The sequence below is a fragment of the Ascaphus truei genome, chromosome 4 (assembly GCF_040206685.1).
Source record: "Ascaphus truei isolate aAscTru1 chromosome 4, aAscTru1.hap1, whole genome shotgun sequence".
In the NCBI taxonomy this organism is placed as follows: Eukaryota; Metazoa; Chordata; class Amphibia; order Anura; family Ascaphidae; genus Ascaphus; species Ascaphus truei.
Genome location: NC_134486.1, coordinates 423,818,351 through 423,890,439, shown reverse-complemented (window position 1 = coordinate 423,890,439; position 72,089 = coordinate 423,818,351). Strand labels below are relative to the sequence as shown.

Genomic DNA, 72,089 nt, shown 5'->3' with positions numbered 1-72,089 from the left:
AGACAGAGAGACACACAGCAGGGAGACAGTGAGAGACACACAGCAGGGAGACAGAGACACACACAGCAGGGAGACAGAGAGACACAGCAGGGAGATAGAAAGACTCGCAGTAAGGTGACAGAGAGAGAGCTCATGTTGTTCTTCAGAGGATGTCTCGTCTGTCTCAGCTACTGGCCGTGATGCTGACATTATCACACTGGGGTGAGTACAGGAGACACTACACAGCCGTCTCTCACACAGGAGTACAGTACTCAGCAATATCGTCATCATTTAATCATACATATTGAATCCATGTAGTACAGAGGTAAAGAAATACCCAACACAGCAGGGAGACAGAGAGACACGCAGCAGGGAGACAGAGAGACACACAGCAGGGAGACAGTGAGACACACAGCAGGGAGACAGAGAGACACGCAGCAGGGAGACAGAGAGACACGCAGCAGGGAGACAGAGAGACACGCAGCAGGGAGACAGAGAGACACGCAGCAGGGAGACAGAGAGACACGCAGCAGGGAGACAGAGAGACACGCAGCAGGGAGACAGAGAGACACACAGCAGGGAGACAGAGAGACACAGCAGGGAGACAGAGAGACACACAGCAGGGAGACAGTGAGAGACACGCAGCAGGGAGACAGAGAGACACGCAGCAGGGAGACAGAGAGACACAGCAGGGAGACAGAGAGACACACAGCAGGGAGACAGTGAGAGACACGCAGCAGGGAGACAGTGAGAGACACACAGCAGGGAGACAGTGAGACACACAGCAGGGAGACAGTGAGAGACACGCAGCAGGGAGACAGAGAGAGACACGCAGCAGGGAGACAGAGAGACACACAGCAGGGAGACAGTGAGAGACACACAGCAGGGAGACAGTGAGAGACACACAGCAGGGAGACAGAGAGACACACAGCAGGGAGACAGTGAGAGACACACAGCAGGGAGACAGTGAGAGACACACAGCAGGGAGACAGAGACACACACAGCAGGGAGACAGAGAGACACACAGCAGGGAGATAGAAAGACTCGCAGTAAGGTGACAGAGAGAGAGCTCATGTTGTTCTTCAGAGGATGTCTCGTCTGTCTCAGCTACTGGCCGTGATGCTGACATTATCACACTGGGGTGAGTACAGGAGACACTACACAGCCGTCTCTTACACAGGAGTACAGTACTCAGCAATATCGTCATCATTTAATCATACATATTGAATCCATGTAGTACAGAGGTAAAGAAATACCCAATACAGTATGTCTTTCCAGTCTTTACAGACCTGCCACCTCCTCTGAGAACCAGATTGTGTTTATTTTCCTTGTACTTTAACTAACTTACCTGTTACTTTTAGTTTTGCATCTTCTACTTCTAAACAGAATCCTCCTCACACATCCTCTTTCTATCCATGCTTCTCCTCCTTGCTTCTGGGGATATCTCTCCCAATCCTGGTCCCCCTCCATGCTCTCGTCCTCGCCTCCACATGCAACTTCTACTCCTTCTGGTGTCAACCCCTCCAACCTCATACCCATCCCCTGCCACCCTCCCTCCTCTCTCCCTTTCTCCTATGCCCTTTGGAATGCTCGCTCCCTCTCTAACAAGTTCCTCTCTGTGCATGACTTCTTTCTCTCTCACTCCCTGCTTCTCTTTGCTATAACTGAGACCTGGCTCACTCAGTCTGACTCTGCTCTGGAAGCTGCCCTCTCTTACTTTCTGGGCAAGCTACCGATCTATCTGAACAAGCTCCTCACCTCTACCCCATGCAGCACTTATCATCTGAGATCTGACTCTAAAAGACTGTTCATGGTCCCAATATTCAACAAAGTATCCGGCCGCTCCTCCTTCTCTTACCGTGCACCCCAAAACTGGAACAGTCGACCAGAGACTTTCACTTCCGCCACCAGTCTAAGGGGGCTATGCACTAAGCTCAATGGCTTTGCGTTCTGATTTGGCCAAAAAACAGGTTCGTTAAAAAGTGAAGCCGGGGACGCGATGCACTAAGGCCTTGAGGCCATTTTTTAACGTACCTGCTCAAAATAGCTCAAAACAGCCACAGCGTACGTGTTGCTTTTCCCCCCCTGGTAGCGTTCTTAACCTTTACGTTCGCTAGCTGATAGGAAAAAAAGCCGCATGTAACATTTGCATGGAGATTTGCCATCTCCATGCAAGACTGTTACAGGCGATCGTACACTAAATAAATACATTTTAATAATAGAGTACATGAGCAGGGGGTCTCCCGAGCTGAACCGCATTGGTTTCAGCCTCGGGGACCCCCTACTTTAGGAGTACAGGCCCCGTTATGCGGTACCGATATCCCCTGCAGTTTAAAGCTCCCGCGTCACGTGACCGGGACATTTAAATTCTGCAGGGGATACCGGCACCGCATAAAGGGGCCTATATCTCCTGAAGTAGGGGGTCCCCGAGGCTGAAACCAATGCGGTTCAGCTCAGGAGACCCCCTGCACATCTACACTAGTATTAAAACACACATAACAATAAACAATAATTCATTACCTTAGCGGCTATCCGCTATGGTAACGAAGCAGCATTAATGTATTTTTAATAATAGTGTGCGGGAGCAGGGGGTCCCCTGAGCTGAACCGCATTGATTTCTGCCTCAGAGACCCCCTGCTTCCTGAGTTACAGGCCCTGGTATGGGGCATCGGGTGCCAGTGTTGCCGCCATCTTTATAGCGTCCAAGACGCGACGTGGGCTCTATAAAGATGGCATCCGCACTGGCACCGATGCCCCAAACCGGGGCCTGTAACTCGGGAAGCAGGGGGTCTCTGAGGCAGAAATCAATGCGGTTCAGCTCAGGGGACCCCCTGCTCCCGCACACTATTATTAAAATTTACATTAATGCTGCTTCGTTACCATAGCGGATAGCCGCTAAGGCAATGAAGGGGTTAAGGCACATTAGCATGTTTATTGGGAACAATTGCCCCCAATAAACAACACACATCCCCCCCGCCCCCTAACACATACAGTACTGTAATGGGCAAAAATACTATTATCCACATATGGATAATAATGCATTTGCCCAGTTTAAATACATATCAATTACAATACATACAGTCAATATATATGACACTTACGTTTTACAGGCACCCACGATGAAGGCCGTCTTCATCCTCATCTTCATTCTGCCCATGCCCCTCCGGTGCAGCAAAACATGCACAACAATCACAATAGCCAATGTAATGTCCCCTAACCCCTTAATCACCATAGCGGTTATTAACCGCTACAGCCATTAAGGGGTTAACCCACACTCACCCACCACTCGGGAGGCCTACATACCCTCCCCCACTAACCCCCCCCCCGTGAGGCCTAACCACCCTCACCCACTACCCACAAGGGAGGCCTACCCACGTACCCTTGGGGCCAATACCCCCTTCCCCCATCCCCAGTACCCACAATAAAAACAACACACAGCCCAACAATAAACAGCATTCTATTTATTAAATACATTACCCAACCCCTGTGACCCCCATAAATACATGATTTGTCCTTTTACATACAGGGTTCATACCCCAGCCCCACGCGAGTCCCCGGTGGGCCTGACGGGTTACTTAACAGACCTACAGGGTACCAGCAACTTGTTTCATACAGGTTCTGGAGGCCTGTTGGTGGGTCCCGCCAGGCGCCATGGCCCCCAGGTGGTCTCCTCAGGTCACCGTGTGCCACATTTGGGTCCCCACGGTAGGCCCGCGGATGTCTGGGAGCCCCGGGTCAGACCCACAGGTGTCTGAGGGGCCTCAGGTGGTTCCCACGGGGGTCTGGCGACCCACGGGTGGGCACTACGGGTTTGCGGTGCCCCCACAGATGTGGGGCCACCGGTTCTTCCCCGCACACTACGGGTCCGCGGTGCCCCCACAGATGTGGGGCCACCGGTTCTTCCCCGCAGGTGTCCCCCATGGCCCACGCAGCCTGGTACCCGCGAGATACCCGAGGATACCTCAGGTGATCTCCAGAGGTCTCACGCAGAACCAAGAAACAAACCCTGCATGTAAAAAAAATAAACCAGGCCTATACATTAAATACCTCCATGCACCCCCCCCCCCAACACATACAGTACAATAATGTGCAAAATAACTATTATCCATATTATCCAGATATGGATAATATATTATTTGGCCATTATGAAACACATAAAACATGCATAAATCAAAACATGAATTTTTAATCTTAAAATCACCACATTGCATGTTAAAATAAATTCAGCATCGATTGTAAATATAAGCCAAGAAATCAGCAGCTCCACAAAAGTATATGAAATGTCACACAATTGCATTGAGTGTGTACATGATGCAATTAATCTGTGCATCATGTAACACTATGCAAAATATATGTAACAATAAAATACACTATGAACAATGTCCCCTAACCACCAATGCCATCATGAAAATCAAATAGAAACTAAGCAACATCAATACAATTAGCATCAATCAATTAATCAATTTCCTAAACAATTACAATACAAATCAATTATACAATTCAATATTCAATTCCTAAAGCCAAACCATTGCCAAAACAATTCTAATTTAAAGTAACCACCATCATTCTAATCTAACTACCAGAAAGAAGCCATTACCTAAATACAAATTACATTATTCTCAACAATGACAAAATAAAGCTGATAAATACATTAGCCATACATGAAAAGAACATAAACATTAGCAAAACAATCAATTATTATCCCTGTATGTCTATCCATACAGATAGATAAACATAACATACAGGGGCAATAATAGAGCATAAAATACAATGCATTTACATACAAAAATCACATAGAATACACCCATTCAGTGTCCGTGAATGTATTATATGCATAGGTACATAGCTACATAAACGGGCATTAAATGGGACTGAAAAAATAAAAGACATGAATCAAAAATCATAAAAACCTGTAAAAGTTAAAATAATACACCTTTCTTTTGTTTACTCACCATTAGATGTCCACTCAGCGAAATCCAGGCGACCCGGAAGCACAGGAACCAATCCACAGGTAAACCATAAAATAAAAAACCATAACAAATCCACGTCTGTGTCTTTTTCTTCTATTTGTAATCCTTCCGTCTGTGTTGGTATCTTCTTTTCTTCTTTGGGGTCTTCTCCGTCTTCTTCCATCTTCTTCCGCCACGCCCTTCTTCTCTTCTTAGGAGGGGAGATGTTACCTCCTCGGCGACTAGCTTCAAAATGAGGCGACATAGGCTTTTATAGGCCTATGACGTCACATTTTGGTCAAATGTTTCCCACAGTCCTGATTGGGCCGTGAAAAACATGTGATTTGGCCAAAAAAAAAAAAATGATGACGTCATTTAAAGGCAATGAAAGCACAGCCAATCAGAATGGCTGTGCTTCAATTGCCTTGAAGATGACGTCATGAAAAGAAACATGGCTGGCCTCACATGGTATGGTAGTCAATGAGAGCGTGGGAACTCCATCCCAACTCTGATTGGCTCTAGTACCATGTGACATGCTTTCAATGACGTCACATCCGTTCTTCCCCAAGCCTCTGTCACATGGTCTACTAGAGCGAATCAGAGTTGGGATGGAGTTACCACGCTCTGATTGGCTACCGTACCATGTGAGGCCAGCCATGTTTCTTTTCATGACGTCATCTTAAAGGCAATTGAAGCAAAGCCATTCTGATTGGCTGTGCTTTCATTGCCTTTAAATGACGTCATCATTTTTTTTTTGTTCGGCCAAATCACATGTTTTTCATGGCCCAATCAGGACTGTGGGAAACATTTGACCAAAATGTGACGTCATAGGCCTATAAAAGCCTATGTCGCCTCATTTTGAAGCTAGTCGCCGAGGAGGGAACATCTCCCCTCCTAAGAAGAGAAGAAGGGCGTGGCGGAAGAAGATGGAAGAAGACGGAGAAGACCCCAAAGAAGAAAAGAAGATACCAACACAGACAGGAAGGATTACAAATAGAAGAAAAAGACACAGACGTGGATTTGTTATGGTTTTTTATTTTATGGTTTACCTGTTGATTGGTTCCTGTGCTTCTGGGTCGCCTGGATTTCGCTGAGTGGACATCTAATGGTGAGTAAACAAAAGAAAGGTGTATTATTTTAACTTTTACAGGTTTTTATGATTTTTGATTCATGTCTTTTATTTTTTCAGTCCCATTTAATGCCCGTTTATGTAGCTATGTACCTATGCATATAATACATTCACGGACACTGAATGGGTGTATTCTATGTGATTTTTGTATATAAATGCATTGTATTTTATGCTCTATTATTGCCCCTGTATGTTATGTTTATCTATCTGTATGGATAGACATACAGCAGCGGCAGCTCTTATTCGAGCAAAAGCCGCTGGCTGTATGTGGCTGGGAAGCGGGTAGCCGCGGTGCGTGGCGGCGCACTGTGACGTCACAGTCACAAGCGCGCCCGGCTTCCCCGTCTTCCCTGGCTTCCCCAGGCTTCCCCGACACCCCTGGAGATCAAATCAAGGTAAGCGGGGGTGCGGGGAAGCAGAGGGGCAGAGCAGAAGCCGGGCTCGGGGTCCGGAAGCATAGTAAATTGCGCGCGAGTTGGAGGGGGGGTGCGTGGGGGAAACGCGGCGGCGCGCGGTTATTACTGGCGGCAGCTGGGGTAGATCCCGGCATGCCGCCGGCATTTAGTGCGATAAAGTATGTCGCTACTGTACAGGGATAATAATTGATTGTTTTGCTAATGTTTATGTTCTTTTCATGTATAGCTAATGTATTTATCAGCTTTATTTTGTCATTGTTGAGAATAATGTAATTTGTATTTAGGTAATGGCTTCTTTCTGGTAGTTAGATTAGAATGATGGTGGTTACTTTAAATTAGAATTGTTTTGGCAATGGTTTGGCTTTAGGAATTGAATATTGAATTGTATAATTGATTTGTATTGTAATTGTTTGAGGAAATGGATTAATTGATTGATGCTAATTGTATTGATGTTGCTTAGTTTCTATTTGATTTTCATGATGGCATTGGTGGTTAGGGGACATTGTTCATAATGTATTTTATTGTTACATATATTTTGCATAGTGTTACATGATGCACAGATTAATTGCATCATGTACACACTCAATGCAATTGTGTGACATTTCATATACATTTGTGGAGCTGCTGATTTCTTGGCTTATATTTACAATCGATGCTGGATTTATTTTAACATGCAATGTGGTGATTTTAAAATTAAAAATTCATGTTTTGATTTATGCATGTTTTATGTGTTTCATAATGGGCAAATAATATATTATCCATATCTGGATAATAGTTATTTTGCACATTATTGTACTGTATGTGTTGGGGGGGGGGGGTGGTGCATGGATGTATTTAATGTATAGGCCCGGTTTATTTTTTTTACATGCAGGGTTTGTTTCTTGGTTCTGCGTGAGACCTCTGGAGACAACCTGAGGTATCCTCGGGTATCTCACGGGTACCAGGCTGCGTGGGCCATGGGGGACACCTGCGGGGAAGAACCGGTGGCCCCACATCTGTGGGGGCACCGCGGACCCGTAGTGTGCGGGGAAGAACCGGTGGCCCCACATCTGTGGGGGTACCACGGACCTGTAGTGCCCACCCGTGGGTCGCCAGACCCCCGTGGGAACCACCCGAGGCCCCTCAGACACCTGTGGGTCTGACCCGGGGATCCCAGACATCCGCGGGCCTACCGTGGGGACCCAATTGTGGCCCACTGTGACCCGAGGAGATCACCTGGGGGCCATGGCACCTGGCGGGACCCACCAACAGGCCTCCAGAACCTGTATGAAACAAGTTGCTGGTACCCTGTAGGTCTGTCAAGTGACCCGTCAGGCCCACCGGGGACTCGCGTGGGGCTGGGGTATGAACCCTGTATGTAAAAGGATAAATCATGTATTTATGGGGGGGCACAGGGGGTGGGTAATGTATTTAATAAATAGAATGCTGTTTATTGTGGGGCAGTGTATTGTTTTTATTGTGGGTACTGGGGATGGGGGAAGGGGGTATTGGCCCCAAGGGTATGTGGGTAGGCCTCCCTTGTGGGTAGTGGGTGAGAGTGGTTAGGCTTCACGGGGTGGGGGATTAGTGGGGGAGGGTATGTAGGCCTCCCGAGTGGTGGGTGAGGGTGGGTTAACCCTTTAATGACTGTAGCGGTTAATAACCGATATGGTGATTAAGGGTTTAGGGGACATTACATTGGCTATTGTGATTGTTGTGCATGTTTTGCAGCACCGGAGGGGCATGGGCAGAATGAAGATGAGGATGAAGACGGCCTTCATCGTGGGTGCCTGTAAAATGTAAGTGTCACATATATTGACTGTATATATTGTAATTGATATGTATTTAAACTGGGCAAATGCATTATTATCCATATGTGGATAATAGTAATTTTGCCCATTACTGTATAGTATGTGTTAGGAGGGGGGGTATTTAGTTATATTTATTGTTTATTATTTTTGGAGGTGCAACATTGGTACCGGAGGCCCGCGGGGACCCCGGGACGGCCGAGGGGGCCCCCGTACTCCCGCGTGGACCCCCGTTTGGTGAGCCGGTGACCCCCGGACCCCCGCGGGGTCAGCCGGGGACACCCGCCGGCCTGCTGTATGGGTTTTGCGCAGGCAAAAATGAAAAGCAATAATTTTTTCTAAGTCCAGATTTCTTTGCGTCTACTCTGAGCTGACGTGTTCTGATCAACGCAACTTTCGTGTTTGCTAAGGTTGCGTTGCTTAGTGCATCCCGCTTAAGGGCAGAATTTAACGCAAACGGTTGCGAACGAGCAAAGTTGGACTTAGAAAAGATTCCTGAAAAAAGTCATTTTTAGAGCGCAAAGTGCCTGTTTGCGTTGCTTAGTGCATCGGGTTGAGCAGAAAATCACGTTTTAAGAGCACTTTGCGCTCTAAAAGTGACTTATCGGAGCTTAGTGCATAGCCCCCTAAGTTCTTTCAAAACTAAGGCTGTCTCACACTTTAATCTGGTCTGTAACTGTTACATACGCCCATAATATATATTTTCTTTAACTGTGCATGCAATGTCTTGTATATAATGTATACCCTGTTCATTTATGTAACTGTATTTGTAACCATGTATTATTTGTCATCTTAACTCTGTGCCCAGGACATGCATGAAAACGAGAGGTAACTCTCACTGTATTACTTCCTGGTAACAGATTTTTATAAATAAATAAAAATAAATGGTGGCCTTTCCTTCTCCCACACTCCGCGCCCTGATGGCAGGGGTGGAGGCGTGGGGCTCCTGCTCTCCTCTCTCTGCCATTACTGAATCCTTCCTTTTCCTCCCTCTCTTGCTTTTCCCTCCTTTGAGATAGGGATAGAGTTGCTCCGCGCTAACGTGGGTTCTGTGAAGACTCCCTCTTGCAGCCTTCAGTTTTGGGGGGGGGGGGGGATTCCACACGTCCCCTACAAAAGTGAGCTCCCACAAGGGGGGCTCACAAACAGAAGAAAACAAAAGGCAGACAGGCGCTCTGAGGGGTGTAAACAATTTATTAATCTAAGACAGTGGGTAACCACCCACTGATACAGGGTTAAAAAGACAATGGGGCAAAACAATTAAACTAAAAACGGGACTGGTGATACACCAATATAGTAGATGTGGGGTTGGGGGTAACCAAAGTGATCTAGCTAAGCGCTACAGAAAGGGTCCGGACCAATCTGAGAACTTACCCTGCTAGAGACAAGGGAACCCGCTTCCACCAGCTGCAAATACTCCACAGGAACTGCCACCACGTGACCTCTACGCGTTTCGCACGTAGTGCTTCGTCAGGAGGTCACGTGATAGCGCTGTCCCTGGAGTATAAGTGCAGAGCTGCAGCCAATGGGTTAGGTGCAATTAGAATGAATGAAAACACATGTAATCCCAAACGAGTACAGGTGGGGTTCTCTGCAGCTTGTATGTAGGTTTAACTGGTTTAACTTTCCATTTTGGAGCAATATTAAACAAGTCCCAATAGTAACTTAAAATAAGTCCAAAGTCATGCCAACATATTAGATAAAAACATGTATACAATAATACTTAAATCAAAGATGTGAACAATTACAAAGTGGACATGTATTAAAAACATAATAAAAACGCATGTAGTTAAAACTTTATATCTAAAAGTAAGAAAAACCACATATAAAACCCACGTAATCACCAAATAATTCATTCTTTTAGGAAGGGAACCAATTCTATATAATCATTTAGACCATGTGGGAACCTCGTTTGCATGGTATAGATCCAGAATTGCTCCCTTCTACTGAGGTGTAGATCTCTATTGCCTAAGCGCTGATTAGCGGTGATTACTTCAATACCCATAAAGGAAATGCCACTTGGGTCACACTGATGACAATCATGAAAGTGTTTTAAAAGGTGGGTTAGAGGCATGTGTTTGTCAATTAATTTTTGCACCTTTTTTATGTTCCTCATATGTTCCATTACCCTCACCTTCATACATCGTTTTGTTTTACCGATGTACTGTAACCCACATTGGCACTGTAAGATGTATATCACATACGTTGTAGAACAATTAATAAAGTGGTTAATTTTAAAACTTTGCTTTGTGGTAAAAGAGACTGCCTCTTTCCTGTTCATTATGTTAGTACATATTTTGCATTTACCACATTTATAGTTGCCCTTCAAATCCAGATAGGATCTTAGTGTGCCCATAGAGCAAGGAGCAGACTTTAACTGTCTAGGGGCTATTAATCTTTTTAAATTTGGAGCTTTTTTGTACACAATCTTTGGGTTCGATGACATACCGACACTCAACACAGGATCTAGAGTTAAGATCTTCCAGTGCTTCGCAATGGCAGATTGTATAGCCTTGTGTTTGTCATTAAATTGTGTAATGAAAACCGGAAATGTATTGCTATGTGTTGGGTCATTGTGACTAGCTCCCTCTGTTATTGTTGCAAGGTCAGTCCTGCTCACAGAATTTTGATTAACGGTCCCCTTTCTAAAGTCAAATCTTTTATCCCTCTTTTTCTTATTTTTTAATAAGTTTGTTCTTTTAATAAGATTGACTTTCTCAATAGCACTGTCAAGCAGGTGTCTATCATAACCTTTCTGAATAAATCTATCCTTCAGAAAGAGTACCTGTTCTTGAAATTGCTCATCATTAGTGCAATTTCTCTTAAGACGTGCAAATTGATTGAAAGGGATATTTACAATCCAGGGTTTGAAATGGCAACTGGATGGATGAATGTAGGAATTCACATTGGTATCCTTGAAATAGGTTTTGGTACAAATTCGCTCTGAATCAATAGTAATTTCAAGATCCAGATAGTGTACTAATGTTTCACTATTTTCTCCACCGACGGAGAGATTACACGTATTTATATTTAACTGTGCAATAAACTGTAGGAGAGAGGCTTCTGTACCGTCCCAAATAATGAGGATATCATCTATATATCTCCTCCACAGTATTAACTGTGGAGGAGATATCTCAGTTAAAGTAAGTTTCTCCCACCACCCCATATATAAGTTCGCAAACGATGGAGCGAACTTGGTACCCATTGCGGTACCAAGTATCTGTAAATAAAATTCTGATTCAAACAAAAAATAGTTATGAGTTAGTATGAACTCTATGGAGCATAGCAAAAATCAATTTGTGTCTGTGTTATTAAATTGCATGCCTCCAGAAAGTGCCTGGCCGCCTTGCACCCCGCCTGATGCGGTATGCATGTGTACAGTGATTGTACATCCAGCGTGGCCAGTCTATACCCAGTTTTCCACTTGGTTTGTTGTAAAAGTTTAAAAAATGTCCTCCTTTGCAGCGCAGTTCAACTCCAGAATCCAGGTCCCGTCGGGGTGCAACTGTCCCCTCCCTGTTCCACTGCCTGTTAAACTCTACTTACAAATGGTCCGCTTGAAAGATGGGACACTGCTCTCCTGCTGCAGATCCCTCGGCCGCCCCCTCCCCAGCACAATGCCTATTTCAGAGTATGGAAGAGAGTAACGTCAAGAGCAAGATGCAGCGTTATCACGTTATTTGTGCATATTATCACTTTAGTAATTAACGCTCTGATTCAGGCAAAATAACGTCCTTTCCTGTTTTAGGTAACGTCATATTATTTGCTCTGAGCTTAGTGAATCTAGCTCTTATATACAGAGGGAGCAGCCCCAATACACTAATGGAAGATACATCTCAGACACAAAGTATGACGCCTGACGCCGTTGGTTCCAATCACAGATTTATCCAGACAGGAGAAAACTCTCTATTGATCTGTGTGTCTCTTTCCCTGCAGGGTGTCGGGGGTCTCTTCTGCCCTCTCTGGTGCCCCCTGTCTGGAGGGTGCAAGATGACGGGCAGCACCAAGCACTGCTTCTCTGTCTAGTCGATGGTCTGTCTGACATGGGCGTCACCATCTGGTTCTCAAATGGAAACGGGAGCAACATGGGCACAATTACCTACCGTACACCCAACCTGAACTTCTCCACCCAATCCATAGAGGGACACAGAACCCACCTCCTGTCCCCCCCATCCAGCGAGGAACTCAGTACGTTTGCCCTTCTTTCCCTGCCTAGTAAGGAGTTCAGCTCCTGGACCTCAGTGGGCTGTTTTGTAGCTGAGGCTGGAAGTGAAGGGGTGCGGACCAGCTTCAGCCTGAGCATCCCAGGTAATCGAATCCCGAGAGATGATTGATAGAGAGAGAGAGGTGATAGAGAGAGAGAAAGAGATGATAGAGAGAGAAAGAGATGATAGAGAGAGAGAGAGGTGAGAGAGAGAGGTGAGAGAGAGAGAGAGAGAGAGAGAGAGAGAGAGAGAGAGAGAGAGAGAGAGTTAAATGACAAATAATACATGTTACAAGTACAGTTACATAAATGAACAGGGTATACATTATATACAAGACATTGCATGCATAGTTAAAGATAATATATATTATGGTCGTATGTAACAGTTACAGACCAGATTAAAATGTGAGACAGCTTTGGTTATGAAAGAACTTAGACTGGTGGTGGATGTGAGAGTCTCCGGTAGGTTGTAGATATAGATATATACACACACTACAGGTAATACTGCCCAGTGATATCAATAGTATGTGTAATAACCCGACAGGTGATAATACTGCTCAGTGATATTTAATTGTACATGTATGATAGAAGATAAAGGGTCAGTCAGTCTTAGGACAAAAGTAAATAAATGACAGTGACATATTTAACAATTTAAATTCGGCTGATTGAGACCTTAAAAAAAAAAAATGATATACACACACACACAATGGAAATATTACTGTATGCTTATTTGCATGTCTTAGGCCCGGGCCATAGATGTTTGGGGAGAGCGGAGGCGCGCTAACGCTGAGGCTCGCCTGCATCAATTAGCGCGTTTGCACGGACTGGCAGGTGAGCCAGCGTGCGCGAAGGGAGCCGGGGGGAGGTGGTTGGAGGCGGGGTCAGTGCGTCGCTGGGCCAATCGCCCGCGCCGCACTGACGTCAATGTCACGGCGCCGACGTCACGGCGCCGTGACGTTGACGCTGGTGTGCTGCGATTGGAGGGTTTCAGCCGACAGCGCGCTGAAAAACAGCTTGGCGCTCGTCTGAAACCTCCAACTCCTGAGCACGCCTGCGGACGCTCGCGTGAGCCCCCTCTCAAGGCATCCTCATTGAGGATGCAGGGGCTCAGCGCGGAGCGTCCGCACGCCTCAGCACGGCCTGTCCATCTATGGACACGGCCTTAGACTACAACCCCGCCTTTCACTATTATCACCCAGCACACAGCACTTCCACTGCAGCAAGGGATTCTGGGAAATGACATGCAAATGAGCACACAGTGCCACCTTTTGCTTCAAAACCATTTAACATGGTTCCCTATAAGCTTAAGCTTGCTGCATTTCACAGCTTTGAGCACAGCCTGGGTTAAGATGCATAGCCAGTAAACCCACCGACCTTAATGGGTCTCCTCAGTGTGGGGTTGGTTATACTGGCTTTGCAAAATGAAGCAGGGATAGGTTTCACCACACTTAGTAAAGTTATGGTGGGTAAAAAAAAGTGACAAAAACCCAACACAGTAAAGCATATAGCATTGTGTGCGTGTGTGTGTATATATATATACATACACACTTAGTTAAGTTATGGTGAGTACATGCTAATGAGCATACAGTTATAGTTCCATCCACTAATATATATATATATACACACACACATATACACACATATATAGTCAAATAGAACAGTTGGCACTCCTTAGGTGCTGATAGGCTGTAGGTGCTTGCCCCATATGGATAATATAGACATACGTTACCGTTCCAAGGTCTGGTAAAGCAACAGACAGCACTCAATTGTAGAAAACTTCACAAAGTTTATTGGTGAAAATAGTGGTACATCAAGAAACCCAACGTTTCGGTCCTCCAAAATGGGACCTTCCCCCTGAGGATACTTTGTGAAGTTTTCTACAATTGAGTGCTGTCTGTTGCTTTACCAGACCTTGGAACGGTAACGTATGTCCACACACACACTCATATATATATATTTATATATTATATATACAGATTTAATTTGCACATTTTAACACTACCATTCACTCACTAGCGCTTGTTTCTGTGTGTACTGCTGCGGCCGAGTTTATTCGAGCATTTGCCCGTTCTCGGCCGCAGCAGTAACCTGGCGCGCGCCGGAGAGTGCCGGGCGCACGCCGAAGCAGCGGAGGAGCGCCCTCCGATCGGGGCTTTCTCACTCCCGCTGCCGGGTCCGCCGGGTCCCCCGGAACCCCCTGCCGCCGTCCCCCACATCGCGGGACACCAGTGCTCCCTCGGGGAGCCCTGGACGCGCGTGCAGGGGGCGCAGGCTCCCGATGACGCGTGACCGCGCGTCGGTGATGCGCGGCACGCCGAGGGAGTGGGGCTAGCACGCCGGGGCATCCCCCGGCTTGCGGTACTAGCCCTACTCTAATAAAACGTGTCGCCAGTGTATGTGTGTATGTGTATATATATATATATATATATATACAGTGTTCGACAAACCTATACATTTGCTCGCCCCGGGCGAGTGGATTTAACCCCCGGGCGAGTAAATATTGGCCCAAGCAGCACACGTTTGGTACTAGGTGGCGAGTAGATTTTTTTGTGTGGCGAGTAGATTTTTTGGTGATTTGTCAACCACTGTATATATATATATATACACATACACACATACATACATACATACATACATACATACATACATACATATATATATATATATATATATATATATATATATACACATACACACATACACACAGAAACAAGCGCTAGTGAGTGAATGGTAGTGTTAAAATGTGCAAATTAAATCTGTATATGTGTAGTGTGAAAAAAGGATTAAATAAGTGTAGCAAGTGAATAATGTGAGCATCAATAGATTATAGCATAGGGTCAGTCTGTACGGAATAGGCGAAGCTTCTGTGTGGTCAAGCCTGACCAAATGTAAACAGAAAACAGGAGAAAAAGAAGCGCCAGTTCCGTATGGTTGAAAATAAATGTGTAAATTTTAATAAATGACCAGAGTAGTCAAAAGGACTAGTAGTAAACTGGTGTGATTAAAAAGCAATAATATGTCTAGTACGAGCAGATAGCAGCAATTAGCAAGTGACATATGGAAGGGGATGTGGAGCAAGCAAGCAAGATATCATGGGGAAAAAAGGCCAACAGTGGTGAATGTCAATGACAGTCCATATGGCTGATGCTATATATATATATATATATCATTTTTTATTTTTTGTGATTTGTTTTTAATCATATTTACCTAATGTCTTTGGGGTTACTGATAAGACTGCTTGTCAGTTCTCAAAGCCCCAGGTACATTTTTCTTTTTATTTTATCCACTGTTTGTACAGTAATTATGAAGCTGTCGTCATTAGTCAGAAAAGTAAACAAGAGAATCGAATTTTCTGGATTTCTGTGTTCCCAGAGAAAAGCAGCATATTTATTTTTTACAACATAGAAATAATAAACAGTTACTTTAAGGAGCATTACATTTAAGGAAGCTGATTACACAGAAAAATTGTTTAAAAATTAAATTATGTTGCACTGCCCCTTTAACATATCACAAACATACATGATCCATGTAATAAACCTCTTATAGCACCATGCTCTCTGTCATACACTGACATTATAATCACCGCATGCACTGTGTGTTAGCCACGAGCTGTATTATACACTGACATTATAATCACCGCATGCACTGTGTGTTAGCCACGAGCTGTACCATACACTGACATTATAATCACCGCATGCACTGCGTGTTAGCCACGAGCTGTACCATACACTAACATTATAATCACCGCATGCACTGTGTGTTAGCCACGAGCTGTACCATACACTAACATTATAATCACCGCATGCACTGTGTGTTAGCCACGAGCTGTATCATACACTGACCCGGTATCACCCCATGCACTGTGTGTTAGCCACGAGCTGTATCATACACTGACATTATAATCACCGCATGCACTGTGTGTTAGCCACGAGCTGTATCATACACTGACATTATAATCACCGCATGCACTGTGTGTTAGCCACGAGCTGTACCATACACTGACATTATAATCACCGCATGCACTGTGTGTTAGCCACGAGCTGTATCATACACTGACATTATACTGCACCGACACACTTTATTCGAGCAAATACCCAGTATGTACCTGGCAGATACCTGGAATGCGCCGCTCCTCACCTCTGACAAGCCCCGTTGCGTTTGCCTTCCCAGCCTGGGTTCATGCCTGGCTGACGGGCGGCTGATCTGTTAAATGATAATGATTAGGATTTAATAGGCTGCAATGCTTCGCGTGTCTACCAGATGGCATAAATTCATGAATTGTAATGCATTATATATATATATATATACTGTGCAGTTTTGCAGCCAGCGGGAATAAAATGCTTCAATCCCTGCTTGGAAAATACCTCAATGCACTCGGGCAGAAAACAGTCACAAACCTCAATACACCCGGGTATACCCGAATTCGTGGGACTAGCCGAGCTCGAATAAAGTGTGTCGCCAGTGTAATCACCGCATGCACTGTGTGTTAGCCACGAGCTGTACCATACACTGACATTATAATCACCGCATGCACTGCGTGTTAGCCACGAGCTGTATCATACACTGACATTATAATCACCGCATGCACTGTGTGTTAGCCACGAGCTGTACCATACACTGACCCGGTATCACCCCATGCACTGTGTGTTAGCCACGAGCTGTATCATACACTGACATTATAATCACCGCATGCACTGCGTGTTAGCCACGAGCTGTACCATACACTGACCCGGTATCACCCCATGTAATAAACCTCTTATAGCACCATGCTCTCTGTCATACACTGACATTATAATCACCGCATGCACTGTGTGTTAGCCACGAGCTGTACCATACACTGACATTATAATCACCGCATGCACTGTGTGTTAGCCACGAGCTGTATCATACACTGACATTATACTGCACCGACACACTTTATTCGAGCAAATACCCAGTATGTACCTGGCAGATACCTGGAATGCGCCGCTCCTCACCTCTGACAAGCCCCGTTGCGTTTGCCTTCCCAGCCTGGGTTCATGCCTGGCTGACGGGCGGCTGATCTGTTAAATGATAATGATTAGGATTTAATAGGCTGCAATGCTTCGCGTGTCTACCAGATGGCATAAATTCATGAATTGTAATGCATTATATATATATATATACTGTGCAGTTTTGCAGCCAGCGGGAATAAAATGCTTCAATCCCTGCTTGGAAAATACCTCAATGCACTCGGGCAGAAAACAGTCACAAACCTCAATACACCCGGGTATACCCGAATTCGTGGGACTAGCCGAGCTCGAATAAAGTGTGTCGCCAGTGTAATCACCGCATGCACTGTGTGTTAGCCACGAGCTGTACCATACACTGACATTATAATCACCGCATGCACTGCGTGTTAGCCACGAGCTGTATCATACACTGACATTATAATCACCGCATGCATTGCGTGTTAGCCACGAGCTGTACCATACACTGACCCGGTATCACCCCATGTAATAAACCTCTTATAGCACCATGCTCTCTGTCATACGCTGACATTATAATCACCGCATGCACTGTGTGTTAGCCACGAGCTGTACCATACACTGACATTATAATCACCGCATGCACTGTGTGTTAGCCACGAGCTGTATCATACACTGACATTATAATCACCGCATGCACTGTGTGTTAGCCAGAGCTGTACCATACACTGACATTATAATCACCGCATGCACTGTGTGTTAGCCACGAGCTGTATCATACACTGACATTATAATCACCCCATACACTGTGTGTTAGCCACGAGCTGTATCATACACTGACATTATAATCACCGCATGCACTGTGTGTTAGCCACGGGCTGTATCATACACTGACATTATAATCACTGCATGCACTGTGTGTTAGCCACGAGCTGTATCATACACTGACATTATAATCACCCCATGCACTGCATGTTAGCCACGAGCTGTACCATACACTAACATTATAATCACCGCATGCACTGTGTGTTAGCCACGAGCTGTATCATACACTGACCCGGTATCACCCCATGCACTGTGTGTTAGCCACGAGCTGTATCATACACTGACATTATAATCACCGCATGCACTGTGTGTTAGCCACGAGCTGTACCATACACTGACATTATAATCACCGCATGCACTGTGTGTTAGCTACGAGCTGTATCATACACTGACATTATAATCACCCCATGCACTACGTGTTAGCCACGAGCTGTACCATACACTGACACGGTATCACCCCATGCACTGTGTGTTAGCTACGAGCTGTACCATACACTGACACGGTATCACCCCATGCACTGTGTGTTAGCCACGAGCTGTACCATACACTGACATTATAATCACCGCATGCACTGCGTGTTAGCCACGAGCTGTATCATACACTGACATTATAATCACCGCATGCAATGTGTGTTAGCCACGAGCTGTATCATACACTGACATTATAATCACAGCATGCACTGTGTGTTAGCTACGAGCTGTATCATACACGGACCCGGTATCACCCCATGTAATAAACCTCTTATAGCACCATGCTCTCTGTCATACACTGACATTATAATCACCGCATGCACTGTGTGTTAGCCACGAGCTGTATCATACACTGACACGGTATCACCCCATGCACTGTGTGTTAGCTACGAGCTGTATCATACACTGACATTATAATCACTGCATGCACTGTGTGTTAGCTACGAGCTGTATCATGCACTGACGTTATAATCACCGCATGCACTGTGTGTTAGCCACGAGCTGTATCATACACTGACATTATAATCACCGCATGCACTGCGTGTTAGCCACGAGCTGTATCATACACTGACATTATAATCACCGCATGCACTGTGTGTTAGCCACGAGCTGTATCATACACTGACATTATAATCACCGCATGCACTGTGTGTTAGCCACGAGCTGTATCATACACTGACATTATAATCACCGCATGCACTGCGTGTTAGCCACGAGCTGTACCATACACTGACATTATAATCACCGCATGCACGGTGTGTTAGCCACGAGCTGTACCATACACTGACATTATAATCACCGCATGCACTGTGTGTTAGCTACGAGCTGTATCATACACTGACATTATAATCACCCCATACACCGTGTGTTAGCCACGAGCTGTATCATACACTGACATTATAATCACCGCATGCACTGTGTGTTAGCCACGAGCTGTATCATACACTGACATTATAATCACCGCATGCACTGCGTGTTAGCCACGAGCTGTATCATACACTGACATTATAATCACCGCATGCACTGTGTGTTAGCCACGAGCTGTACCATACACTGACATTATAATCACCGCATGCACTGTGTGTTATCCACGAGCTGTACCATACACTAACATTATAATCACCGCATGCACTGTGTGTTAGCCACGAGCTGTACCATACACTGACATTATAATCACCGCATGCACTGTGTGTTAGCTACGAGCTGTATCATACACTGACATTATAATCACCCCATGCACTGCGTGTTAGCCACGAGCTGTACCATACACTAACATTATAATCACCGCATGCACTGTGTGTTAGCCACGAGCTGTACTATACACTGACATTATAATCACTGCATGCACTGTGTGTTAGCTACGAGCTGTATCATACACTGACATTATAATCACCCCATGCACTGTGTGTTAGCCACGAGCTGTACCATACACTGACACGGTATCACCCCATGCACTGTGTGTTAGCCACGAGCTGTATCATACACTGACACGGTATCACCCCATGCACTGTGTGTTAGCTACGAGCTGTATCATACACTGACATTATAATCACCGCATGCACTGCGTGTTAGCCACGAGCTGTATCATACACTGACATTATAATCACTGCATGCACTGTGTGTTAGCCACGAGCTGTACCATACACTGACATTATAATCACCGCATGCACTGTGTGTTAGCCACGAGCTGTACCATACACTGACATTATAATCACCGCATGCACTGTGTGTTAGCCACGAGCTGTACCATACACTGACATTATAATCACCGCATGCACTGTGTGTTAGCCACGAGCTGTATCATACACTGACATTATAATCACCGCATGCACTGCGTGTTAGCCACGAGCTGTATCATACACTGACATTATAATCACCGCATGCACTGTGTGTTAGCCACGAGCTGTATCATACACTGACATTATAATCACCGCATGCACTGTGTGTTAGCCACGAGCTGTATCATACACTGACACGGTATCACCCCATGTAATAAACCTCTTATAGCACCATGCTCTCTGTCATACACTGACATTATAATCACCGCATGCACTGTGTGGTAGCCACGAGCTGTATCATACACTGACATTATAATCACCGCATGCACTGTGTGTTAGCCACGAGCTGTACCATACACTGACATTATAATCACCGCATGCACTGTGTGTTAGCCACGGGCTGTATCATACACTGACATTATAATCACCGCATGCAATGCGTGTTAGCCACGAGCTGTATCATACACTGACATTATAATCACCGCATGCACTGTGTGTTAGCTACGAGCTGTATCATACACTGACATTATAATCACCCCATGCACTGCGTGTTAGCCACGAGCTGTACCATACACTGACACGGTATCACCCCATGTACTGTGTGTTAGCTACGAGCTGTACCATACACTGACACGGTGTCACCCCATGCACTGTGTGTTAGCCACGAGCTGTATCATACACTGACATTATAATCACCTCATGCACTGTGTGTTAGCCACGAGCTGTATCATACACTGACATTATAATCACCGCATGCACTGTGTGTTAGCCACGAGCTGTATCATACACTGACATTATAATCACCGCATGCACTGTGTGTTAGCCACGAGCTGTATCATACACTGACATTATAATCACCGCATGCACTGTGTGTTAGCTACGAGCTGTACCATACACTGACATTATAATCACCGCATGCACTTTGTGTTAGCTACGAGCTGTATCATACACTGACCCAGTATCACCGCATGCACTGTGTGTTAGCCACGAGCTGTACCATACACTGACATTCTAATCACCGCATGCACTGCGTGTTAGCCACGAGCTGTATCATACACTGACATTATAATCACCGCATGCACTGTGTGTTAGCCACGAGCTGTACCATACACTGACATTATAATCACCGCATGCACTGTGTGTTAGCCACGAGCTGTACCATACACTGACATTATAATCACCGCATGCACTGTGTGTTAGCCACGAGCTGTATCATACACTGACATTATAATCACCGCATGCACTGTGTGTTAGCCACAAGCTGTATCATACACTGACATTTTAATCACCGCATGCACTGTGTGTTAGCCACGAGCTGTATCATACACTGACATTATAATCACCGCATGCACTGTGTGTTAGCCACAAGCTGTATCATACACTGACATTATAATCACTGCATGCACTGTGTGTTAGCCACGAGCTGTATCATACACTGACATTATAATCACCGCATGCACTAAGTGTTAGCCACGAGCTGTATCATACACTGACATTATAATCACCGCATGCACTGTGTGTTAGCCACAAGCTGTATCATACACTGACATTATAATCACCGCATGCACTGCGTGTTAGCCACGAGCTGTACCATACACTGACATTATAATCACCGCATGCACTGTGTGTTAGCCACGAGCTGTACCATACACTGACATTATAATCACCGCATGCACTGTGTGTTAGCCACGAGCTGTACCATACACTGACATTATAATCACCGCATGCACTGCGTGTTAGCCACGAGCTGTATCATACACTGACATTATAATCACCGCATGCACTGTGTGTTAGCCACGAGCTGTATCATACACTGACATTATAATCACCGCATGCACTGCGTGTTAGCCACGAGCTGTATCATACACTGACATTATAATCACCGCATGCACTGTGTTAGCCACGAGCTGTATCATACACTGACATTATAATCACCGCATGCACTGCGTGTTAGCCACGAGCTGTATCATACACTGACATTATAATCACCGCATGCACTGCGTGTTAGCCACGAGCTGTATCATACACTGACATTATAATCACCGCATGCACTGTGTGTTAGCTACGAGCTGTATCATACACTGACACGGTATCACCCCATGCACTGTGTGTTAGCCACGAGCTGTATCATACACTGACATTATAATCACCGCATGCACTGCGTGTTAGCCACGAGCTGTATCATACACTGACATTATAATCACCGCATGCACTGTGTTAGCCACGAGCTGTATCATACACTGACATTATAATCACCGCATGCACTGTGTTAGCCACGAGCTGTATCATACACTGACATTATAATCACCGCATGCACTGTGTGTTAGCCACGAGCTGTATCATACACTGACATTATAATCACTGCATGCACTGTGTGTTAGCCACGAGCTGTATCATACACTGACATTATAATCACCGCATGCACTGTGTGTTAGCCACGAGCTGTATCATACACTGACACGGTATCACCCCATGTAATAAAACTAATAGAGCACAGAGCTGTGTCATACACTGACATTATAATCACTCCATGCACTAAGGCTGCGCTTATAGTACCGAAGCGATGTCGCGGCAAAACAAATGTATTGCCGCCATCACATGTGCTTATAGTAGAAGCGACGCGACGTCGCGAGGGCAGAAATCAAGTCAATTTGATTTTTCCAGCAACCGCAGAGTGACGTCGCCGTCGTGTTGCTGTCGCCGGAGACGGCACTATAAGCGCAGCCTAAGTGTTATAGCCACGAGCTGTATCATACTGTAGGAGATGTGTGCAGAGGTACGCAATAGAGACCATTTAAAGTGAAACTAAAATTTGGCTTTATTGCACCTGTTCCTTTAACACAGCCAAAACATTCAAAATAAGCAAAAGAAAACCTACTCCATTTTGGAGAATATCAACACATGTAGTTCAGCCCTCTCTAACTGGGTAGTTAGCTAAGCTAATTACCAGCCCCAAATATATATACATAGTTTTATATATATATATATATATATATATATATATATATATATATATATATATATCTAACACAAACAAATAGTAGCGCTAGTTTGTGAATGATATATAGTGAAATGTGCAAAACAAAGTGATATAAAAAAAATTAATAATGTATGATATATATTTTAAACTCGTGTGTAGTGTAAAAAAGTGAAAGGTATCAAACCAATATAAAGATGGAGGAAGATGAAAAGAAGTCCAGCATCAGGAACAGTCCATACGGAGGAGGCAAAGGCTTCTGCAATGGTCAAGCCTGACCACAAAAATTACAAAAAACAAAAAGAAAGAAGCGCCAGCTCCGTGTCATAATACTGAAAAATATATAGGATTTATGAAGAGATAGAGTGGTCAATAGGACCTATGTTCTCACGGAGAGATTAAAAAATAAAAAATAGAGGCGCATGCGCGACAACGGACTGCATGGACGTGTGAGCCGTTAGCTCCGTTCTCAACCGACAAATATATAAATAAATAAAGTACTAAAACCCAACTGATCACCCCCAAACACATATCCCCAACAAACTGAAACCCTCCACGGTTTTAACTGACTATTTCGCAAAGGGAGACTCGGCGCGCGCCAAAAGACACGAGGGGCCTACACAGAGTGGCACTGACTCGGACGAGGAGGAAGACAATGACAGAGGCAACCAAGTCATGCGGCGAAGAGATATGGAAGAGTTTTGCCTCGATATTAAAAAATGCCTCCAAACAGAATTAGCTACCCTAAGGGCTGATATTGGCAGCATTGGCGTACGCACAGACTCCCTGGAGAAAAAATTGGATTCCACTATTAAAGCCCTCCACAAAACGGACAAACAAATGGCCCAAATAAAGGAAACCGTGAGAGATCTCACAGATAAACAAGAGGACTCCGAAAATCGTGAGCGCCGGAACAATGTGAGGGTTAGGGGGGTACCGGAGGAGGAGATGGACCCGGAGGATTTCCTAGGAAGATGGCTGACGCAATTAATGCCCGACAAAGCTGAGCACGAGACCCATCTAGATCGGTGCCACAGAGCCCTGCGGTCGCGACCGCAGCAAGGAGACCCCCCTCGCGACATAATTGCGCGCTTTCATTATTTTAAAATAAAGGAATCCTTCTGCCAAATGACCCGTAATGATCCCACATTCGAGGGCCATAAAATACAGGTCTTCCAGGACATTTCCCCCACTACACTACTCAAAAGAAGGCAGCTTACTCCCATCACAAAGATACTCCGTGATGAAGGAGTCAGGTATAGGTGGATATACCCATTCGGCCTCCTGGTCACCAGGAACGGGGCATCACACACACTAAGGCGCCTGGAGGAAGGGGGAAGCTTCCTCACAAAACTGGGCCTACAAGATAAATTACCAGAGGAGGTAACCGGAGGAAGAACAGCCCCAGATCCATCTTGGAGAGAAGCGGGTAAAGCGGACACAAACAGGCAACCCCGCAGCCCCAGATGAGGAGAGACCGAGGGGACTCCATTAAAAGTTTAAAGTTCCTCTTACCTTCTTTTGTTTGATCCACCTGTTGTGGCTACGGATGCTGAAACCCCACAGTTCGAGGCCCAGGAAGGGACCCGTTGCGCCCTGCTAGAAAAATTTTCGGCCCCATACAACCTTGGAAGCCCAGCGGCGCATCCTGGAGACTGGCGGCCATCTTGGATCAGCTCCGGCGATAAACTGAAATCGAGGCGGAGCCGGATGACGTAGGAGGGGCGGAGCCAACACTTCCAGCGAGATGTCCCGACGGATGGGACCTGGACCCCTTCAAGATGGCGGCGAGCAGACCCGGAAGGGGCGGAGACAGCCAAATCATTGCGGAAGCACCGCAGGACAGCTAAGGCACCGGCAAAGCTAGCCACCGCCGGGGGCAGGGGGGGAGGATAAGGGAAAGCGAAATGGAAGGGAGGGGGAAAGCGAAATGGAAGGGAGGGGGGGAGCGTATGGAGGAATGGTTGGAGTGGGGGATATAACGGCTAGCAGAGGAGTGACACCTGATAGAAAGAACGCAGGCAGACACAGGGGGGAAGTAGTATGGAGGGGTGAAGGTAAAGCAGGTTCAGAGGGAAAGAGATCCAAGGAAGCGCGATGGAAATATAAGGATGGTGATAGTATAGGGGGGCAGGAAGACTTCTAGCCAGAGAGGCTCCCGGTAGGGGAAAGGAAGGGAAAGCAACATGATACACTATGGCCCGAAATGGGAAACTGCCCCAGCAAGAAGACACAGGAAGTAGGACGCACAGAAAGGGGCCATAAGGAGCGGCGAAGGGTTACTAGGGGTAAACAAGGAGGGGAGAATCTCAGCACATTACAGTTGTTTAGGGGCTAAAGAACTACCCAGAGTTATTGTTAGTGAAAGTTATTAGTTAGCAAGTTGATTTAGTGCTTTAATAGTTTAAAAGTATGATTAGTACATCGAACACTTTTAACAAAGATAATGGGTTGTCGGCTGGGACTGAGGTCTCGTCGTCGTCGTGTGCCTGCGCGCTCGGACTAGGGCGGCCGCCCTAGACCCCGAGAAAGTCCTTGGGAAAGGGTGGAACGGAGCAGCCCTGACGAAAGGGGAGGGAACGGAGGGAGCTCTATGGATTTCCACCAACCCAAAGGCAAGGGGGAGGAAGTGGTCCCAGACCACAAAGGCCTCTCCCATCCTGTTTTTTGTGTCTTTTTCCCCTTATGTGTCCCATGTTCCCTATGTCTCCTCCACACCCCACACCGTCTCCTACATAGGTGGTACCTCGCTGAAGTTGAGCAAAAAGCTGTGCACTGCAGAGGACCAGAGGCTCCCCAAAACAGGTCTGACTCCCCAATTAGAAATACTACAGACGAGAGGTAAGATCACACAAACATCATGCCTCTGACCTTTATTTCACACAATGCCAAAGGGCTGAACTGTCCCCGCAAACGAAAGATAGCACTCACTGACTACAAGAGAAAGAGGACGGATTTCGTGTTAATCTAGGAAACGCATTTTAGCACCACCAGCTTCCCCAAATATTTTGATAAACAGTTTAAACAGGTATATTTATCTTCTGCAAAAGAAAAGAAACGTCGCGTGGCAATATTGATCCACAATAGGGTGGGGCTGGTGGTGGATAAGGTGAAAACAGACAAGGAGGGTAGATTCCTCCTGATTACGGGATCCATTAACCAACAGCCTATAACGGTTGCCACAGTATATGCCCCAAATGGACACAACCCTGATTTCTTTAAAACAACGTTTGATACCTTACGGAAAGTCAGTAAAGGCGTTCTGATCGTAGGCGGCGATTTCAACACCGTGCTAACCGCATCACTAGACAGATCAGGCCCCCCCAGACATAGAACAACGCCACGGCCTTTGGCCCTGGAACAAGGACTAAGGGATTTACAATTAGTCGATGTCTGGAGAGAGATGCACCCACTAGACAGAAACTACACTTTCTACTCCCACCCCCATGACTCATTCAGCAGAGTCGATTACTTCTTTGTCTCTAGTAGACTGGTCCCTGTGATCACCCATACCGGGATCCATGATATTTCATGGTCAGATCACGCACCCATAGAGCTACTGTGCACACGGATAGGGCTGGACAGACCGGGGGCAAATTGGAAACTAAACGAATCCCTCTTAAAGATCCCCGAATTGGAAGGGAAGATCGGAGAGGCGATCAAATATTTCTTTAAAGAAAATGAAGGTAGCGTTCGCTCTCACATAACCCTCTGGGAGGCACATAAAGCAACACTGAGGGGGGTTTCGATTAGTTTAGCGGCCAAAAAAAAAAGGGAAAGCAACGCAAAAATTATAAAAGAACAAACAGAACTAAAGCATTTATGGGAACAACACAAGAGCTCCCCGAATGTGGCCACCGTCCAACGAGTTAAGGACACCCAGATTAAACTAAATCTACTCCTCACCTCCCAAGCCGAGAAATCGTTAAGCTGGTCAAAGAGAAGATTTTTCGAGAAAGCAAACAAACCAGATACCTTGCTGGCTAACATGATTAACTCTAAAACAAATAACTATAACATACAAAACCTGCGCCGGGAATTGGGAGGGGTTACGGCCAATCCCAAAAATATAGTTGGGGAATTCTAATCCTTCTATGAAATACTATACGATGGCGAAAAAGTATCCCGTTCTACCGGAACGACCAGGGCCCTACAGGATTTCCTGAGGGGCTCGAATCTGCCGGGCCTAAGCGAGTCGGATAGAGAGGTAATAGGTAGTGATTTCACAAGTGAGGAACTATCAGAGGTTATTAAAAACCTCAAACCCTCTAAAGCCCCGGGTCCCGACGGATATTCAAATCTTTATTATAAGAAATTTAGGAAACAATTGACCCCATACCTTCTCCGTATGTTTAACCAAGTGCTCGGAGGCACCCCCTTCCCCCAACATATGCTCCAAGCGTCCATCTCGGTAATACACAAAAAAGGGAAAGACCACCAGGACTGTAAGAGTTACAGACCAATATCCCTGATTAATTCGGACATAAAAATATATGCTAAACTATTGGCCAACAGATTAAGTCTCATCCTACCCAGACTGGTGCACCCAGATCAAGTCTGGTTTATTCAGGGTCGACAAGCATCGGATAACACCCGACGAATTATTGATCTGATAGAAATCGCTAATTCTAAATCAATACCAATTATGGCGCTCAGTCTGCATCCAGAAAAAGCGTTTGATAGGATAGACTGGCCTTACCTGGAGGCCACACTTGGAGCATTTGGCATGGGAGATAAATTGATAAAAGCTATATTTGCTCTTTACTCTGCCCCGTCGGCTAGGGTTACCCACCTTCCAAATCAAGAGCGGAACGAGACAAGGATGCCCGCTCTCCCCCCTCCTCTTTGCACTGTGTATGGAGCCATTGGCGGCCCAGATACGAGATAGCAAAGACATCACGGGTATTGACATCGGAAACCAGACGCATAAAGTGGCACTGTATGCGGATGATGTTTTCCTGACAATATCCAGACCCCTTACCTCTCTACCAAACTTGTTCGATTTCCTGGAACGATTCAACCGGGTCTCCGGGTTCAAAATCAATCAGGCTAAATCGGAGGCCCTAAACATAAATCTCCCCAAACATTTGGAGAAACTGATTGCCATAAATTTTAACTTTAAATGGCAATAGCACTAAATTAAATATTTAGGCATCAACGTCACCAAGACATATAACACACTGTACCAAGCAAACTATCCCAGCCTGTTGAGAACCCTGAGAGGGGACATTAAGAGATGGGCCACCCATAAAATTTCGTGGATTGGTAAAATCCACTGTGTTAAAATGAATTTGCTACCGCGCCTTCTATATCTCTACCAAACCCTTCCGGTGCCATTAGGATTGAAGGATACCCTCTCGCTCCAATCCGAGAGAGATAAGTTTATCTGGGGAGGGAAGAAGGCGAGGGTTGGCAAACAAATTATGCGCAAACAAACCGGGGCAGGATGGCTCGCGGTACCTTGTTTGTTGTCTTATTATAAAGCGGCACAATTATGTCAAATTGTGCAATGGCACTCTAATATAGATTCCAAAAGATGGGTCGCTCTAGAAAAAGAGCTTTGCTCCCCTGTAGAGCTGGAACACTTGATTTGGCTTCCCAAAAAGGTGCGATTAGGCGCCAAACTGCCGCTATCCTCAATGACCAACTCGCTTTCTGTTTGGGAGGCCACCAGACTCAAATATACACTGTCCCACAAGTCATCGGGCATGACCCCACTGTGGGACAACCCACTTTTTGCCCCGGGCCAGTCCAGTGCAGAATTCACTATCTGGAAACAAAAAAATATAAATAGATTGGTAGACCTGGAAGGTAGACTGGCTGAACAAGATTACAGGCAAACACGTACCAATGGAGCCATGGCAGTTCCTTTTGAACAGGCCAGCTGAAGGGTGAGAATAAATTAATAGCTCACTTTGCTACGGCAGTTCGAGGGGAGATCGCAGCACGCTGGAAACAAAACGAAATCCCATCAATTACTAAGATTCGGAATCGGATTTAGTCAGTTTGCCAGATGGAGAAGTTGACAAGTTTGGTCAACAACACTGGTACAAATGTTCTAAAAGTCTGGCTCCCATGGTTAGCCCAGACAGACATACCGGGGTAGAAAGGGCCACAATCTGGCACTAATAGAGGCAAGTGCGTTCTCCCTTGAAAGACAGCCGGAGAGACCATACCGGCCCAAACACTCCCTCCGGGAACACCTAGATAGCGGCAGACAGGGAAGGGTATGTAGATCAGGGCCGAAGTGAGGGGAGCAATCTGCCTCCTTAGATGCAGAGAGCCAGCTGGAACATAACAGAGGCGGATCCACAGTAGGAGAAACCCACTCACCCCCACCCCCCACATCCCCCCCCCCTCCTACCCTAGGAGCTGTATGTATGTCTGTCTGTCTTACCGGTCTGTCTGTCAATGTAGGTCCTTGCACACGACTGAGTTACACATTTTACCTGATGATACTGTATTACAAAAGTATACTCTGTATGTAAACGATATACGTGCCTACACACACACACACACACACACACACACACACACACACACACATATATAGTGTGACAAAAGTACCCTTTTGCTATGTACCTTTCGTCCAGGGATCACCACTTTCAAACAGCCTTCCAGGTAGGGGAGACAGTCCTCAGACACAAAGGTGAAAAATAAAGCTTTAGCCTGTTTATTTTGCCATTAAGATGTTACAGCAAACAATATAAATAAATCAAAACAAACAAAAATCCTTGCTCCACTGAGCATTAACTATCCATTTGGTAAGTCCTATCTACCAGGTGGACGGCTTACCCGTTTACCAACATAATACAGGCTTTATTTCCCAAGCACAAAAACACAGCTCCCTTAGCACAAGCTTCTTTGAAATAGATTGCTCCGTATTGCTCTGCACACAGGCAGGTTTTAACAGCTGCCCCTCTTCATTAGCAGTTGCAGCTGTGTGAGACCAGGGAGAGCTAAAAGTCCCGGTCTGGATTGTACCTGGCAAACCTCCAAAACGTGGAGTGGAGCACTGGCCCACCCTACTCTCCAAGTGCTCCGCCCCAGGGACCCAAAACACACCCAATAGGAAGTGCAACCATCCAAAATTATACACTGCATCTCCCTGGGGCTTAATTATAGCAGAAACTCTGCAATAATTGAGGGGCAACATATACACCCTCCATTACCATCCCCTTATACCTGTCACACATCCTCCCCCCCCAACTCAGTGGGGTGAGCGACCGTGCACACCAGTGAATGCATTCTTTACAAGCCATCTGCATTTCTTTGTTTACTGCCTGCCCTGTGTTCCACTGAGAACTTATAGGGTTGCAGAATAAGAAACCAGCGTGTCACCCGGCTATTTTTCTCCCTATTCTGACTCATCCAGGTTAGTGGTACGTGGTCTGTCACCAGCCTGAATTTTCTGCCTAACAGGTAGTACTTACGGGTGTCTACTGCCCACTTTTTTAGCAAGACACTCTTTTTCAACTAGGGAATAGTTTCTTTCCTGTGGGCTAAGTTTTCTGCTTAGGCACAAGATAGGGTGTTCTTCATTCTGGTTCTCTCGTGAGAGGACCGCACCAAGCCCTACGTCAGACGCATCGGTTTGCAAAATAAATTCCCTAGCAAAATCGGGGGTTACTAACACTGGTTGGGCACATATGGCTTCTTTCAACGACCTGAATGCTTGTTCTACTTCTGGGGACCATTTTACCATTACTGGAGCTCTTGCCTTTGTCAGATCAGTTAAAGGACATGCAAGGGTAGCAAAGTTATAGATAAACCTCCGGTAATATCCAACTAGGCCAAGGAAAGTACTCACTTGTTTCTTGGTGACTGGCCGGGGCCAATTCCTTATGGCTTCCACTTTAGTCATTTGAGGTTTCACTAACCCTCTACCAATAGAATATCCTAAATATTTGGCTTCCTTTAGGCCAATCGTACACTTACTTGGGTTAGCCGTTAACCCAGCAGAGTGAATTGAATTTAGCACTGCTTGTACTTTTGGAAGGTGGGATTCACAATCTTCCGTATGTATTACCACATCATCTAGATATGCAGCTGCATATACAGTAGCGACATACTTTATTGAAGTAAATGCCGGCGGCATGCCGGGATCTACCCCAGCTGCCGCCAGTCACAAACGCGCGCCGCCGCGTTTCCCCCACGCACCCCCCCTCCACATCGCGCGCAATTACCCCCCCAAAGACACCCCGAACCTGGCTTCTACTCTGCCCCTCTGCTTCCCCGCACCCCCGCTTACCTAGATTTGAACTGCAGGGGTGTCGGGGAAGCCTGGGGAAGACGGGGAAGCCGGGCGCGCATGTGACTGTGACGTCACAGTGCGCCGCCACGCGCCGCGGCTACCCGCTTCCCAGCCTCATTCAGCCAGCGGCATTTGCTCGAATAAGAGCTGCCGCTGCTGTAGTGTATGTGGCCTTAATATTCTGTCCATCATTCTTTGAAAGGTGGCAGGAGCCCCATGTAAACCAAACGACAACACATTGGATTGGAAAAGACGATCAGGAGTAGGAAAGGCAGTCTTTTCCTTTGCTTGCTCTATGAGTGGAACCTGCCAATAACCCGTTGTTAGATCTAGTGTGGTGAGGTAACGGGCTTTCCCAAGCCTCTCCACTAGCTCATCAGCCCTTGGCATGGGGTAGGAATCAAATTTTGAGATGACATTCAGCTTGTGATAATCGTTACAAGACCTTATAGTACCATCAGGCTTTGGCACAATCACTATAGGGCTGCTCCAGTCACTGTTTGACTCCTCAATCACCCCAAGGTCTAGCTGTAAGGAATCGGGGAACACGCCCCCTGCGGCGTGCTCCCTCCTTACCTGCCGCATCTCAGCTCCCGCTCTCCTTATAGAGCATGCACGCACCCGTGGTTCTCTACTCATACCACGGAGCCCGGCCATCCCCGGTTCATCACGCATTCTCTCACGCGTGGCGCGTACACGTGACGGAGTGCGCCGCCCTCCAGCTGCGAGTCAACTTCACGCCCCCTTGTGGCATATTCTCTACCCATGCCTAGTTTCCCTGATGTCTCCCTGTATGGCATGCGCTGTCCTCTAGCTGCGAGTAAATATTCCCTGTTGATTCTCTGTGTGGCGGGCGCTGCCTCTAGCTGCGAGTCTTCCTTCCTATGCGTCGCTGCCCCTAAGTCTCTTGGATCGCTCGGAGTTCGATCCTTAAGAGGGGGGTACTGTAACGATGCGCGGAACACGCCCCCTGCTGAGTGTCCCTTCCTTACCTGTTTACTTCTGATCGCCGCCCTCTAGCTGCGAGTCAAGATCCTGTGTCTTTAAGGATTCTGAAGCAAGCAATGCCATCTTGCTTTCTGGCAAACCCTGCCCTCTTCCTCCTGACAGGAAGTAAGCCTCTCTTTGACTTTCTCTTTGCATTTAGTCTTTTGCTATCAGCCCTGGTGCCTGCTAGTACTATCGTCGCATGCTGTTCCTGCCTGGACCTCCTTGGGACCTTTACTTATCTCCTGTGGATTCCGGAAGACTGGGAAAGTCACTCATATACTACTGAGGTTAGTTTACCGTCGGGTAGTGTAGGTACCTGCTTAGTAGGGTTCACCTTGATGTGGTAGCAGGCTTATAATTCCTTGGCCAATGGATTAGACTAAGAACCTTTATGTTATGTTTAGTTTCGCTGCACCTTGCTGTTTCTGTCACTATGCCTTTAAGAAGTCTGGACGTTCTCCAAGAAGCAATCCTTCTCTGGATGTTACCTTGTGCTCTGGACTCCATGCCCATGTTCCATGTTTCCTGAGACTGGCTGCTAGCGTCACGCAGTGGTCTGTTCCTGTCTCCTGTGCTGAAGCGGAGTACTCTCCTTGTTGACTTCAGCTCCCTGTTTCCTGAGGCCGGTTGCTAGTGTCACGCAGCGGTCTGTTCCTGTTTCCTGTGCTGAAGCGGAGTACTCTCCTTGTTGACTTCAGCTCCCTGTTTCCTGGTTTCCGTTTCCAGACTCCTGTGCTGAAGCATTGGCTTCCCAGCAACCCCCGCGTTGGTGCCTGAGAGTGCGCGCACTCCCGCTCTGCTGTCAGAGCATGCGCGCACATGCAGCTGGATCAGTCGTGTCTGTGAGTAGGCACCGCACCTCCGGACGCGTCGCGCATTCTCATGCGCGCGGCAGGGTCACGTGACTATGTGCGCCGATCCCAAGCTGCGCGGCAACTTACTCCCTTCGTATCCCCTTCGGCCTCCCCACCTCACTAGTGGGTCCTTCCCTTTCTCCCTGCGCTTGTGAGGAGAGCACAAGCGTGACACTAGCATTTTCTTAACCTCTGCTCTAATTGCCTCTCTACGAGCTGCAGGTATTATATAAGGCTTAAGACTGACCCTTTTTCCTGGCTCGGTTATAATGCCATGTTTAATAACCCTAGTCCTTCCTGGAACTGCGGAGAACACCCTTTTGTTTAATTTGACAAATTATTTTACCTCCCCTGCCTGGTGTAAAGACAGGGCCTTTGATATGTTCACTTCTGGATCTGGGTTTTCCTTAACAGGGAAGGCAGCTGTTTCCACAGTAACTAGAACCTCCCTTTCTTTCCAGGGCTTAAGTTCACGTGGTATATTTGTTCAGGCTTTCGTCTACCTGGCTGTCTCGCTTTACAATTTACCGCTCCCATTTTTTTCAATAACCTCATACGGCCCATGCCATTTTGCCAGAAATGTATTCTCTACCGTGGGAATTAAAAACTAGTACTCTGTCTCCAGGTTGAAGGACACGGATCCTAGCATTCTTATTATAGCTATTTCTCTGATCATGTTGGGTCTTCTCCATATGTTCCCGCACTATGGGCAAAATGGCTGCCATGCGTTCCTGCATCTGGGTTATGTGCTCAATTACACTGCGATGGGGTGTAGTCTCCTGTTCCCATGTTTCCTTGGCTATGTCAAGTAACCCCCTAGGGTGCCTGCCATATAGCAATTCAAATGGTGAGAACCCAGTAGATGCTTGGGGCACTTCTCTAATAGCAAACATTAAATAAGGTAACAGAAAGTCCCAGTTCTTTCCATCCTTATCAATCACTTTCCGCAGCATTGCCTTTAGGGTTTTAATGAACCGCTCCACCAAACCATCAGTTTATGGGTGATACACAGAGGCTTTTAGCTGTTTTATGTGGAGAAGTTTGCTTAACTCCTTGGTTACCCGAGACATGAATGGAGCACCCTGATCTGATAGGATCCCCGTGGGAATCCCCACCCGACTACACATCATCATTAACTCTTTAGCAATAGATTTTGCTGAGGTCGTGCGTAGAGGGATTGCCTCAGGATATCGGGTCGCATAGTCTAATATCACCAGTATGTACTGATGCCCCCTGGCTGACTTCACTAAAGGGCCAACAAAATCCATAGCAATGCGTTCAAATGGGACTCCAATTATTGGTAGGGGTACCAACGGATTACGGTATGCTGGCAAAGGGGTAGTGAGCTGACATTCGGGACACGATGAACAATAATCTATTATTGCTGCCATCACCCCTGGGCAATAAAATCTCCTGAGAATACGCTCTTTCGTCTTCTCAACCCCTAGGTGGCCACCTAGAGCATGGCTATGTGCGAGGCTTAGCACAGTGCGCTGATACGCTTTTGGCACTCACCACTGTTTTATTATAACAGACTTCTTTTCCTCAAGGTGATACAATAGATCGTTATCCACCTCAAAGTAAGGATAAGACAAGGGCCTGTCTGGATTAGTAGGGGTTCCATTCCATACCAAAATAGTATTTCGGGCTACTGACCAAATGGGATCAGACCACTGGGCACTCTTGAAGTTACCTGGGCTGAGCTCAAAATCATTAAGGTCAATGTCTGGTTCCGGACTATTAGATGGTCCGGCATCATTTTGTTCTGGGTTGTCGCCCACTAGTGTTTTCATAGGGCATGACTGTTTATCTCCAGACCCATTTGTGCTATCTAGTTCGCCTCCCAAAATATCAGCAAATGGGAAACCATCATTACATGCATCTGATGAACGAGTGGCACGTTTTTCAGGAGCTTGCCATAAATTTAAAAAAATGGGGAAAATCTCTGCCAATAATCTTGTCATGGGCTAATTTTGGTACCAGACCAACGTTACAATTTATAGAGCCACACTGTGTCTCAACCTGTATTTCAGCAGTGGGATAGTTATGTGCATCCGCATGTACACAGGAAATATCAATCTACATGAATATCACTTACCAAATCATGGTCTATGAGGGTAACCATACTCCCTGAATCTAGTAATGCCTGAACCCTTTTTCCCTTCTACATGCATGGAACACCAAGGGTGACTATTCAAACAGCCATTTTTGTTTGCAGAACACACAGACTGAGCATACAGTGCGTAATCATCCCCATTATTATTACCCACATTCCATTCCATTGGTTCAACCATTTTGGGACAGTCCTTTGCCATATGTCCAAACTCTCAACATTTAAAACATTTCAAAGCATAGTCCCTTGTAGGCTCTTCCCGCTTAACAAAGTTCTTTTCTCTTGTGGTTATGTCCCTGGGGTTATAAAACCCAACCTGCTCATCAAAAGTCCCCATTTTCCCTGGAACAGTCTTACCAGTTTTACTGGGGCTCTGGATCTTCTGGTTCTGAGGCTGCCCCTGGATAGGGGGTTGATGCCATTCTCTTGCTGCAATGTACCGTTCTACCAATGTGACTAGCTGGTCAGCTGTTTGAGGATCACTCTGACTGACCCAGCGACGAAGGACAACAGGTAAGCCTCTCAGAAATCGGTCCATCACTAGTTGCTCCACAATGTGGCTGGATGTGTTGCTTTCTGGTTGTAACCACTATCTGTCAAGATGTATTAAGTCAAACATCTCTGATCTTGTGGCTTTATCCAGGTTGTAGGTCCAGGAGGGAAACCTCTGGGCACGGACAGCCATGGTCAACCCTAAGCGTGCCAGGATCTCCTTTTTCAGCTTGCTGTAATCACTCGCTTGAGCCAGTTTCAGATCATAGTATGCTTTCTGGGCCTCCCCACTCAGAAACAGTGCTAGCAGACTTGCCCACTCAGCCACAGGCCATCTTTCTCTTTCAGCCGTCCTCTCAAACACCATCAGGTAGGCCTCTACATCATCTGCAGCCGCCATCTTTTGCAGGCAGTTACTCACTCTAACCACCTAAGGATATGCTTCTGCGGCATCCCCGGTAAGCCTCTCAGATAGGACCTGGATCTCCTGATGTATGGCATGGGCGGCATTTTGCTGCTCCTCTCTGAATAATCGATGAGCTTCAGCCTGGGCAAATGCAGCTTGCTTAATCAAAACATCTGTTTTCCTTTTGGGCCAGCACCAGTTGCTGCAATGCTTTCCTGCTGTGTGGCATTAGCCTCGGCAGCCCTTCTGTTAGTTTCTTGCTGTACAGATGTGGATTGGATCAGGGCTTTGATAATTTCATCCATTCTCCAGCAGTCTCTCCTTTTTTTGCACCTTAGGCCTGGGACATACAGTAGTACAGCAGGCCGTGCTGAGTCGCGCTGAGCCGCGCTGAGCCGTGCTGAGCCGCGCTGAGCCATGCTGAGCCGTGCTGAGCCGCTGAGCCGCGCTGAGCCGCGCTGAGCAGATGCACTTACCCCCTGCATCTGTCATCAGCGCGGCTTTAGCAGCCGCTTCCGCATGCGTGCGGAGGCTCAGGTATTTTGAGGAAACAGGCATGTTTGAATTTAAGCGTTGAGGGGAGTGGAGGAGCGGTCACGTGACCAAAAACAGCCAATGGGAGCGAGGGACTAGCCCTGCCTCCCAGTACGCCTCCGCTCCGCCTCCACCCACCCACAAAGCGCGCTCACTTCCTCGCCTGCCAGGATGCAAAAAAGCTCCTGCTTGAGCAGGCGATGCAGAGCAGGAGCGCGGATCAGCGCGGCCCGAGGCCTTATAGGTTTGTCAGTGTGATGCCCGCATTAAACTCCACCATATGTGACAAAAGTACCCTTTTGCTATGTACCTTTCGTCCAGGGATCACCACTTTCACACAGCCTTCCAGGTAGGGGAGACAGTCCTCAGACACAAAGGTGAAAAATAAAGCTTTAGCCTGTTTATTTTGCCATTAAGATGTTACAGCAAACAATATAAATAAATCAAAACAAACAAAAATCCTTGCTCCACTGAGCATTAACTATCCATTTGGTAAGTCCTATCTATCAGGTGGACGGCTTACCCGTTTCCCAACATAATACAGGCTTTATTTCCCAAGCACAAAAACACAGCTCCCTTAGCACAAGCTTCTTTGAAATAGATTGCTCCGTATTGCTCTGCACACAGGCAGGTTTTAACAGCTGCCCCTCTTCATTAGCAGTTGCAGCTGTGTGAGACCAGGGAGAGCTAAAAGTCCCGGTCTGGATTGTACCTGGCAAACCTCCAAAACGTGGAGTGGAGCGCTGGCCCACCCTACTCTCCAAGTGCTCCGCCCCAGGGACCCAAAACACACCCAATATTTATTTATAACATGTGTTACCAGGAAGTAATACACAGAGAGTTAACTCTCGTTTTCAGGCATGTCCTGGGCACAGAGTTATGATGACAAATAATACATGGTTACAAATACAGTTACATAAGTGAACAGAGTTATACATTATATACAAGACATTGCGTGCACAGTAATAGGAAGTGCAACAATCCAAAATTATACACTGCATCTCCCTGGGGCTTAATTATAGCAGAAACCCTGCAATAATTGAGGGGCAACATACTGTATCCCCTTATATCTATCACAACACATACACACATACACACATACACACATACACACAACAGTCCCATAAGAAAGTCTTATCTGTTTCTTGTAGCTGTAGGGAAACGCCTCTTTGCTCTCCTGGGTCCACACCCTTGTGTGCTATGGCTATGTCAGGATTCAGGTTTAGATATCCTCTTGTCCCCTTTGTCTTGCTGTCAGCTTGCCGTCCTTCTGCAGCTCAAGACATATGATGTTCCCCAGGTCAGCCCAGTTGTGTACTAGGGAACTCTGGCCTGTCCTTCCTGGGTCAGCCCCAATTGTGAGCTCAGGAGTCCTCTTCCTGTTTCTGGGAACAGGCTTTTTCTATAGTTCTAATCAGCCAGGTGGCGTCTGGCTGATTGCTGGTGTGCAATTAACCAGCACACTGCTCGATTAGAGGCACGTTTCTTTAACAGTGATAAGTCCCCGTTACACATACACTGACACGATATCACCCCATGTAATTAAACTATTATAGCACAGAGCTCTATCATAGACTGCCATTATATTACCCCATGTAATAAGTATGTTCTGTATGTATATCTTTATTTATATAGTGCCATCCATGTATATAGCGCTTCACAGCAGTAATACACATGATATAACACATAATGGGAACAAGTGATTTAAGACATAAAAGGAACACTAGGAAAATGAGTCCCTGCCAAGAAGAGCTTACAATCTAAGTGATAAGTCGGGAGAACTTACAGAGACAGGAGGGTGTTCTGGTAAGTGCGAATGCAAGGGGCCAAGGTCAGTGCATGAGATGTGTACTCAGCCAGCGGAGCTACTCATATGCTTCGTTACAGAGGTGTGATTTAAGAAAGCTGTCGAGAGGGTGCCAGTCGGAAATTGAAGGGAAGGACATTCCAGAGGTGCGGAGCAGTCAGAGAGAAAGGTTTAAGGCAGGAGAGGGCTTTAGATACAAAAGGGATAGACAGAAGACATCCTTGAGCAGAACGCAAGAGTCGGGCAGGTGTATAGCAACAAATTAGGTCTGTGATATAAAGAGAGCAGTCTTAAAAGAGAGGAGGAGAATTTTGTAAGTAATACAGGATTAAATAGGAAGAGGGATTTCAGCAGGAGAGCTGCCGAGACAGATTTAGGAGAGAAAAGTGATTCTAGCAGCAGCATTTAGGATAGATTGTAGGGTAAACAGGTGAGAAGCAGGAAGGCCGGATAGTGCAGCCAACAGTAATGTAGAAGGGGGTGGTTGGGCCAGGTTTGGGAGGAAGTACTGTAGAGGAACTCCGTCTTTGACATGTTACGTTTAAGTTGGCAGAGGGCCAACCAGGATGATATAACAGAGACATTCAGAGACGTCTGTACAGCAGATGTAAGATAAGAAGTTGAGAAGTAGTGTCATCAACATAGAGGTGATATCTGAAACCTAGCAATGTGATAAGGTCACTGAGAATGTGTGTAATAAGAGAAGAGGTCCCAGGACAGGGCCATGGGGTAACCCCACTGACAGAGGGGGAGGAAGTGCTAGAAAACGAGATACTGAAAGTTATAGCACAGAGCTGTATTATACACTGACACTATATCATCCCATGTAACATGTATGTTAAAGCACAGAGCTGTATTATACACTGACACTATATCATCCCATGTAACATGTATGTTATAGCACAGAGCGTAATTATACACTGACACTATATCATCCCATGTAACATGTATGTTATAGCACAGAGCGTAATTATACACTGTCATTATAGCATCCCATGTAACATGTATGTTATAGCACAGAGCTGTATTATACACTGACACTATATCATCCCATGTAACATGCCTGTTATAGCACAGAGCTGTATTATACACTGTCATTATATCATCCCATGTAACATGTATGTTATAGCTCAGAGCGTAATTATACACCACCACTATATCATCCCATGTAAAATGCATGTTAAAGCACAGAGCTGTGCCATACACTGTCATTATATCATCCCATGTAACATGCCTGTTATAGGAGAGCTGTATTATACACTGTCATATCATCCCATGTAACATGTCTGTTATAGCACAGAGCGTAATTATACACAGACATTATATCATCCCATGTAACATGTCTGTTATAGCACAGAGCTGTATTATACACTGTCATTATATCATCCCATGTAACATGCCTGTTATAGCTCAGAGCTGTATTATACACTGTCATTATAGCATCCCATGTAACATGTCTGTTATAGCACAGAGCTGTAGTATACACTGACACTATATCATCCCATGTAACATGCCTGTTATAGCACAGAGCTGTATTATATACTGACATTATATCATCCCATGTAACATGCCTGTTATAGCACAGAGCTGTATTATACACTGACATTATATCATCCCATGTAACATGCCTGTTATAGCACAGAGCTGTGTCATACACTGTCATTATATCATCCCATGGAACATGTCTGTTATAGCACAGAGCTGTATTATACACTGACATTATAGCATCCCATGTAACATGTATGTTATAGCTCAGAGCGTAATTATACACTGTCATTATATCATCCCATGTAACATGCCTGTTATAGCACAGAGCGCAATTATACACTGTCATTATATCATCCCATGTAACATGTATGTTATAGCATAGGGCTGTATTAAACTCTGTCATTATAGCATCCCATGTAACATGTATGTTATAGCACAGAGCTGTATTATACACTGACACTATATCATCCCATGTAAAATGTATGTTATAGCACAGAGCGTAATTATACACCGACATTATATCATCGCATGTAACATGTATGTTATAGCACAGATCTGTGTCATACACTGTCATATCATCCCATGTAACATGTATGTTATAGCACAGAGCTGTGTCATACACTGTCATTATATCATCCCATGTAACATGTCTGTTATAGCAAAGCTGTGCCATACACTGTCATATCATCCCATGTAACATGTCTATTATAGCACAGAGCTGTGTCATACACTGTCATTATATCATCCCATGTAACATGCCTGTTATAGCACAGAGCTGTATTATACACTGTCATTATATCATCCCATGTAACATGCCTGTTATAGCACAGAGCTGTGTCATACACTGTCATTATATCATCCCATGTAACATGCCTGTTATAGCACAGAGCTGTATTATACACCGACATTATATCATCCCATGTAACATGCCTGTTATGGCACAGACCTGTATTATACACTGTCATTATATCATCCCATGTAACATGCCTCTTATAGCACAGAGCTGTATTATACACCGACATTATATCATCCCATGTAACATGCCTGTTATAGCAGGGCTGTATTATACACTGTCATATCATCCCATGTAACATGCCTGTTATAGCACAGAGCTGTGTTATACACTGTCATTATAGCATCCCATGTAACATGCCTGTTATAGCACAGAGCTGTATTATACACTGTCATTATATCATCCCATGTAACATGCCTGTTATAGCACAGAGCTGTATTATACACTGACATTATATCATCCCATGTAACATGCCTGTTATAGCACAGAGCTGTGTTATACACTGTCATTATATCATCCCATGTAACATGTCTGTTATAGCACAGAGCTGTATTATACACTGTCATAATATCATCCCATGTAACATGCCTGTTATAGCAGGGCTGTATTATACACTGTCATATCATCCCATGTAACATGTCTGTTATAGCACAGAGCTGTATTATACACTGTCATTATATCATCCTATGTAACATGCCTGTTATAGCACAGAGCTGTATTATACACTGACATTATATCATCCCATGTAACATGTCTGTTATAGCACAGAGCTGTGTCATACATTGACATTATATCATCCCATGGAACATGTCTGTTATAGCACAGAACTGTATTATACACTGACATTATATCATCCCATGTAACATGTCTGTTATAGCACAGAGCTGTATTATACACTGACATTATATCATCCCATGTAACATGCCTGTTATAGCACAGAGCTGTGCCATACACTGACATTAAATCATCCCATGTAACATGTCTGATATAGCACAGAGCCGTGCCATACACTGACATTATATCATCCCATGTAACATGTCTGTTATAGCACAGAGCTGTATTATACACTGACATTATATCATCCCATGTAACATGCCTGTTATAGCACAGAGCTGTGTTATACACTGTCATATCATCCCATGTAACATGTATGTTATAGCACAGAGCTGTGTCATACACTGTCATATCATCCCATGTAACATGTCTGTTATAGCACAGAGCTGTGTCATACACTGTCATTATATCATCTCATGTAACATGCCTGTTATAGCACAGAGCTGTGTCATACACTGTCATTATATCATCCTATGTAACATGCCTGTTATAGCACAGAGCTGTATTATACACTGTCATTATATCATCCTATGTAACATGCCTGTTATAGCACAGACCTGTATTATACACTGTCATTATATCATCCCATGTAACATGCCTGTTATAGCACAGAGCTGTATTATACACCGACATTATATCATCCCATGTAACATGCCTGTTATAGCACAGAGCTGTATTATACACTGTCATTATATCATCCCATGTAACATGCCTGTTATAGCACAGAGCTGTGTTATACACTGACATTATATCATCCCATGTAACATGTATGTTATAGCACAGAGCTGTATTATACACTGTCATATCATCCCATGTAACATGCCTGTTATAGCACAGAGCTGTATTATACACTGTCATTATATCATCCCATGTAACATGCCTGTTATAGCACAGAGCTGTATTATACACTGACATTATATCATCCCATGTAACATGCCTGTTATAGCACAGAGCTGTGTCATACACTGTCATTATATCATCCCATGGAACATGTCTGTTATAGCACAGAGCTGTATTATACACTGTCATTATAGCATCCCATGTAACATGCCTGTTATAGCACAGACCTGTATTATACACTGTCATTATAGCATCCCATGTAACATGCCTGTTATAGCACAGAGCTGTATTATACACTGTCATTATATCATCCCATGTAACATGCCTGTTATAGCACAGAGCTGTATTATACACTGTCATTATATCATCCCATGTAACATGCCTGTTATAGCACAGAGCTGTATTATACACTGTCATTATATCATCCTATGTAACATGCCTGTTATAGCACAGAGCTGTATTATACACTGACATTATATCATCCCATGTAACATGTCTGTTATAGCACAGAGCTGTGTCATACACTGTCATTATATCATCCCATGGAACATGTCTGTTATAGCACAGAGCTGTATTATACACTGTCATTATATCATCCCATGTAACATGTATGTTATAGCACAGAGCTGTATTATACACTGTCATATCATCCCATGTAACATGCCTGTTATAGCACAGAGCTGTATTATACACTGTCATTATATCATCCCATGGAACATGTCTGTTATAGCACAGAGCTGTATTATACACTGACATTATATCATCCCATGTAACATGCCTGTTATAGCACAGAGCTGTGTCATACACTGTCATTATATCATCCCATGGAACATGTCTGTTATAGCACAGAGCTGTATTATACACTGTCATTATATCATCCCATGTAACATGCCTGTTATAGCACAGAGCTGTATTATACACTGTCATTATATCATCCCATGTAACATGCCTGTTATAGCACAGAGCTGTGTTATACACTGTCATTATATCATCCCATGTAACATGCCTGTTATAGCACAGAGCTGTATTATACACTGACATTATATCATCCCATGTAACATGCCTGTTATAGCACAGAGCTGTGTTATACACTGTCATTATATCATCCCATGTAACATGTATGTTATAGCACAGAGCTGTATTATACACTGACATTATATCATCCCATGTAACATGTCTGTTATAGCACAGAGCTGTATTATACACTGTCATAATATCATCCCATGTAACATGCCTGTTATAGCAGGGCTGTATTATACACTGTCATATCATCCCATGTAACATGTCTGTTATAGCACAGAGCTGTATTATACACTGTGATTATATCATCCCATGGAAAATGTCTGTTATAGCACAGAGCTGTATTATACACTGACATTATATCATCCCATGTAACATGCCTGTTATAGCACAGAGCTGTGTTTTACACTGTCATTATAGCATCCCATGTAACATGCCTGTTATAGCACAGAGCTGTATTATACACTGTCATTATATCATCCCATGTAACATGCCTGTTATAGCACAGACCTGTATTATACACTGACATTATATCATCCCATGTAACATGCCTGTTATAGCACAGAGCTGTATTATACACTGACATTATATCATCCCATGTAACATGTCTGTTATAGCACAGAGCTGTGTCATACACTGTCATTATATCATCCCATGTAACATGCCTGTTATAGCACAGACCTGTATTATACACTGTCATATTATCCCATGTAACATGTATGTTATAGCACAGAGCTGTATTATACACTGACATTATATCATCCCATGTAACATGCCTGTTATAGCACAGAGCTGTATTATACACTGTCATTATATCATCCCATGTAACATGCCTGTTATAGCACAGAGCTGTATTATACACTGTCATTATATCATCCCATGTAACATGCCTGTTATAGCACAGAGCTGTGCCATACACTGATATTATATCACCCCATGTAACATGCCTGTTATAGCACAGAGCTGTGTTATACACTGACATTATATCATCTCATGTAACATGCCTGTTATAGCACAGAGCTGTATTATACACTGACACTATATCATCCCATGTAACATGCCTGTTATAGCACAGAGCTGTATTATACACCAACATTATATCATCCCATGTAACATGCCTGTTATAGCACAGAGCTGTATTATACACTGACATTATATCATCCCATGCAACATGCCTGTTATAGCACAGAGCTGTGTTATACACTGATATTATATCATCCCATGTAACATGTCTGTTATAGCACAGAGCTGTGTCATACACTGTCATTATATCATCCCATGTAACATGCCTGTTATAGCACAGAGCTATATTATACACTGTCATTATATCATCCCATGTAACATGCCTGTTATAGCACAGAGCTGTATTATACACTGTCATTATATCATCCCATGTAACATGCCTGTTATAGCACAGAGCTGTATTATACACTGACATTATATCATCCCATGTAACATGCCTGTTATAGCACACAGCTGTATTATACACTGTCATTATATCATCCCATGTAACATGCCTGTTATAGCACAGAGCTGTATTATACATTGACACTATATCATCCCATGTAACATGTCTGTTATAGCAGAGCTGTATTATACACTGTCATTATATCATCCAATGTAACATGCCTGTTATAGCACAGAGCTGTATTATACACTGTCATTATATCATCCCATGTAACATGTCTGTTATAGCACAGAGCTGTATTATACACTGTCATTATATCATCCCATGTAACATGCCTGTTATAGCACAGAGCTGTATTATACACTGACACTATATCATCCCATGTAACATGCCTGTTATAGCACAGAGCGTAATTATACACTGTCATTATATCATCCCATGTAACATGCCTGTTATAGCACAGACCTGTATTATACACTGTCATTATAGCATCCCATGTAACATGCCTGTTATAGCACAGACCTGTATTATACACTGTCATTATAGCATCCCATGTAACATGCCTGTTATAGCACAGAGCTGTATTATACACTGACATTATATCATCCCATGTAACATGCCTGTTATAGCACAGACCTGTATTATACACTGTCATTATAGCATCCCATGTAACATGCCTGTTATAGCACAGAGCTGTATTATACGCTGACACTATATCATCCCATGTAACATGCCTGTTATAGCACAGAGCTGTATTATACACTGACATTATATCATCCCATGTAACATGTCTGTTATAGCACAGAGCTGTGTCATACACTGTCATTATATCATCCCATGTAACATGCCTGTTATAGCACAGACCTGTATTATACACTGACATTATATCATCCCATGTAACATGTCTGTTATAGCACAGAGCTGTATTATACACTGTCATATCATCCCATGTAACATGCCTGTTATAGCACAGACCTGTATTATACACTGTCATATCATCCCATATAACATGCCTGTTATAGCACAGAGCTGTATTATATGCTGTCATTATATCATCCCATGTAACATGCCTGTTAAAGCACAGAGCTGTATTATACACTGCCATTATATCATCCCATGTAACATGCCTGTTATAGCACAGAGCTGTATTATACACTGTCATATCATCCCATGTAACATGCCTGTTATAGCACAGAGCTGTGCCATACACTGTCATTATATCATCCCATGGAACATGCCTGTTATAGCACAGAGCTGTATTATACACTGACATTATATCATCCCATGTAACATGTCTGTTATAGCACAGAGCTGTGTCATACACTGTCATATCATCCCATGTAACATGCCTGTTATAGCACAGAGCTGTGTCATACACTGACATTATATCATCCCATGTAACATGCCTGTAATAGCAGGGCTGTATTATACACTGTCATATCATCCCATGTAACATGCCTGTTATAGCACAGAGCTGTGTCATACACTGACATTATATCATCCCATGTAACATGTCTGTAATAGCACAGAGCTGTATTATACACTGACATTATATCCCTCTGTGCTTTTCTTGGCTTTCATGAATGATCAGATTAACTCTTTTTTCTCCTGTATGATGTGCAGGGGAGGCTCTGAAAGCTGTTTGTTATGAAGACGAGATGCCTCTGGAGCCAGGTATTCCATTGAACCTAATTTTATCCCCTCACCGCACACAGGGGCGACAATGTGCCATCCCACTGTGGGTGCTCAAATACCACCATCTAGAGGGAGTCCCACATGCCATGTCAGAGGCCCCTAAACACAGCTAAAACTTCAGGTTAGAGGTCACTATACACAGCTATATCCCCGGTCAGACGTCACTATACACAGCTATATCCTCAGGTCAGAGGTCACTATGCAGAGGTAGATCCCTAAGTCAGAGTTCACTAAAAGAGTAGTATATCCAAGGCCACTACAATATAAAATGGTCACTCTATACCTGGAAGATGAGGTGACTGCTGGGTCATATGGTAGATATCACATAGAGGATCTGTCTGTTCTAGAGGTTCTTCTGCGTTCTCTGCCCTCAGCTCTTCGTATGAGACGGGATTCCCTGCTACTTCAGACCTTCAGGTTGATGATATTGAAGCTTGTAACATTTGATCTTCTGGTGACCTGCCTTGCCCTTTTGGAAACATGGAGCAATGTGACCGACGAGCAGATGGAGGCAAAACCCAGGAGACGCGTTCGCCCCCAAACATTGGGGACCTCAGACCACAAAGAGCAGCAGCTCATCATACTGACAGAGAAGGGGTTAATCCTTACTTTATAGGTCACTGGCAGGAAATTAGTTAAACTGTAAGATTTTTTTTTACATGTAGTCTCCTGTACAGTATATTTATCTCTGTTTTAATAAAATCAGACACAAACTCGCCAGACTCTTACTGATAACAAGGACAAATGTGACCCAGACACAGACTCCTAATAACATGGGGGAATGTGACCCAGAGACAGACTCCTAATAACATTGGGGAATGTGACCCAGAGACAGACTCCTAATAACATGGGGGAATGTGACCCAGAGACAGACTCCTAATAACATGGGGGAATGTGACCCAGAGACAGACTCCTAATAACATGGGGGAATGAGACCCAGAGACAGACTCCTAATAACATGGGGGAATGTGACCCAGAGACAGACACCTAATAACATGGGGGAATGTGACCCAGAGACAGACACCTAATAACATGGGGGAATGTGATCCAGAGACAGACACCTAATAACATGGGGGAATGAGACCCAGAGACAGACTCCTAATAACATGGGGGAATGTGACCCAGACACAGACACCTAATAACATGGGGGAATGTGACCCAGACACAGACTCCTAATAACATGGGGGAATGTGACCCAGACACAGACACCTAATAACATGGGGGAATGTGACCCAGAGACAGACCCCTAATAACATGGGGGAATGTGACCCAGAGACAGACACCTAATAACATGGGGGAATGTGACCCAGACACAGACTCCTAATAACATGGGGGAATGTGACCCAGAGACAGACTCCTAATAACATGGGGGAATGTGACCCAGAGACAGACTCCTAATAACATGGGGGAATGTGACCCAGAGACAGACTCCTAATAACATGGGGGAATGTGACCCAGAGACAGACTCCTAATAACATGGGGGAATGAGACCCAGAGACAGACTCCTAATAACATGGGGGAATGTGACCCAGAGACAGACACCTAATAACATGGGGGAATGTGACCCAGAGACAGACACCTAATAACATGGGGGAATGTGATCCAGAGACAGACACCTAATAACATGGGGGAATGTGACCCAGACACAGACTCCTAATAACATGGGGGAATGTGACCCAGACACAGACACCTAATAACATGGGGGAATGTGATCCAGAGACAGACACCTAATAACATGGGGGAATGTGACCCAGACACAGACACCTAATAACATGGGGGGAATGAGACCCAGAGACAGACTCCTAATAACATGGGGGAATGTGACCCAGACACAGACACCTAATAACATGGGGGAATGTGACCCAGACACAGACTCCTAATAACATGGGGGAATGTGACCCAGACACAGACACCTAATAACATGGGGGAATGTGACCCAGAGACAGACCCCTAATAACATGGGGGAATGTGACCCAGACACAGACCCCTAATAACATGGGGGAATGTGTCCCAGAGACAGACCCCTAATAACATGGGGGAATGTGACCCAGAGACAGACCCCTAATAACATGGGGGAATGTGACCCAGAGACAGACACATAATAACATGGCGAATGTGACCCAGAGACAGACACCTAATAACATGGGGGAATGTGACACAGAGACAGACTCCTAATAACATGGGGGAATGAGACCCAGACACAGACTCCTAATAACATGGGGGAATGTGACCCAGACTCCTAATAACATGGGGGAATGTGACCCAGACACAGACTCCTAATAACATGGGGGAATGTGACCCAGACACAGACTCCTAATAACATGGGGGAATGTGACCCAGAGACAGACTCCTAATAACATGGGGGAATGTGACCCAGACACAGACACCTAATAACATGGGGGAATGTGACCCAGAGACAGACTCCTAATAACATGGGGGAATGTGACCCAGAGACAGACACCTAATAACATGGGGGAATGTGACCCAGACACAGACTCCTAATAACATGGGGGAATGTGACCCAGACACAGATCCCTAATAACATGGGGGAATGTGACCCAGAGACAGACCCCTAATAACATGGGGGAATGTGACCCAGACACAGACACCTACAGTAATAACATGGGGGAATGTGACCCAGACACAGACACCTAATAACATGGGGGAATGTGACCCAGACACAGACCCCTAATAACATGGGGGAATGTGACACAGAGACAGACACCTAATAACATGGGGGAATGTGACCCAGACACAGACACCTAATAACATGGGGGAATGTGACCCAGATACAGACACCTAATAACATGGGGGAATGTGACCCAGAGACAGACACCTAATAACATGGGGGAATGTGACACAGATACAGACTCCTAATAACATGGGGGAATGTGACCCAGATACAGACACCTAATAACATGGGGGAATGTGACCCAGAGACAGACTCCTAATAACATGGGGGAATGTGACCCAGAGACAGACTCCTAATAACATGGGGGAATGTGAACCAGAGACAGACTCCTAATAACATGGGGGAATGTGACCCAGAGACAGACTCCTAATAACATGGGGGTATGTGACCCAGAGACAGACACCTAATAACATGGGGGAATGTGACCCAGACACAGACTCCTAATAACATGGGGAATGTGATCCAGAGACAGACAACTAATAACATGGGGGAATGTGACCCAGACACAGACTCCTAATAACATGGGGAAATGTGACCCAGACACAGACACCAAATAACATGGGGGAATGTGACCCAGAGACACAGACTCCTAATAACATGGGGGAATGTGACCCAGACACAGACACCTAATAACATGGGGGTATGTGACCCAGAAACAGACTCCTAATAACATGGGGGAATGTGACCCAGAGACAGACACCTAATAACATGGGGGAATGTGACCCAGAGACAGACTCCTAATAACATGGGGGAATGTGACCCAGAGACAGACACCTAATAACATGGGGGAATGTGACCCAGAGACAGACACCTAATAACATGGGGGAATGTGACCCAGAGACAGACTCCTAATAACATGGGGGAATGTGACCCAGAGACAGACACCTAATAACATGGGGGTATGTGACCCAGAGACAGACTCCTAATAACATGGGGGAATGAGACCCAGAGACTGACTCCTAATAACATGGGGGAATGTGACCCAGACACAGACTCCTAATAACATGGGGGAATGAGACCCAGACACAGGGCCTCATGCAGTAAGCGACGAATATGTGAAATCGGCAAGCTTACCGATTAGTCATGTTATTGGCGATTTTCCCTCTCCGTATGCAGTAAGTGCCGAATGTCTTCAAAATCAAGCCGAAAACCATTCCGCCCACTCTCACGATGATTTGCCGATCACACACAGGTGTATCGGCGTGCGTGGCGGGGTGCTGTTAGGTTCGCCAATCAAAAATCTTGCTGAATCAGGCGAACCAAGCATGTTTAAAGGCAACGTGTACTGTTAATCATTCTCTGTGTTGTTGGGAGTGAGAGAGAGAGAGACGCACAGAGCTGGGTGATTTAATATTTGCATATTGACTGAGAGACTTGTTGTGTATTGTGAGAGCTTTGTCCTTTGTTGTTTTGTTTACATCTTTGTCTTGTTTTCTATGTGGAAGTGTTTCGTGTGATTGGCTGTACATTTCTTTTCTGTTTTTGGTGAGTGCTGTAAGTATGCCCGCAAAGCGTGGGAAGAGTGATGCTGGTGGGAGTGGTAGTGCTACTCATGCGAGTACGCGTCAGAGTGAACGTACTGTTCAGGCGAGTGCTGTTGCTAGGAGTGCGAGTGCTGTTGCTGGGAGTGGGAGTGCTGTTGCTGGGAGTGGGAGTGCTGTTGCTGGGAGTGGGAGTGCTGTTGCTGGGAGTGGGAGTGCTGCTGGTGGCTCAGTTGCTGATGGGGTGTCTGGTGGTGGCGTGCTTGCTGGTGGCCAGCTTTTGGAGTCTCTTCCATTGGAAGAAGGAGAGTCCAGTCAGCAGCAGGCAAGCTCTGAGCCTAAACCTGCTCGGAAGAAACGTGTGGAGAAGCCACGTAATCCTCGCTTCAATGACCAGGAAAATAGAGCTCTTGTCACTGGGATTCTGGAGCACTATGACAGTATCTATGGACATTTAGTAGGTAAGTGTACCTTTCCATTTATTCTTCAAATACATGTGATCCTAGGTCATGTGAGTTTTGTTCATATGCAAATATGGGTACAGAATATCTTTCTATGTTAATTAGTGTGGAAACACAGCTTTTTATCATGCCTTACAAGGACAACAAAACGCAGGCGTACAATTTGCGATAACTGCATACAATATTAATGCAACCTTGCTTACATGTATAGGTTTAGTAGTGAATGCTCATGTGCTTCACATATTACACCTAAAACAGCATGTTTGCTTTCTCTTGGAACAGCTAGCAGTGTAGGAAACTGGTGCTTGTATTATTATTAATTAACCTCATATATTTTCTATGTTTTTCAAGGGCGGACAAGTGCATCAAGCAAAAAAGAAATGTGGGACACAATAGTCATTGGTGTCAATGCGTGTGGGAATCATGTCAGGGACAAGTGAAATTGTCACAAGAGATTTGACGATATTAGGTCAAAATTAAAAAGGAAAATACAAGACCAACGCGTGCATGCTACTGGCACTGGAGGTGGCCCGCCACCACAGCGTCTGATATTAACTCCATTGGAGGAGCTGCTTCGGGGAAAATTACTTCCCGTCGTCGTGGAAGGCTTGCCTGGTGACCGTGATATTGGAATTTATCCCTCACAATTTCCACCAGGTGAGAAATATTACTGTACTAGGCGTGGCGTTGCTTACAGTGATTTTGCATATTTACGCTGCTTTTTATACTGTTTTCACAATATAAGCATACCTGCATCTATATATGTATACAGTAGCGACATACTTTATCGCACTAAATGCCGGCGGCATGCCGGGATCTACCCCAGCTGCCGCCAGTAATATCCGCGCGCCGCCGCGTTTCCCACACGCACCCCCCCTCCACCTCGCGCCAATTTACTATCCTTCCGGACCCCGAGCCCGGCTTCTGCTCTGCCCCTCTGCTTCCCCGCACCCCCGCTTACCTTAATTTGATGTCCAGGGGTGTCGGGGAAGCCTGGGGAAGCCGGGGAAGACGGGGAAGCCGGGCGCGCCTGTGACTGTGACGTCACAGTGCGCCGCCACGCGCCGCGGCTACCCGCTTCCCAGCCTCATACAGCCAGCGGCATTTGCTCGAATAAGAGCTGCCGCTGCTGTATGTCTGATTCTGTATATATATATATCTCAAAATAGACATATATGTTGTTGTCCTACTAAAAGCAGTAACTAATATAGCACGTGCCATTGCGTGGTCATTTACATGTGAATTCCCAAAATGCATTGCTGCAGTGGAAGCAATTGATGGTGGGCGAAGATGGGGAACAACAGGGTAGTACACATGTGTAACACATGCTAATGAGAAATTATTACTAGCTACAGGTACAGAACATAAATATGTATAATATTATTGTGTATTTTATTTATTTGACTCCTACAAACACGACATTACTGCCTATTCTAAGCATGCATCAAATATATTGCATGCAACGGCCTACAAACATCACTTGCACTAACACATCTATAGTTGTTTATGAAAAGGTCCATTTTTGCTTTATGTCATATACAGACAGCATAATGAGGCACACGTAGCATATGTTATGTCATTGTGTTCATAACTTAAACACTGCAGACGACTATTTAGCTCCTCTACCATTGTGTTAAAGCAGCTGCAATGAATATGTCATCACAGCATACACGTCAACAGAGGGGGTGGGGTTCAGCACACACACAAATTACAGAGTCATCTTAGGGTCAACTTAGTTCACACCATTTTCACCTGTTTGAAGTAATTGAAAGGTCTGGCTGATTAGGGTTTTTGGGGAAGGGAATACCGTTCTTACAACCTGACTAGCACAACTGAAGTTAATCACACTCATTTGAAAGCTTAACTCTAGCTACTAAATGCCCCAACAAGTCATTAGTTATCAAACCGTACGTCACACATTAGTTCACTCATATCTATAGTTGAACTACTATCAACGACACATTATCACACACTGCATGTGTTGTCTTGTTGAGTGACAGACACATTCAGGTGTGCCACATCTTCTATTAATGTACCACACATATCCTGTACCAAAAACACAACTTTTTGCAATATGACCACCTTCATGATAACCATTGTGAATGTTCATCTCATGATAGTTATGTACATTATTATACTGATATGACTACACAATATATGATTTGTATGTACAAATTTAATCATTTTATCCTAACGCATTACTGCTGAAACATAGTATGTTGTATGTTACTGAACTCAAAAGTTCTAAGTACACAGCCATGTACATTGTTAGTACAACTATTTATGTTCACTTTCACACACACATTTTCGCTTAAGGAAATGATGCTGTTAGTTAGTCATAAATACAGAACATACAATTACTGTATGTTCAATATTTACACATGTAAATTTACAACTTACAGTAGCGAAATACTTTATCGCACTAAATGCCGGCGGCATGCCGGGATCTACCCCAGCTGCCGCCAGTAATAACCGCGCGCCGCCGCGTTTCCCCCACGCACCCCCCCTCCAACTCGCGCGCAATTTACTATGCTTCCGGACCCCGAGCCCGGCTTCTGCTCTGCCCCTCTGCTTCCCCGCAGCCCCGCTTACCTTGATTTGATCTCCAGGGGTGTCGGGGAAGCCTGGGGAAGCCAGGGAAGACGGGGAAGCCGGGCGCGCTTGTGACTGTGACGTCACAGTGCGCCGCCACGCGCCGCGGCTACCCGCTTCCCAGCCACATACAGCCAGCGGCTTTTGCTCGAATAAGAGCTGCCGCTGCTGTATGTTATTGTTATATAGTTGCCCCTGGAGGACATGTGTCACCTGAGACGGAACAAGTGTCTTCACCTGGGTCATGCAGCTCAACACACCTGGAAGATAAGTGTATGAGGTGGTGGACATATAATATGTTCACTTCTAAATGTTATGTTGTCATGTTCATTATTTGTTTTGCACATGTTCTTTAAATAGGATTACTTAGTGTCAGTGAAAATTAAGTTTTTAAACACAACATGTATTGTGTTTGTGAAGTTAAGTATCATGTAGGAGTTGAGAGTTTTGAGCAACTTTTCATTCATTCTTATTTCATACTGAGTCCAAACAGTATTCGTAAGTCAAGGTAGTTTTTAATGTGACGTTATTAAACGTATGGAAACATGTTAGGTGTTACTTATCACACAGTAGAATTACATAGTAAAACAGCAGAGATTAACATGACATTTCATAATGTGTACATTTATTTATAGCACATGATGATGATGATGATGATGATAATGATGATGCCACCGCCATAGACACAGAAATACAATCAAGTGACCATGACGAGGTTCCCATTGAAAGAGTTACACAGCCAATTCGTCCATCAAGTAACACATACGATGCAATAGTAGCTTCAGAGGGAAAAATTGTGGAAGCTGAAAATCGTCGCCATTCAGATCTGATGACAGTGCTGGAAAGGATGATATCACTGCAGGAAGAAACGATATCACAATTGGCACATCTCAACAGAGTCTTCATTGAAGTGCCTAAACAGATGCAAAAAATAAACACTTCATTAGAAGCAATGGTTGTGCAGCAAACACAAGCTAATTACTTGAGAATGACTACTGTACCCACTTTCAACTTCAACACCTCACAGCCAGGATCTTTACATGCTGGTAATTTTTCACCACATGCATCTGATCTTCATTCCCCAGGTCCGAATGTTACCGGTCAAGTAGCAGACATTTCTGTGCAGGTTCCTGATGACATCCTACCGCTGCCATCTGTAGAAAATCAGGAGCTGACACCTACAAAGGAGGCAACAAAAACAAAACAGCACAAGCAGTTACTACTGACCAGGAAAGATGAAACGGACCAACCATGTGTTGTGCACGGTGTACCAACTTGCTCACATGTGTCACGGCCCACAAGCCCTGTCGGTGAACAGTCACTGCCCACAAGCCCTGTCGGTGAACAGTCACTGCCCAAAAGCCCTGTCGGTGAACAGTCACTGCCCAAAAGCCCTGTAGGTGAGTCACTGACCACAAGCCCTGTTGGTGAGTCACTGCCCACAAGCCCTGTTGGTGAGTCACTGCCCACAAGCCCTGTCGGTGAACAGTCACTGCCCAAAAGCCCTGTAGGTGAGTCACTGGCCACAAGCCCTGCCCGTGAAGTGCCAGAGGCCACTCAAAGTGGCTCTGTTGTGGCTAAAGTTGTTGCAAAAAGAAAAAGGAAAATCCAAGAGACAACAAGCAGGCCTGTTACTCGCTCTCAAAAGGAAAAAAAATAATAAATGTTATAATTCACTAAATATGTCTTTGGCCTTGTTTTGTTTACTTCAGATTATCTAATTAATATTGTATGTATGCTGAAGACTGTGTTGTTTCCAAACTTTCAAGTATGTTCTTGTACACGTGAAGTTTTGGAAATGTTAACAGTCCTAATTAATGAATAGTGTTATTAATATTGATGTATTAATCATCTGTTCAGTAATGGTCCACCAGGAGCCAGTTGCTATGTTTAGAGAAGCTGCCATTGACTTACCTGCAAAACATTGTATTTGGGTGTGTTACTTGATGTAATCATTGCATGTGCATATTATTCACATGCAATTAAAAACACACATCTATTTAACTGCAAACATCTTTCTTGTCCGTGTACAGCAGGATTATGTGTAAAATATTACTTACCTTCACCTTGCTTGGCCATTGTAATGTTGTCCTTTAATCATTTATGTGTTCTTGTTTCAAGAACATCTGTGAATGTATACTAATATATATGTAGTATGTATGGATATATGTACACACACACACAGTGTGTGTGTGTATGTATATATATATATATATATATATATATATATATATATATTTTTTGTACTATCTAAACTGGTATAGATGTATTTACAAAAAACATACGCTTCATGCTTCCTTGTGAAAACACAGTATTTTAATAATACAGGCCTAATGTTAGTGAACTATACTAACTGTGAGCCTATAACAGTATTGGCCTAAAACAAATGTTTATTACTTAATTCACTCATGTTTATCACCATTTAAATAGGTTTCATACAAGGCCTACTTACTGCCATCAATATGTTGTGTGTACTCCTGCATTATATATATTATTGGTTTTAACACTACAGGCCTTCTAAATTAAAAAAAAAAACTTTTTTGATGGTAAATCACATTTACCAGACAGGTCAATGCAATAGGCCATAAAAGTTTAAGCCTCTATTATGTTAACCTTTAAATAAATCACACCAATATAAAAATCCCTCTTTACATATAAGCCCTAAAAAGTTGTAATATACACACACAGACATGTAAAGTTTGGTTTTACAGACATATTGTAATATATATATAACTATATATATATATATATATATATATATATAACTATATATATATATATATAACTATATATATATATATATATAACTATATATATATATATATCTACATATATACTACAATATACATATACACATTATATATATACACGTACTTTAACTGATGCAGACAGGGAGTTAACCAGACTTTCAAATAGACACAGAAATTTATGAGGAAAAAAAACATTTACTTTTGCAGGTGTGTGTGTATTTCATTATATGGCTGTGTAAGCACTATTTTCAGACACTGCTCAATGTGTTTTTTCCTCATCCCACAATGTTTCTTAATTAAAAGTCTACCAATGTTTTGAGAAATAAGATAACATTTGCTACATGTTTGTCTGAAAAATGCCTATCAGAAACCACAAATGTGAAACCAATTATTTCTACACATCCAATTGGTGCTTCAAACAAGGAGTAGAAGTTGTAACTTTTTCTGACCTTGAAAAGGAAACACAGCAAATAGTTAGGATTTGAACCGTATCATTCTTAAGAGCAAAGAACAGAGAACTGCAGACATCTTTTCTGTTAATCTGCAATGGCTGATGAATTGTTAAAAAATATGCATCCGCACAGAGGATACAAATTCATGATAGCACAAGCGATTTTGTCCGCCTCTGGACACAAAGCAAACACAGGACAAATCTATGATTTGATTAGAGCCAAGTATCCTTATTACCAAGAACCTGGGCGTGCAAGAAATTTTAAATCCTCAGTAAGATTCACTTTATCAACTAATGACTGTTTTGAACGTGTGCAGGATAACCTACAAGACAGGTATGGTTTTTGGAAGATTGCTAAGGATAAACATTTCACCGTGGAAGAGGGCACACATATTGTGCTAAATGGCATATTTATTCCTAATGCCAATAGCAATTGATCCGCTACTACTGTTCCGTGTGAATCGATACCTGCTGCAATATCTGCACCCTCCATTCCTGAAACCCACATTCTACAAGAACATAACTACTATGATTATGTACCAAGCCTTTCAGCTGAAAATGCATTGGAATGGGTACCCGAAGAAATGAACCTACCTCCGGACCAATTGTTTGAAGAAAGCAGTGGCGATTCCTATGAGCGCTTCATGGAGGAGATGTGTGTCATACAGGATTCAGCGTTTGGGTCAAGCGTGGATGCAAATGCCTTGGTTTTCTGGAGCGACCAGTTGCAGGCAGACGAAGTGTTACTTCTACAAGAATGGTAAATATAACAATCGTTATGCGTTGACTCAGCGTTTAATTTTTTTTTTTTTTTTCTAACCACCATTTTCACTTTAAATGCGTGGATACAGCGTAACATTGCAGACTGCATAACATGTAGCGATCACAAACAAATTGTTTCCTATTACAATATAGTAGAACCTGAAAGAGTAGTACACATTGCTGACGGAAGAAATCTACGTACTTTCCTATCCCTTTAAACATATTAGCAACATGTTACCATAACTCTAACACATACCTGTTTTCTTATCATGCAACATCTACAACATAAAAAACCGGGTCGACCACGTATGACGTGGGACCCTTGTCATGTGCCAAGCCGTCCTTAAAAAGGATTACGGATGTAAGTCCCGCCCCCAAGCGACGTGCGCGCCTCAAACCCTATTGGCTGTGTTGTTTTGTTATAGTTACGGTAACTGCACTGTGTCATGCGTGCGGCTCAGTGTTTGTGGGCGTACACTGGGCGTTAGCCGAATGTTAATTGAGTGGGAGGAGTGTTTGCGTGCGCTTCACGCTGGCTTTACATGACGTCACACGTATTGCATTTGCGCATTGTGTTATCGGCCGTGCTTTCTGTCCACACACGTCTGTTTAAAAAGAATACAGATGTACTCGTTTAGAACGAATGTAGTTTCGCCTTCATTGTATTTGAAATAAATATTTTATGGTTAATGGTATTTTCAACATGTATTGAACGCACAACGTACGCATTGTTTTGCGCATGCGCTAACAGTTAGTCGACCCAAGCGTGAAGTGCGTGCGCACACTAAGATGTGCGCGCACATTTTTCTGTATACAGGCAACGTTAACTTCATATGCATAGTTATGCCTGCTACTAATTTAATGAACGATTACATAATGATGTACACTAGTACTTCTAACATATAAGTGACTGACGTGTGTATGTACACAATCATATAGAGCTGTGTAACGCGTTGTCACGGATACATATATAGTAAGATGCCATCTTTGAACATCATGTGTTTGCTGTATTTCAGAGATGTCGGGGAAGATACAATCGGATCAATGTATGATTTCAGAAGAGTCTACCTTTATATGAGATGATTGTGAGGAGGAGCCACCGACTACTATACTACATATGGAACTAATTTTATATTGCTTGCAGCGCTTACTAACAAACAATTAAAAATTTGATACCCTTATGCCTATATTGCATAAGCACTTCATTAACATAATGATGTTGCAAAATAGTGCAGGTAGAAATTTTCTTGAGTGCTCTTTAATTACTACTAACATTTTATGGCATGGTGTGTTTTATATATAACAACCATTCCCACTCTGCTAACACATTTGTGTATTCTATTGTGTAATGGAACGTATGACTGTCGAAACTATGTAACAATAATAATAATTATAATAATATGAGCACGTTCATGTATAGCGCTGCTAGTTGTACGCAGCGCTTTACAGACACATTTTTCAGGCTCAGGTCCCTGGCCCGTGGAGCTTACAATTTATTTTTTGCCGCCTGAGGCACAGGGAGATCAAGTGACTTGCCCAAGGTCACAAGGTCACAAGGAGCCGACACCGGGAATTGAACCAGACTCCCCTGCTTCAAACTCTCAGTGCCAGTGTGTGTCTTTACTCACTGAGCCACTCCTTCTCCCAATGTAAAGGACACTTACAACCAACGAGCCATTTCTTGTTAAAAATCTCTTGTTACATGGGTATGTTGATACAATGCATGATGTTCTGAATATTACATCAACATCATGTAATGAAGAACGTTTCTGTGTATATTTCATTTACCTAACTAACTATAGTTTACTGTGTTTATTAAACGTTCTAAACATAAATAGTACAGTCAATATGATGATATAAGCTACCATAATAAACCTGCTGTTATCATTTGTCAGTGTTATACATGGATCCTACACAAATTGATACAGACACAAACAGTTGTCTTAAAAAGTGTGCCTATGCTAATGTGCACGTGATTGACATTTATATTTTGAGAATACTTGATAATTATAATCATGATAATGATGAAGTGACGTGATTGACATTCCAAATATATTACCAACATTGTCATTGTGGGTAATTAGAAATGCAAAATTACAGTAACATTTGCGACAAAATTGTGGTTTTGTTTACACTTTGACACTTGTTACATGTAGGTCACATCCACACACGTGTGACTTATACATACACATGTCACAAATTTTAATTAATGTTGACTATTAATTTGTAGCATTAATAATCACCTACATTGCTAAATATAAGATGTAGTACGCATTGTTGTGATTACAGGCATTCATGCATGGAGTGTTATGATCAGTCAATTGCATCCGTTATGAATGAGCTCCCGTAAGTAAACAAATAAGTACAGTTATCCCCTTTTCTCCAAACACCTCTATATTACATTAATGGAATTTATAAGGGAACATACATAAAATGTGATGAAATGGGAGTAATCATTTTCTAATACAATGCACATGAAACCTCAATAGTAGCTACATGCATGTACATGATACAGAAAGTACATGTATGTTACATTTTTCTTTAAACCAATATGTTGGGTTTTTTACTTCAAATAATTATAGGAAAATTGAGGTAGGCACATCTTATGCCAGATGTCAGCAAATATACATACCATGATCAGTCATACTGGAGATATACCTATAATGCAATGGAACAATATATAAATTGCAAACATTGACATGCCATCTTCAGTACCGTAAGCAACACAGCAATGTGTGTATTTGGTGTTAAATGTGCAACACCATGTATATTTCATGACATTCAAAATGTAAAGCAGCCTGGTGTACACATCATATGGATGTACATGTTTCACTGCACCAATAACATTGTATGTAAGCATACTAGAAGAATGAATGGCTATGGCCATACTATGTGTATTGTGTTTGCATAAGGAACAACACAATGCTAAAATATTACTGCTTTGTTACCCCAGTTGTATTCATATACACACAACTAATGTACAATTGAAGAGGGATTATATAACCTGTGCAACAATAACATACCGGTGCCACATCCCTTTGTGCACACAGCAGAGAAAAGAAAGGTGTGCAACCCATATTCATCTGTGTCCTAACAGAAGGTTATATAAAAAAAAATTATTGTTAATATAACATAATTAAACTATAAAAGTAGTACTAGGAACATATATGTTTTTACTTACAAGAAAAAAATGAATTGATGAGATTCTGGCGTGTCTGGCCACCACTGGCTGTTTGTTCATTTTCAGCAGCTACATGGGTGGGATGCTCGTCTACCAAAGGCTCAGCTAGGTCTGATTGTACATTGTGCCTGAGTGCAACATTGTGCAAAATGCAACAGGCAAGGATAATATCAGACACTTTTTGAGGCTTGTATAGAAGAGCCCCACCAGTTCTGTCCAGACACCTAAATCTGGTCTTCAGTAGGCCAAATGTCCTCTCTATAACAGATCTTGTAGAGATATGGGCTGCATTGTACCTCTCCTCTGCTTCAGTTTGAGGGTTTAGCACCGGAGTCAAGAGCCACGGCCTAATTCCGTATCCTGAGTCACCTATAATGAATGGAGCACACATAAGCTTCCATTAGTGCTAAGATTCTCCAATGACAACATTCCTAAAGAAAAATGTGTTTTGTGTTAGAACATCAAAATCTGTACTCACCCAGCAGCCAACCATGTTCAAAATGTCCCTCTTCGAACGCATGGAAGACTGAAGAGTTCCTCAGGATAGAGGAATCGTGACTGGAACCAGGGAATTTGGGTACCACATGCATTATCCTCATCGTGGCATCACATACCACCTGTACATTGAGTGAATGGTAGTGCTTACAATTGCGGTAAACATGCACACTCTGACTAGGTGCAATCAAAGCAACATGTGTGCAATCGATTGCACCCAGCACACATGGTATCCCTGCTATATTATAAAAGCCATTCCTGACTTCCAGCCACTCTGTTGCCTCTGTAGGAAAATGAATATAATTCCTAGCGCGTCTATTGAGTGCATAGAGAAACTGGGTAAAGGCCCGCGAGAATGTAGATTGCGAGACCCCGCCCACTATGCCCACAGTTGTCTGGAATGACGCGGAAGCAAGATAATGTAATGAGCACAGCATTTTAACAAGCCCAGGGACTGCACGACCTCTGGCTGTCAAAAAATCTAAATCTCCCCTTATCTCCTCATAAAGAGATAAGATTGCTGCTGAACTCAAACGATAGCGACTTATGACCTCCTCCTCACTCATCCCATCTAACAGGGTTCTCTCCCTGTAAACACGCGGACGAGGCACAACTTGTCTCCTCTGTCTTCTCCTCTGATCTCCTGTCCCTCTACCTCTCCCTCGGCCTGTCCCTCTCCCTGTCCCTGTCGTATCCGCGTGCCTGTCCCTGTCACTGTCCCTCGGTCTGTCCCTCCCTTGCCCTATATCATTATCTTGATCAGCAAGCATGTCATGAAAAAGAATGTTCCTCCGTCTCCTAAACAATCGCAACATTTTGAAATGAGTAGCTGTGAATGAGCAGGTAATGGGCGTCCTTTAAATAGGTATGTGATGATGTCAGGTGACATAGTAAAATGCAAGGTGTTACATTAACATAATAAAGAACTTCTGTGGCAAGCTGTGTGCAGTTGATCTTAGAAGTATTTGTTGTGTGTATTCTGCAGGGAATGATGATATTTGACAATGATGTCACGTGAAGCTTTGTACAAACATGTGTTGAAAATAAATAGTTTAATGTGCAATGCATGTAACACTTCTGAACGCAACAGTCAGTCATGTAATTAGACAAAAAGGCTGAGATTGACGTGGGAAAAGTTTGCTGTAACATGTGTAATTAGCCATGTTATTGTCACATGTTGACAACAATGATTTGTCGTGTGCATATGCATGCATTTCTGTAATGAGGATAGTTGCTATAGAATGAGTTTGCAAGGTGTCACAATGATTAATTACTGTACATGTGTGTAGAAGTTAGGTTGAAGTGCTTGTAATGCAACGGTTACAATGTAAACATGCAATGTGATTGAATGTCAAATAAGTGACGTCATGAAAAAAGGGAGGACCCAATAAGTATATGTAAACATGAGAAGAAAGATGTACTTGAACGTTTGAAGATGCGTTACACATTACAAGCATTGTGTAATGTAAAGCAACATGAATATACGGTGTATGTGTTAGATGTGTGACATGTGTAACATCATATAAATAATTGTCGCTCAGTTCAGTAAAATGTGTGATATGATGTGAGGTTCTCCTTTAAGAGTTAAGTATAGGATTTTCCCTTGACACATCATCACATGATGAGTAATGTGACACGCAAATGATGAAAACATGTAAAAGTACAATGTTATGCAAATAATACACGTCAGCTGTGACACAATGCAGGGAATGCCCCCCACACTGTAATGCAAATCACGTTTGTATTGTGAGCAATGAAACGTAAACAGTACTATACTGTTATACGTCCCCGCTCCATTGACTCCATTGATGTACAGAAGAGTTTTTTTTTCTAAGTGCCGTACCGCCAGCCTTAGCGATCGTTCTCCCGTCCAAACTGCCAACTTTAGTTGGCGGGAGAAATTGGCCATAACATCTCAATTTCGTTGTGCCGATCAGCCCCGATAAGCTGATTTTGGTACTTGAATCCAGCCGATTTAAAAAAGTGGCGATCAGTGGCGAAAACAGGCTTATCGGCAGCCGACTGGCCATAACAAAATTATCGGCTACGAAACCTGCCGAAATCAAGCACTTATCGGCGCTTACTGAATCTCAAACCCAATTTTGGCTATAAAATGCCGAAAAAATCCTTATCAACGCTTACTGCATGAGGCCCACAGACTCCTAATAACATGGGGGAATGTGACCCAGACACAGACACCTAATAACATGGGGGAATGTGACCCAGAGACAGACACCTAATAACATGGGGGAATGTGACCCAGACACAGACTCCTAATAACATGGGGGAATGTGACCCAGACACAGACACCTAATAACATGGGGGAATGTGACCCAGAGACAGACACCTAATAACATGGGGGAATGTGACACAGATACAGACTCCTAATAACATGGGGGAATGTGACCCAGAGACAGACTCCTAATAACATGGGGGAATGTGACCCAGAGACAGACTCCTAATAACATGGGGGAATGTAACCCAGAGACAGACTCCTAATAACATGGGGAAATGTGACACAGAGACAGACACCTAATAACATGGGGGAATGTGACCCAGAGACACAGACTCCTAATAACATGGGGGAATGTGACCCAGACACAGACACCTAATAACATGGGGGTATGTGACCCAGAGACAGACTCCTAATAACATGGGGGAATGTGACCCAGAGACAGACTCCTAATAACATGGGGGAATGTGACCCAGACATAGACACCTAATAACATGGGGGAATGTGACCCAGAGACAGACACCTAATAACATGGGGGAATGTGACCCAGACACAGACTCCTAATAACATGGGGGAATGTGACCCAGAGACAGACTCCTAATAACATGGGGGAATGTGACCCAGAGACAGACTCCTAATAACATGGGGGAATGTGACCCAGAGACAGACACCTAATAACATGGGGGAATGTGACCCAGAGACAGACTCCTAATAACATGGGGGAATGTGACCCAGAGACAGACTCCTAATAACATGGGGGAATGTGACCCAGAGACAGACACCTAATAACATGGGGGAATGTGACCCCGAGACAGACACCTAATAACATGGGGGAATGTGACCCAGAGACAGACTCCTAATAACATGGGGGAATGTGGCCCAGACACAGACTCCTAATAACATGGGGGAATGTGACCCAGACACAGACTCCTAATAACATGGGGGAATGAGACCCAGATACAGACTCCTAATAACATGGGGGAATGTGATCCAGACACAGACTCCTAATAACATGGGGGAATGTGACCCAGACACAGACACCTAATAACATGGGGGAATGTGACCCAGAGACAGACACCTAATAACATGGGGGAATGTGACCCAGAGACAGACTCCTAATAACATGGGGGAATGTGACCCAGAGACAGACTCCTAATAACATGGGGGAATGTGACCAAGAGACAGACTCCTAATAACATGGGGGAATGTGACCCAGACACAGACTCCTAATAACATGGGGGAATGAGACCCAGATACAGACTCCTAATAACATGGGGGAATGTGATCCAGACACAGACTCCTAATAACATGGGGGAATGTGACCCAGACACAGACACCTAATAACATGGGGGAATGTGACCCAGAGACAGACACCTAATAACATGGGGGAATGTGACCCAGAGACAGACTCCTAATAACATGGGGGAATGTGACCCAGAGACAGACTCCTAATAACATGGGGGAATGTGACCCAGACTGCTAATAACATGGGGGAATGTGACCCAGAGACAGACTCCTAATAACATGGGGGAATGTGACCCAGACTACTAATAACATGGGGGAATGTGACCCAGATACAGACTCCTAATAACATGGGGGAATGTGACCCAGATACACAGACACCTAATAACATGGGGGAATGTGACCCAGACACAGACTCCTAATAACATGGGGGAATGTGACCCAGATACAGACACCTAATAACATGGGGGAATGTGACCCAGAGACAGACACCTAATAACATGGGGGAATGTGACCCAGAGACAGACACCTAATAACATGGGGGAATGTGACTGTGACGATAGTGAGGGTTTGGCCCGGGATTAACGGGGTTACACCCCAAGGGCCCCCCTCTAACCTCGCCAGGGAGACAAGGGGTTAACTGGGCTGAGGCCCAGAAATGTGATTTTACCCTTGTTATAACCTGTAAATGTATTTTCCCCTGTCCCATTGTAATGTCTGGGTTAATCAGTACCTGCATAACACACACACTGGATCATCAGGGGTTAACTGTGTAAGCCCAGTGGGCTAGTTAATGCGTTATCTGTGTATTCCCTTTGCCTCATGGGCCTGCAACTGCCTGTGTCAGCTTGTAAGTGGATTGCCTTGTATGGGTGGCATCTTATGAGAAATAGCTGCAGGGCAGGGATGTCTGGAACATGAGGGGAAAGGGGGGGGGCATATTGTAACCTGTCTTGCCGGCCAGCAAGGTATTCTGAGCTGGTGTCTTAGAGAAGAGGAGGTTTTAGAACCCCACATGAGAGATGCAGATGGGGGAATGCAAGCTTGTGCCTAAATATTGCATCTCTGTGTTTTAAAACTACATAACCCACACCCTGGATCATAAGGGGTTAATATGCTACAGTTTAAGGAAATTCCATTGTATGGTGTCTTTTCAGGAAACCTGGACTTCAAAGGGCTTAATTGAAGTGGAAGGTGAAAAGCAGAAGGGTTTTTAAAATGTACAGGCCAAATGCTAACAACCTCTGCCTGCCTTTGTAATGCATGAGGAACCAAATGGTGCCTCATATGAGTCTATTCACTTCTGGGCTAGGTGTGATACATAGATCAAGAGAGTAATTACCTAATTGATATGCAAGCTTCCTCACTGGAAGTGATCAACAGGTAATGATCCAATTGTTTATGCGGAAAGCTACAAGCCTGGCTTCACAGGGGAATTGTTTATGCAAGAAGCAAAAGCCCACTTCAAAAGGTTTTATTGATGGGGCCAGGGGGGGCTACCCCTAACAGGATATCAAAAGTGAGTAACTTTATTAAATATAAGAATATTATGAGATGTCCTTGGCTGAACCGGCTAAGAATTACATAAGTGTATTGGCGGGAGTCAGCCGATCTTTGGGAGTCTAAACACTGTATATGTACCTGCTGCTAAATGCCAGATATTAATATCTCTATTAATGTTCATATTACAATGTAATGTTGGGTCTCTCTGCGACCGTCAGGTGTCACAGACCGTATTAATATATCTCACCTGACTGTGTGTATTACGGAACGGAAGTTATGCAATGATTTGCAGTAAATATGAAACTTTGGTTGAGTTCTGAGGAACCCCTGTTGTGATGAGCAGGAAAGGAGAATTTACAAACCTGATCATCAAAGACCAAGGCTAAGTGGCTAATTGCTTATGCTTGGCCCAACGGACAAAAGGAATTAACCAGAGTAAGTGTAACTTTTCACACTGACCATGGAATTCCAAACCTAGCTTCAAAAGCTTTAAAGAGGGGGTTAAAATGATATATAAGTCAAAGCCACCCTTTACCCAAGTTGTTCATGTTCATTGTTCTTCATGCAAATGATCTTCATGCATGCATGTGTCCTGCCTGTTTTGCTGTGATGTCAACTCAAATATGGGAGAAGTGGCAGGCTGTGATCCTGCTGGCTTTCTTGCCATAATCTTTAAGTAAGTGTCTATATTTTGCTGTTATTGTATAATCTGTTGTGTTCACCTTTATCAAGGAATAAATTCTATTTATCATATCTAAGTCTCGTCCCAGTTCAAACCCAGGTATATATATATATATATATATATATATATATATATATATATATATATATATATATATATATATATAGTTTTGGTGTCAATTACAGCCTGTCGCAAGCTCTCGTGACAGGCTTGTAATTAACTGGTGGCAGCTGGCGGGACCGAACTGGACCTGGATTACAGTATTCTGCGGGGTACTGTGATCCAGTGGGAACTTGATGGTAATTGCAAGTTCCTGGGACTAAAGATATTGAACACACAGTGTACAACATATAACACAAGATATGGCACCTCCTCACTGTTCCCCTACTTGTGAGAAGCATTGCCTCCAGAACCAAAGTGCCAGCCATCCGTCTGACTGGAGCCGGGCACTGAGACCAGAGGAGTGCATCAAGTCGGCGCGGGGAGCAGCAGCCAGCAAGGCTGAGAGAGAGACAGCAATGGGTGAGCATGAAACCCGGCAGGCTGAGCAAAGATCCACAGCTGCAGCTGCTGTAACCATCACACCGCCCGGAGAGCAGGGAAGGGACCCAGCTCCGGGACGGCAGAGACTTGTGGAGGGAGCGGGTGGTCTTGCACCAGGAGAGGTATTGGCCGTTGCGGCGGCCAGTCCATTTTACCCAGAATTGCTGGCCCTGATGTTTGCGCAGGGAGAGATGTCCCCAGCAGAGCGGCTCGAGCAGCTGAAGCTGGCAATGATCCGACCCGCTTATCCCCTCCCGGAGCCCGGCGCTCCAGCAACTCCGCTCTGGACTCCGTTGCCCCTTGCTGGGGTTAGTCCACCTGTGGCGGAGAAGCACCGGCAGTTGCTGCGGCACTGCCAACAAATGGGCCACAATAATGCCCAGTGCCCTGATCGTGCGCGGTCAGGCGAAGAAGCCCCTCAGGGCCAACGCTCACGAGCTGCGGAAAAGATGACCCAGTTAGCGGCATCCTCTGATGGCTCCCGCCCAGCCGGGGCGACAACCCTCCTCGGGACGTCTCCTGGAGAACCTGGATGGGCTGCATCAGCAACAGCGGCGGAGAGCAGCGGCCATCCACCTGATCCCGGCGGAGAACCAGCGGTGGCGGCAGAGGAAAAGCCGTCACTCCGGCCTCCTGCCGGCGGCAGTTTTATTTGGGGGGAGGGACAGGGTTTGCGGGAGGGGGTTATTTTACCAAGTTTGCATGGAGCTGTGTTCCTCCACAAAGACCTGGGACGCTTGTTCTGCACCGTTTTACCTGTACCCAACCCGGGCGCTGTTGCGGCAGCGGCCCGGTGCTGCCCAGCCCAGATGGGGCCGGCGGCGGCCGCTCCAGTCCCCCTGCAATTGGGACCAACGAAGGCGGCGTTCTCTGCGGGGACCAGCGAGGTAAGCCAGACCAAGTCGCAGACTGACCCTGACTTATTTTTCCCTATGACTGTACCCTGTTGTTTCACTATAGGGGTGACCGGGGGGTGGCAGGAGATAGGGGTACCAGGGGAGGGGAAGGACGGGCAGCTTGTAGGGCAACTAGATGTCCCCATTACCCTGGTGGAGCAGCAAGGGGACTCTCAGTTAAGAGCCCCACTGTTGCAGCCTTGCTATGGGCTGGAGGTGTCCGGGGTTGTGGCAAAGTTAGACCACCCCCGGATTACCTGCCAGCCAAGAGCTAAGGTGGGTGCATCTGCACCAGCAACCCTGAGCTCATCCCTAGTAATGGGGAGACAGTGTCAGGGAGATGGCCTCACTCAGGTGTCCCTAGGATCCAAGTTAGGATTAGCTAGGGAGAAGCGGAGTGAGGGGAGGCTGCAGGTAGGTAGCCAGCATCCGTTCTCAAGGGAGGGGAAGGAAGGTGTCACGCTGTGCAGCCCATAGACCAGGCCAGTCCCCTGTACTGAGGTGGGATGTTGAATATACACACCGACAGCAGAGGGAGCGGGTCCGGGATGTGGTTGTAGCGTGGCCAGGCCTGGGTTAAGATTTAGAATAGTCGTTGTACTTGCCGAGTTCAGGAGTATAGAGAGTTCCGTAGTTTAAATCCGTTTCCGTGTCCAAGGGTCTGAGAGGTAAGAATCGTGATGGGTAAGCTGAAGTCGGGAGCCAGAGGGGTAAGTCAGACAAGCCGGTTCAAATCTGTAGGAGAAAAGACAAACAGGAGCACGACACAGTATCCAGGCTACACAGGAAGCAAGGAGCTATGCAGAGCAAGGAAGTGAAGTCACAGCCGGATATTTAAAGCGACAGTGACCAATCCGAACGAGGGGCATGGCGGAGGCGTGTCGAGGAGCTGCTCGTGAATGGTTGAGAGACCAGGAAATAGTAGAGCCCAGCTGAGGGTCTGTAACACCAGTGCCAGAATCCAAGATGGCGACGGCAGAGTTCAAGGTATGCACTGGGCGGCGGCCTGGGTAGCGACGGGGGGCAGGGGCAACAGCCGCTGCAGTACTGGTAGTGGGTAAGGAGGGGTCACGCCGCAAGGGACGTGGCCCCCGATTCCTTACAGTACCCCCCCCCTTCAGGATCGACCTCAGGACGATCCATCCAAGGCTTCTGCGGAAATTTCTTGTGGAAGCGGTCCAAGAGAACTGGGGCATGGATGTCCTCCTTGGGTACCCAAGAGCGTTCCTCTGGACCATAACCCTTCCAGTGAACAAGGAATTGTATCTTTCCTCTGGATACACGAGAATCCATGATTGTCTGGATTTCAAATTCAGGTTGTCCTTGGACCGTGACTGGTTTGGGTCTATGGGTCTTAGCAGGGAACCGTTTGCTCTGGACGAATGGCTTGAGCAGGGAAACGTGGAATACGTTTGTAATCCTCATGGAAGACGGAAGTTGCAGACGAAATGCCACAGGATTAATTTGTTCCTGGATCAGAAAAGGCCCTAAGAATCGAGGTGCTAATTTCGGGGTCGGAGACTTCAACTTGATATTCGTAGACGAAAGCCAAACTCGGTCCCCTGGCTTGTAATTAGGGGCCTGTTGACGACGGTGGTCTGCCTGAGACTTGAATTTCTGAGCGGCGCTAAGAAGCGCGGACTGAATCTTGATCCATGACTTCTGAAGAGTAGTTACCCGTTCATCAGCCGCCGGCACCCTATCGGAATGTTTGAGATTGGCAGTCGACTTGGGTGGAAACCATAATTCACGAAGAACGGGGTTTCATGCGTGGATTCATTACGAAGTGAATTGGTTGCAAATTCTGCCCAAGGTAGCAGGTCAACCCAATTATCCTGGGAATCGGAAATAAAACACCGCAGGTATTGTTCCAGCATTTGATTTAGTCTTTCTGTTTGCCCATTAGTCTGGGGGTGATAGCCTGACGAGAAGGATAGCACCATGCCAAGCCTCTTGGAGAAAGCCCGCCAAAATTTTGATATAAATTGCGTGCCTCGGTCCGAGACTATGGAAGTAGGTATCCCATGGATGCGAAACACCTCCTTGGTGAAGATATCAGCTAGGGTGGGCGAGGAGGGAAGTCCTTTGAGTGGAACAAAGTGGGCCTGTTTTGAAAAACGGTCAACGATGACCAAAATGGTATTCATCCCTCTGGAAGGGGGTAGATCCACAATGAAATCCATTGAAATATGTGACCATGGACGTTCAGGTACTGGCAAGGGCATGAGCAAGCCTGAGGGTCTTTGATGAAGAGTCTTGTTTTGTGCGCATACTGGACAAGCACTAGTAAATTCATGAACCATCTTTGCCATATTAGGCCACCAAAAAGTACGCTTAATAAGATCCAAAGTTCTTTTGAAGCCGGGATGGCCGGCTGAACGGACAGAGTGACCCCATTCTAATATCTTTTGATGAAACCTGGGTGCGGCATAAAGAGTTCCTTCCGGTACCTCTAGACCACTCGGAATTTGTGTTTGAGCTTCAACGCTCTTTTCGAGAATGTCAAATGAGTTGGCGGAAATTATAAACTTAGAGGGTACAATAGTTTCAGGGGTCTCTTCGGATCTTTCCTCCGGAGAAAATTGTCGGGACAAGGCATCAGCTTTTGTGTTCTTAGAACCAGGAATATAAGACAGAGTATAATTAAATCTTGAGAAGAATAGTGCCCAGCGAGCTTGACGAGACCCCAGACGACGTGCATTTTCGATATACAGAAGATTTTTATGGTCGGTCAACATAGAGATAGGTTCGCGGGAACCTTCCAGGAGATGTCTCCATTCCTGTAAGGCCATCTTGATAGCCAAGAGCTCTCTATTGCCAACATCATAGTTCTTTTCAGCGGGCGAAAACTTCTTTGAAAAAAAACCGCATGGATGAAGCTTATCTTGAGGGAAGAATCTCTGGGACAGGATGGCGCCTGCACCACAATCAGATGCATCAACTTCTAAAGTAAAAGGAAGACTAACATCGGGATGTCGCAGGATGGGTGCCGAGACGAAAGCTTGTTTCAGGGTTTCGAAGGACGAGACGGCCTGCGGAGGCCATACAGACGGGTCAGCTCCCTTCTTGGTAAGGGCCGTAATAGGAGCCACAGTGATGGAAAAATTTCGGATGAATTTCCTATAGTAATTGGAGA

At 44.7% G+C, this 72,089-nt stretch overlaps 1 protein-coding gene across 1 annotated transcript; it reads left to right on the top strand.

The window, feature by feature from the left end:
• Positions 1-12,200: 12,200 nt before the first annotated feature.
• Positions 12,201-47,691, top strand: PTCRA (pre T cell antigen receptor alpha). The gene is made up of 3 exons (XM_075594885.1): positions 12,201-12,568; positions 46,918-46,968; positions 47,364-47,691. The coding sequence occupies exons 1-3, from the start codon at positions 12,304-12,306 to the stop codon at positions 47,603-47,605; spliced, it is 558 nt and encodes a 185-aa protein (XP_075451000.1). The 5' UTR covers positions 12,201-12,303; the 3' UTR covers positions 47,606-47,691.
• Positions 47,692-72,089: the final 24,398 nt, after the last annotated feature.

Bases quoted from the DNA above. Each gene is read 5' to 3' on its own strand.
- PTCRA (XM_075594885.1), top strand. From the start codon at position 12,304: ATGGGCGTCACCATCTGGTTCTCAAATGGAAACGGGAGCAACATGGGC. The intron at 12,569-46,917 runs GTAATCGAATCC...TATGATGTGCAG, and splicing joins CTTCAGCCTGAGCATCCCAG to GGGAGGCTCTGAAAGCTGTT. The intron at 46,969-47,363 runs GTATTCCATTGA...CTCTGCCCTCAG, and splicing joins CGAGATGCCTCTGGAGCCAG to CTCTTCGTATGAGACGGGAT.